Consider the following 72,089-nt stretch of genomic DNA (forward strand, 5'->3'; position numbering starts at 1 on the left):
TATGTGGGTTGACCTCTAATTGTGGGGAATCCCCTGTGAGGGTTTCCCTCACTGTGTCGTGTATATAACCATGAGATAGCCACGGCAGCAGTTACACCTACAACCAACAATAGTCTAGACGGGTGAGTCACTGTGATAATTTTATGTTGGTTACACCACCGTTTTTTACCGGCAGCTACTCTCTTAGGATTCTTCTGCCTGGTGACTGTAGGGGGTTGGGGTGGGTTCACCTCGGGAGGGTTCACCTCCAGTTGGGGTTTCCCCGTCTCCTCTGAAGGGGTCTGGGTCTCCCCCCTGGGGGTTTCCCCCAGGTGTGGTGTCTCCTCCTGTGCAGCATCCATCTATACTATTATTATTATTTTTCCTCTCAAATTGACAATGCTTTGCCGTGATAATCGCCGCTGTCACCGGGGCTAACAACATACCATATTTGTGGTACAGCTCGCAGCTGATAGAGCTCAAGGCGTGTTCGATAAAAGGGTCTTTCTCGAGGTCCTCCCACAGGCAAAGTCGGCGCTCCGGGGGGATGGGAAGGAAGTACGACGCAATACCAGTGTATATCTGGGTCATAGCCGATCCTATTGTCTTTGTCATCTCTGCCCCGAGCCGGGACTCGTATCTAGCGTACAGCTTATCGATTTCTTCGGCTGACATTTTGTGAATTTTATCGGGAGTGTAGTCTCCAAAGTAATGTTTGGCTTTGCCGCCAACAGCCAACGCCACCAGTTTCTCTCGCTTATCATCGTCCACTGGCACCAACAGTTGCTCTAGCAATTCCTCACACTCCATCTTATAATGTAACAAGTAAGTTTTAGTTTTAACAATATAATACCCTATGCAAGCAAAACACAGAGAAATGAAGGTTAAGTTGCACACGAACACTTCAAATACCATAGCTACTAATGATAAAGCTAAGTTTTACTTAGCATTTGCTTAGCTTTACTTAGCATTGCTTAGCTTTACTTAGCATTGCTTAGCTTTGCTTAGCTTTGCTTAGCTTTGCTGAGCTTTACTTAGCATTGCTTAGCTAAAACACCCTTTAGGCTACTGGTTGATCAGTCTTGAGCACGAGCTTAGCGTGTTTAGTTTCAGCGAGCTGTTTCTTCACCGATTCCCATTCTAATTTGCTCATCACATCGTTCTCTCTCAAACACTCCTCGAATGAATCCCTGTCCTTGCAGTGAAATAAGGCCACCCATCGCGTCTGCTCCCCTGAGGTCTTTCAACACCGAGTTTAACTTCTGCGTTAGTACCCAGACGCTGTGGTTTGCGTGCCGGCCGGAGAAGGCCAGGTACGATAACATGTCTCTCTTTTTTGTTATCTCGCGATTAGCGCTGCAGTCGTCCAGTATGAACAGCGTCGACTCCCCTTTAAATTTCCCGTGAAGAGCTTTCAACCAGTCCTGCAGACGTGTTCCCGGGTCGACTCTGTGTACGTCCGGGTCCGTCATCACCCAAGGTCTTTCCGTGTACGTTTTATTCATGCTCAGAGTAGGGCACATGATAACGATGTTGTCGAACACATCCCTGTAGTACCCCCTCCAACATATCCAACACGAAAACGGTCTTCCCACAACCAGTCTGCCCACACACTATGGCGCAGTGTGGGTCGCGGGGCAAATCAGTAGGCAGTGGCCTACTAGATGGCTTGCCGGCAGGCAGTGGCCTACTGCCTTCAGTAGATGGCTTGCACGAATCTCCCATTGTCTATATTAAGTTGCGCGTCCATAATCACGTACAGATATAATTTCAACTTGCCCGCGGGTTGAGCCTTCTTGATAATCTGGATTGTTATCCCCTCGCTGCCGTTGTCGATGCGGCGACCGCTACCGTGCAGTTTATCGTCATCCGTGGATCGCATGTCCAACCACAACGCGTACTTGGTGGTCAGGTACTCACCGATCTTCACGGAGGATAGGTCCAGGTCTTTGGTTATGTATGGGTGTTGTTTGATGGCCGGTAGCTTATTTATCTCATCCCACTGCTGGTATGCCCTCATACCATGACTGAACAGCTGCTTGGGCACGCCCTCGATGGTCACTTCCACCTTTTCAATCTCGGGGTTGAAAAACTTCTCGCTGTCCCTTCGGGAACGGCTCGTAATCCTCCACGGGGACGACCAGGATGCCTTTCATCGATCGCGCCGGCACGTTCAGGTTGATATTCCACACAGTGTCGCTCTTATCTCGCACGACTGATCTATGCCTCAGTATGCGATGGTACAGGATTGCCACCTTCCCCCAGTACTGGCTTCGAACCTGCCTGGCCAGCTCCGGGCTAGTGACCATGTCGAACTCCAGAGAGATGTTGTCAATGGCGTAACTGGCCTCATCACCGTTCGGCGTATGCACTACTTTGCTGTAGTCGTTAAACGTTAGCTCGTATTCAAGCCTATCACCCAGCGCGGCCTGGTAAAACGGCGTGTGTTCCGTGAGCAACTCGAAGTCGAGCGGCACGCAGAACCTGTTCCTGTACGCTTGGGCGATGGCCTTTTCACCGTCCGTGATCTTGTCTAACTGGTCTTGCGTAAAGCCATACCCTATGCGCAACCGGGTCGATTTGCTGATACCTTGGTACACGTCATTGACGCGTTCTCCCTCAGTTTTCCATAGGTCCCCGTAGCAGTGAAACACGTCGCTGTCGTCGATGCTCAGCACCTCGTTACCGCTGATCTTGATGGTTGTTTTCTTGATAATGGCTCGACCTACGTTCTGCACTAGCTCGCGTTTGTCGTTGGTGGAGGCCAACGTGAGGTTGAACGCCAGTCGAACCGTGCCTGGTACAATGAGGTCATTCTCGCCAAGGTTTGGGAATCTAACCAGCAGCGTTTGGTTTTGGTCTATCTTGATGGGATTGTTGGTGATGGTCACCTACTGGCGCACGGATCTGACGCCTAGAGGCTCTCTTGATCTTTGGAAAGGATCTAGTTTTCTACCATACATTGTTATATAAATGAAATATATAAGTCTTAATACTAAATAATGGCTGAATACATACCTATGGATGATATGTGGGATGATAGTGCCCAGGCATTCGAGGATGACACCACATTCACGAACAACCCCTTAAGTGCTGAACTTGTACAGCCGGCTGTCGACGATTATTACGACACAGTTGAAAATAGAGACAACATAAAGCCGTTGGGAAGGGACTATACCAAGTTTACCGTCGATAAGAAGGGCACGCTGCGATTGAAGGCTCACCCGGGGGTCGATATCATAAAAAAAGACGGGAAGCCATATGCTTTGTCAACACTCACCAGTCACCCTGGTGGGGTCAACTGATCCGTGATGAACTAGGCTTCATAGATTACGGCGGCGCGCAGCCTAAGCTTCCCCCTGAAGGTCGTCCAAGATCTGCAAGCAGCCAGGGCCAATACTGGGGATGCTAAAGAAACATCGGACAGTATCAAAACAATATTGGCCACGTACCATAACAACCCCTTGCCGGGGCTCGAATTTCCCCTGAGGGAACTGCGAGGCCGAGACGAAGCCTTGAAACATGTACGCGGAGAACTCGTTAACAACATGGAAAATCTGAGCGAAGCCGACGAGCGCATCGCTCGCGAGAAAATAAAACTCACCGAAACGGAGGACGATGATATGAAACGGCGTATCGAGGAGAGAATAAAAAACTTGGAAGACGAGAGACGGACTCGGTTGGAATCCGCTTCCTCGAACCGGGAAGCCCTCCGATCCCAGATCAGTCGTGTACGGGAAACCATCGATCGAGTCCTAAATCAAGACACCACGCTAGCTGACAGGATCCGAATCCTCTTCCGAGAGCAAGGCATCACCATCGCCAGCATTGTGACTGCATTGGGCTTCATCATATCAACCCTGGTGGTGTCATTGACAGGGGGGTACCCCCACGCCTGCACCAACACCCACAGGTGGCGTCAAAGACTGGGTAAAAAAACACCTGAAATCCCTCGGGGAAGCCCTGGCTAAACTGGCTAGTAAGGCTGCCAAAGCCCTGCCCGGCATCCTGGGTAGCATCGTCTCGTGGCTGCTGAGCGCTCTGGCTAAAACTGCCACGTGGCTCAGTCAAAACCTGTGGGCAGCCATCGTCGCCGTGGCGGGTTTGGTGTACGTAGCGGCTAAGGAATTTTTAACCAAATAAGCCCCAAAGCTACCCCACCAACCACCAGGGCTGTTTTACGGTCGATGTGCTGCTGTGGGGGTGACCCCACAGGGGGTGTGGGTTGAACCCTAGGCTCCGGGGGTGGCGCCACTATACCCGTTTCACCGGTCGTGGGTGGTGGGACGTGGGGTACGTTGACATCAAAATTGACTCCCAACTTTTGGTCCGCCGTGGCTATGACTATTTCGTTGTTGTAGCCCACAACGTTTTTTACTCTCAGTTGCATATCACTCGGAGCCATGTACAGCCCCACGTCGAAGACGTAGTCGACTTTCGACCTGGCGTATTCCAACACGTCTTGGTAGCGTTTGATGGCACTCGGGAGATCAACTGGAGAATTGATAGCATCCTCAACGTTAACAACGAACTGTTTCTGAGCGTCGTAAGCAGTCCCCTTTCCGAGGATGTTGGAACGCGTTCGCGTCTGCGCACCCAACCGCGCCCACACGTACGTTCGAATCGAGTCGTTCAAGCGTTCGGTGCCGGCACGAGTAAACCCTTTCGACGTGTCCAGCATGAACTTTTTCCAAGCGTCTGCGGTTGACTGCTCCACTTTCTGGACGGTGAAAGCAGCACCACCTTTAAAATTCATACGGTCATCCCTCCATTCATTACTCGACAAAGCAAAGTCCTGGCGTAGTACATCTCGTTTCAGTAAATCATCACTGACTTCTTTCACGGGTCGCCCCCCATCATATTGAATACCCAATCCATGGTTTGGCCCCGGCAAACGCCAATCCGTCTTCGGGTTTAGTTCGAATTCGTTGCAAATACGTTCGTAGGCCCGTCTATCGTACTGGTTGTTTACTGCGTCCCACGCCTTGTCCTGTGGGAGCGGGGCGCTGATCTCTTTGAGGATACGTCTGACCTGGTAGTACACGTGAAACATGAACACAGACTGACTCAGCAGTCCACTCCGAATGTCGGTCAATACCACACCACACCCCGTTGTAGCGCACCACACTGCGAAGTTGAGTTGATTCTGCCAGAACTGCATCGGGTTGTTGAACCAAGCGTGGACTGCCTTGACGTTAGTCACCGAAAGCTTATACAGGCTTAACACATCTAAAATCTGGGAGTTGAAATGCATTCCATCAGCGACCACGATCTTCATGGGTGAGAAATCTACGTCCAGTTTAGGGTAAAACACTCCAGGGGAGTAAGACACTCCTTGGGAGTACATTTTAAAACTATTATATAATGAGCATATATACTCTAACATGTACATAACACTTCCAGGAATAACGAACGGTGAGGCCGTTCAGCTGATGCATGCGATCGATAACACGTCGGGTCAACTCGAAGTCGCACTCTGCGATATCACCTACCTACCGCAATGGACTAACATCAACACCAGCAACAATAAGCTGTTCGTTAGTGGTGCTCGCAGCCAGATAACTGACGGCTACTACAGCATGTGCACTCTAAGTGATGAGGTCTTCAAACCCCTGGGAGCCGAACTCAAGATGAACGACTCAAACGGTACAGTGGTGTTAATCAACAACGGAAGAAACTCCTTGAGACTTGGCCGACCATTGGCGAGGACACTAGGTATGCCGCCTGACGAGATGAAACCAACAACTACCGTCACAGGTACGAAGTTACCCGACCTAGTACCGTACCGAGAGCTGTACATTCATCTCGGCCAGGTGAGCACAACGTACAACATTCAAGGGGGGTCACCCTTCCACATTACTGAGAGCAGTGCCGGTTAAAACGGAGAAATACAACGACGGTAGAACCGAGTCGTTTTCACCGCGGCAGTATAAGAGGTTGGCTCAGGGCAACATACCTGAGCTGATAATATCGGTGTTAGATATAAATCATAATCCCGTGAATATAGGATACCTCAGCTTAACGCTTCACATAAAATGACCAGCGCACAAGGGCCCGGGTTGAAAAAATGCATCAATGTGGGGATCTCCGACCTCGGGGACACACGCGGATTCGACGCTCCCAGAGTAGATGGTAAATTGTACGCCTTGCAACTGAAAAACAATATTTACAAACGCGTTGAAGTCCCCTCCGGTGGAGCCCTAGGTGATATAGTAGATACCACAAGAGCGACAGTCAACACTCGGTACACCCTAGTCACCACCGGGGATGCTAAATGGATAATATACCCATCGTTCGGGGGGCAAACTGTTCGACTTAGACGATGTTGAGAGCACTACAGTCGCCCGTCTTCACCGAAGATGACAAGTGGGTGTTGTTACCCGATAAAGATGTGTTCACGGATAACAAAGACAACTACCTAAACAAAGTCGTGAACAACGGAACCCTACTCGTGGCTTACGTCCCGACTCAGAGACATAGCGTAGTCATCAGCCCAGTCGCCAGTATGGCAGCCCACATGCTATCCAGTAAACTGGGAATGCAAAACGTGGTATTGCAGTTGGTGTCTGAATTCGAAGGCGTGGCCACCATCCTGGAGGGCCTACCGGCGAACTCAACACTGGTCATCAAAGTCTACCTAGGGGAACCATCGTGGGGTGATGTCGAGATCGTGAAGGGGATCAAACTCGGGTGGGAGAAACGGCACCAGTATCACGTTTGCACAGTTTACATGCGGGTGGGTGTCGACTCCAAAACCAGTCTGCAGGGTGTCACCGTGATCGTGGAAAACACAATATCACTAACCAAGATCTTCCTACCCGACAACATACACTTCATGGGGGTGAAGTTAACCCCTGAACTATTATCAGAAAACCAGTTGGAAATTATCTCGTAATAGTATTATAGCAATGGTCAAGAATATTAGAATTTCCCAAATCCCAAATCACACTGGTTACATGTTAGATGCAACCGGGAATGCACAGTTATCATTTATGATATACTCTGACCTACCATTTCCTAGGTTTATGCCTCCAGGCTCCACATTAATCATAATACTCTTTTTAAAAACGTCCATGAGCCCACATGGGACCTTTTATCTGGGTTGAAAATAAGACTATCTAGTATTTACTATAAAGACCACCGTTGTAGTATCGTTATACGACGGGACTCGGGGCCCGGTGAGGGGTTGCTGCCCCCCTTAATAAGCTCCCGACAGGACTCGAGGCCCGGTGAGGGGTTCTTAGCAAGCTTCGGTGTATTTGGGGTAAGTTACCAAAGGTTACCTATTGATCTTTCCACTATTTACCTACCCGAGAACGTTGGCCTTATAAACCTCAAGTACGTTGATCAGCTATTAACTGATACCCAATTAAAAAATATATTATCAGATATATTATAGGCACACAGAATGGGTCTATACCCAGTCGTAGAGGAAGTAGCAAAGACCCTGGAAATCGTAGACGGGTTCCGCTTGAGACAGTTATGTGATGTAAAACGCCAACTAGAACAAGACCGCGACATGCGGAAAGCACTATGTAAAAAGTACCATAGAGCTTTCAATATCGTAGACGGGGCTGATACTGCCCTTATGACAACCAGCATGGGACTAGGGGCGGCAGGTGTTGGGTTGTTAGCTACCATCGTGGCTACCCCCGTAGTGCTAGGCATTGAAATAACAGCTGGGGTGGCAGGGGTGTTAGGGTTGGTGCTTAAGTTTGCATCCCGCAGACTGCATCGTAAGGCATTGAAACACGACGAGATCAGGGTTCTGGCTGAAGCAAAGCTGAACACAGTAAGTGAGCGTATATCCACTGCACTCACTGACAGTAAGATCTCAGAGGAGGAGTTTAATCCTCTCTGAACTCACAAAATATAACAAAATGAAACAAGAGATTCGGTCCAAGTCTCGTAAGTCTGCTATCAGTGAGGACGAGAAAAAAAGTACATAGAACAAGGGGTGAAAAAAGCCCAGCAAGCCTTTATTACAAACACCAAAGAGATCATAGGCGATTCACATTAAACTGTTTCATCGAGGTAAACATGGCATAGCGGCACAATAGTGTCATAGCGACACGTTAGACGCAGCCCAGTATTGGATGATGCAATCCCAGGATAGACCCGTTAAACCGACATGCTTCAACCATGTCACCGGTAGCTCAGTCGGTTAAGAGGCGCGGTTGTGAGGTATAACATTGGGCGTTCGTATCCCGCTGGCGTCCCAAACTTTTTTATAGTAATGGTAGCAAGAGCTAAGGGTCCGACCAAAGCCTTATCTGTGAAATAAAGCTTTGCAGAGGCTTTTGTTGGAACTGGTCCAAAACCCCCATTGTATATACTACTAACGGTATTAACATAGATGAGTGGCTGGTACACTTCAGCAACCTATTTGCTACCGACATACAGGTTGATAACCAAGATAACCTGAGTAGTGTAAGACCACCTCCTGTAGATGAAGTTAGATATGATGTATACTGAACCATAAAAGAAATGTCGCACCGATACCGGTTTTTAAAAGCACACACTTTAATTCACTCTAATTATACTACATTGTCCTATAAGCCATGAAGAAGTAACCGAAAGTATAGATAACCTCAAAACTGGCAAATTACCAGGATATGACAAAATACCTCCTGGAGTTTATATATATTGTTCTGACAAAGTTACACCATACCTTGTTTTACTTTTTAACCAGATTTTACACACAGGATGCTTTCCAGAATCTTGGACTGTAGGGATTATTGTTCCGATGCTTAAACATGGTGGTAGCAATAATACGAACAAATTACAGAGGCATAGTGTTACTAAGCTTATTCAGTAAGATATTCACCTACATTATAAATAAGAGACTAAAGTTCTGGGCCGATAGTACGAATAAGATAAACGAAGTTCGAGCTGGATTTCGTGAGGGTTACAAAACAGTTGACAATATCTTTATCCTAAAATCCCTTATACAAAGATACTTGAATAACAAAGGAAGTCAATTCTATGCCCTTTTTATTGATTTCGCTAAAGCTTTTGACACGATAGATAGAAACTATGGACACTTCTGCAATCTCACGTAATCACCCCCAAAATGAACACCCTCTTAACAAGCATGTACGGTATTGTAAAGGCCTGTGTAAGAAATAACAGTGAACTTTAAGATATGTTTAAAATATATATAGGAGTTAGACAATGATGTATTCTGAGCCCTTTTTCCTTTTCTTTCTTTATTAATGAATTAACCAGCCAAATTCATGAAAACTGCAGCTATGGAATACAACTACACCCCGATGTCATTGAGTTTTTCTTGCTACTTTTTGCAGATGATGTTACAATGTTTTCCACCACAATCTCCAGCAGCAAATTTGGGAACTTGAACATTCTGTGAAGATGCAAAATTCAGTGTACATATGGACAAAACTAAAGTGATTGCTTTTAAAACTGGAGGTAAATTAGCGAAAAATGAAAAGTGGCTTTATAACGGGCAGATATTAGAAACTATGTCTTTCTATAAATATTTAGGTGTCTATTTTACAGATCGCCTCACTTGGAACTTACATGCTAAGGAGGTTTCAAACCAGGCTAAGAAAATAATGATAGGAATTGGCAAGAACCTTTCTGTACTTTAAACATATTTAACGAAAAAATAAGCCCAATACTACTTATGGGTCAGAGGTATAGGGACTTAAAGCTTATTATGCAATCAAAAAAGTACACTTATTTGCGTGTAAACAATATATAGGAAGTAAAACAAATGCTCCCAGTGTTATGGTATACGGGGAAATGGGACGTTATCCTATATATATATATGCTTATATAAAAGTAATTAAATATTGATTATGACCTATCCATATGTCTCCTTACAGATACCCACGAAAGTGCTACGAAATGATGTTAGTATATGGTGAAAATGGTAAACGAAATTTGGCCACACACGTGAAGGAGATTCTTTTTAATACAGGATTTAACTACATTTGGTATAATCAACATGTAAACTGTACTTCAAATCTCATAATGACTTCTACACAGAGATAAAAACACATATTTCTGCAAGATTGACATCACACCCTGAGTCTGTCGAGTAAATGTTTCTATTACAAACAGCTAAAATCCACTATTGAAACTGAAATTATCTCAAGGTTTTAAATGTGAAGAAATTTAGGATAGCAATTGCAAGGCTAAGATGTTCATCCCATGGTCTCTTTGTGGGAACCGGAAGGTACACAAATATCTCTAGAGAAAGCAGATATTGTAAGCATGAATAGCATAGAAGACGAATATCATTTACTTCTTATATGTCCATTTTATTCAGCAATAAGAGAAAAATATCTGCCTAATTATTATAATAGACACCCAAACACTCACAAATTTATTGATCTACTTAGTTCGCATAATTCTCTAATTCTACGAAATGTATCAGAATTTATATTGAATGTTTTATACTATAGGAAGACTGTCATGTCTTAAGTGTTTTATGTAATACCCACGTTAATGATTGCTTATGTTCTACCATATGCATATTGTGAATGTACTATAGGCCTGTTGCCTCTTTAATACTGAATAAACGGATCGACATTCCAAACTCCAGACATTGATTCCGGTTTCCGATAACCGGATTGCAGATTATATATTGTGAACAGAGAATCAGTAGGCAACGATCACAACACCACAGATACTGCAGAAGGTAAGGATATTTTTATTTCTTGTTTATCTTATGTTTTGTAGGATAATGATAATATGTAAATATAAAGATTATAATATATTAAATAACTTCAGGTTCACAAGCAATTGTCATCGACTTTTATACATGTATATTCATACAATCTTGCACATTTTAAGGTCGATTAAGGGCGATTTTAAGGGCGAGAATGTGATCCATAAAAGTATGCAATATTTACTGTTTCAATTTTTTCTTCAAGCGTTGAACACAGGTAACCCTGGATTATCTACACTGTACCAAAACATTCAGATCTAAAATTAAATTAATATTAAAGAAACCAAAACGATGTCTCAAATTCACACACGTAGTGCATTCTCCTGTGCACATGCACGGACATTAGACGTACTAGCTACAGTTCATGAGGACCCCTGCTTTGCTGTACGCTACTTAAGTCCTCTAACAAATTTTCATGACATGAGATCTCTCAACATATGTACATGGTGCACAGAACACAAACGAGATGAGGGCTTTATCTATCAGTCTGCGAATGCCATGGCAGCCATAAACAATGGGAATATCATGTTAATTCTGACGATAAACATATCGCGATTTGCATGTTTGTGCAATAAATACAACGTAGAAATATCGTTAATAGTATGGTAATGACCAGGATTATACATTCCACGAATGGTCATTTTCTATGTTATGCACATATGACCTGATGCTTAGCCAAATGTGTAGTTGGTATCATCTGAGTTCCAGCTTATCATAAAAGTTTACCGGACAAAGCTATAGTCTGTCAACCTTACTTTTGGCACCCAAACACAGCGAGACAGACATTGGATTAGGAATCTTCAGTGACTGAGGAAATAAACTGGATTAAGGTGAGTAATATGCTTTAGCGCCTTTGTTTTCACTAATGGGATCATAAACCACCAACTAAAACATACCATGCAATCATGCCTTATTTGTTTACTTAATGGGTTCCTGGATATATGGTCTGTCGTGCACACAGGGAGCACGCTTGTCACCCACTCTCGGCAGTGTCACCTAATACGGCGCATAACGAAAACGGGATCATTGTCATGAACTTACAGGATAACAATGAAAGGAATATCCTCAAACTCAAAACCTTTTTTCTCTTGTTAGCCTCTTGTTATAAATAGCGTTGATCCAATTTTCATCATATACAAGCATAGTCAGGCGAATTAAATCGCCAAAAACAGGTTGCCAAAAGTAACTGGTTGTATGTAGGACATTTTATGCATACATGTTATTATTTAATGGGCATTATGGAACACAGATATAAAAGTCAGACGTTGAACATTCAGTCCTATGATACTCATGAAATGTAACGAAATATAACCAATCATACAATGAAGTGTCACGAGTTACAACAAGTGTATAGAGGCTGTCAATGGTTTAAAAAAATGGTAGTCCCTGGAAAAAGGAAACATTTCGGCCATGACTGTTATTTATCACAAATTCATCATTATTATCCGCGTTGATAAATTTTAGGAAAATGTATACAGATCATGGTGTTATGCCGTAAACCGTTGACAAGGGCAGACAACTCTCACAGTTTTAAAGGGAGATAACTCCCCATAATGCCTGGAAATCGAGCGTCCGTTTGTCACAAGTCTTTGTTAGCCCAATAGGTAAAGATTTATCGTGTAAATGTATACTACAAATCACTGTACTATAATGGTCATATGTTTAGAATCCCCCATGACTTTTATGCTTTTCTCAAGAGTGTGCAATAGGCTACTGATTTGTAAATGTATTCTATATCACCATACAACATAACGAAATATCCACCAACAAATTTAATTTCTGTCGATTCCTAGCTTGATATGCTATTGTAATTTCACGTGGTAATGTTATGTGAAAAGACCTATAATATTACAAATATACATATGATATACTTGCTGCAAAAAAAATAATAATTGCAAATTCATTGTATTTCATACTACTGACTATAGAACGTAGAATGAGCCAGTATCCCCCGTCGTTTGTTTAAATATGTACAAAAATAAAACAAATATCCCGGGCTGGTTAAAGCGTTTTTGTGGATATCTGTCTCTTCAAACACAAAAGTCCATCAGTGGGTCCACAACACTATATTCGGCAGCTAAGTATGTAATTACATGATAGTGCAGCAACGGCCAGGCAGCATCACAGAGGCGATCGTCAGCCCACCTGCCTAGCCGCTGTCCGAGGGTCAAGTCCCGTTACATTAAGAATTCATTGTCTATATACTACTCACTGTCAGGCTGCCCTGTATCGTATTACGATACATGTCTGGTCAACCTGCAGCATCCAGCATGCACCTCACCCACAATGTTTAACTTCCGTGTCCAACCGGCCATACTCTAAAGTTAATTAGGGTTAATTACACGCAGGCAGCTGACCTGTACATGGCTGTACTGATGGTCATGATAATAAGCTGCTGATATTTCATTTATATTGTCAGCACTGTGATTTAGATTCAGATAACGCAACTTTAACTTAACTCAGAGAATATACAAACATGTCTATATTTCCCGATAAAACCCATACCTCATCAAAGTGCCTACGACACAAATATAAATGTCATACACCTCAATATACCAAAAATGGTCCTTCAGTACAATGAGCATTATGATACATGACCAACCCACTGAATGAAACACCCGTTTGGTCAGTTCTTCAACGCAAAATCGGAAAAAAAACACCTCAATAGTAGAACCCACCACTTGGAATGAGAAACACCTAATGCGTTTTTTTTTGAAAACGATATGTGCTCGTTTGAAGTCCAGTTATGCTGGACGGGCTACGTTTGTACATATTAGCATATTTGTAACGCGCATATATCCATGCTTATGCATGCTCAAAGCGAACAAATAAAAACGCAAGTAAGGCAAAGAGCTACAGTTCAAAGGCTATCTTGAGCATGTGTGTTGTTAGATTGTTGGATTTTAGAAAGTCACAACAGTCTCTGGACTGTGGGAGACTGTTCCAGGCCATTGATCCTGCATGGACAAAGGACCTGTTTCCATACTGCACTGTCTTTACTTTGGGAACAACAAGCATTTTCTTATCCTGTGAGCGGAGAGATCGGGAAGGCGTGTTCACGGTTAGAAGATTGGATAGATAAGAAGGCGCAGTTCCAGTGAGACAGCGGAAAACAAGGCATAGGAGCTTAAACTTGATCCGGAACTCGACTGGAAGCCAGTGGAGAGTGTACAGTATAGGAGTAATGTGTTCATATTTTCCAGAGCGAGTCACGATGCGGGCGGCGACATTCTGCACTCTCTGCAGCTTGCCTATTTGGATCTTTGATGCACCGACCAGTAACAGTTACAATAATCAAGTTTACTTATAACAAGTGACAATACAAGAGTCTTGGCAGATCCAACTGTAAGACATTGGCGAATATTTCAATGTTGCGGAGTGACATGAAACAGGTTTTGACAAGAAGAGATACATGAGAATAGAGTGACAAGATTGAATCTAGGAACACGCCCAGGTCTTTGACTTGATCAGCAAAGTAGATACATGAACTGTCAAATTCCAGTGAGTTGACTCCACACTTGGACCTCCGCTTCTCTGGACCAAGGAGAATGCACTCTGTCTTGTTGATGTTGAGCTTAAGTTTGTTGTGGGTCATCGAGATTTAACGTTATTACAGCATTCAGGCGGGTAGCAAGCCAATTCTTTCGTGTAAGCCCGAAAGGATTCAAAGCTTTATATCAGATAGTACTGAGGGCTTGCCCAGCCTTTTTAGCAACAATCATGTGTAAGCCCGGGCTTTTTTCAATGGTAGCTACGCCCCTGGCATTGACTCATGTCTGTTAGTACGCTACATGACTGTTCTTGATCTGCAGGAAAACACTTGATGACGATTTATGTTTTGTTCGGCAATAACACTTACAAACTTCTTAACATACAAGGTGAAGAGGACCGGCCCTAGGACCGATCCTGTGGTACACCATGTTTGAGATGGACTGGAGCAGAGTGGTGTCCGTCTATGAGCACAGTCTGACGGCGGGAGGTTTGGTAGGATTTGAACCAACACATGTCATGATCAATTGTATCAAAAGCCGAACTTAAATCGAGGAGTGTTAAGATACAAATATTGCTGTTGTATGTGGGTAGCGTTAGGAACTAACTGGACACAGTGTATTGACTCGAGAAGACCTTTCATGTTATCACGCTGAATACTTGATTTGCTATATTATAATCTCCAAGCATGATGAATCGGGAACGTGTTGTGCATTTCGATTCAACGAATGTTGACATTTCTTCATAACATTGTTTGAAAGAACGTTTGTTTCGCGTTGAAGGGAGTGGTCTGTATAAAGCAACAATGTTTGTTGTTGGTTTCCCAGCAGTGAACAGAAAATCTAAACTTTCAAAAGAGGAAAATGTCTTCCCATGACGATGAGATTTAAAGACAATGGCCACGCCTCCACCCCGAGATGGGCGGGGCTTATGTTTAAATACATAGCCTTGCGGTGTCATTGACGCAATCTTCGATTCATCCCCTGAGGGTTGAAGCCAAGTCTCAGTTAAAATCAAAACATCAATGTCTCTGTCATTCAACAAGTCCAATATTTCATCGCATTTATTACAGGCTGAGCGAATGTTCAGTAAACACATTGTGATGTTGGAAGATACCTTGGAGGGTTGGATAAGGATGAGATTGTCTTTATCTACTGACCTCTGATTGGTTGGTTTCACTCGGGGAATGCCCGTTATCACCCTGATTGAACTCTGTTTGAATCTACCTGCCCTGGTTCCTCTTCTGTACATCCCCTGCAAAACTTCGTTCAGATGGGGCGTGATATCAAAACAAGACAGTAAAGTTGTATGTACAGTTTTTTACTTTAGTTAAGAGCAACTGCGTTTTCGTATTATTGTTTGCAATAATGAAATTCATTTCATACAATCAAAAAAGCAACATCCCAACAGTTACTTGACCCTTCTACCCTTGAAGTTTCGGGTTAGAACTAGTCTTCAGAAACCCATGCTTGTCGTAAGAGGCGACTAACGGGATCGGGTGGTCTGGCTCGCTGACTTGGTTGACACAATCGTATCCCGATTGCGTAGATCGATGCTTGTGCTATTGATCACTGGATTGTGTTGCCCAGACTCGATTACTGACAGATTGCAGGCCATCTATCTGAAATATTGCTGAGTGCGACGTTAAACAACAACCATCCAACCTGTCCCTTGTAATCTATAATTTATGGTATATCCGTACACCTGTGTGTCATGGTAATAGTGATGATTATTAATGACTTTAATTATCTTTATTACAGGTATATTACATATCCATAGACTAAATGCACGCTCATGGCATAATTTATTTATTATTATTGCAAACCATCCCGTTATGTCATTCGGTCGCCAGAACTGAACCATGTTTTCACCATTTTGGAGGTCTGTCTTCTTGACCAAAATGCCACTATCATACATTACAACCGACATAAGTTCAATAACATCAAACAGTTGCCTTGCTCGAGAAATGTCGCCATCAATATCCGCTTAAAGAACAATATCCCATCCATCTACAGCTGACAGAGAAACGTGTTCCATGTCACGTGCCTGTTGTACAAATGTAAATAACGTTTCGGGATATCACACAGTTGTACCTTTTAATAGCTTCTCCACTGGTCACATAACTGTGTTTCAGGTTTTTCACCAGTTGAAATTTTGAAATTATTACGAAAGTGTACCTTTAACTTGAATATCATGTTGTTAAAAATGTTCTTGAAAAACAACAAATGTGTATATGTCTTCAGGACCATGTCCCATAACGTCGAGATGGAGCCCCACCCGAGACGCTGAGTTGTATCCCCGGGCAGGACGCAGCACCTTCCTTCGTATAAGGCTTGACGTCCTCTACAACAACATCTCCATTCTCAAGCAACGATGTTCGCAGCATACAGGTTGAGATAATCTACAATTTTCCATCTCGTTTTTAAACGATCAGGGTGCCGTTGTTCAAAGCAATCTTAGCGCTAAGGTGACCGTAACATCCATACCTTAACATAGACTTAAGGTAGTCTTAGCGCTAAGGTTGTTTTGTACAACGGCGCCCTGTAAAGTTGTACATTCTTTCCGTTCTGTAGTGGGCGGTGGGGTAGCCTAGTAGTTAAAGTGTCCGCTTTCTGGTGTCTTCCGTCGTAATATTGCTTGAATATTGCTAAAAGCGGCGTAAATCTGAACTCACTCACTCCGTTCTCTTGTCGTGAGCAGTTTGACAAGATACAGCATATTCTATAGAAACAGGGCCATTTATTGCCATTACACGAGACAACTGGTTGATCTTAGCGTGATACCTACATTTTACCGTCAGTTATGCATTTGGCGATATCACATTTACATAAACATGAACGTGGAAGAGTATGAACTGTGTATCTGTCGAATAAGAAGCCTCTTAATCACTACATCATATAATGTTAGGTATCTTTACGATCGCATTGGATGTCTTGTAGAAGATGACATGATTTGCTATCCAGATGACATCGAGATAAGTACATGTCCAATGGAAGTCAAGTGAATCTCAAATTCTTATGCTTTACAGTTTCTTTCTAACAGACATCATAGCAGTGGTGAAAGCCAACGCCTACGGTCATGGCAGTGTGGAGATATCCCGGTATCTGGAGTCCCGGGGGGTCGGGCACTTCGCCGTCGCCACCCCAGAGGAAGGCGCTCAGCTCAGGCAGGCAGGGATACAGGGACACATACTGATGTTAGGTATATACGTTCAAGTTACATGATAGTTCGTTTGATATGTCTTCTTTGTAAAGATTCTGTAAGCTGTAACTGTTACTGCAAGTATTCATCACAAGGCCAGAGTCTTCTTTCCCTTGAGTTCCATCGGTGTGAGTTGGTCTGTAGCTGCCCATCCTCTCCTTTAGAGGGATAGTGTCTAGACCCTTAGTTCGGTGACCCTTATTAGCCTCGATTATAGCCCGTGTGATGCTGCCATTAAGTACGTGGTCGTTTGAGTCATTGAACGACGTGTTTCAGTTCTGTCTTTACCCCAGCCATAGGACAATGTAACTGAAATACTTCTTGAAAGCGACGTTAAACCAATCTTACACATTCCCTTAGTACATCATGTTTTTATAGAAAGGGATATATTCTCTTAAGCAAAAAATGGCTAAGGGCCTGTGTCCTTTCACAGGTAACGCCGTCGAGGAGGACATCCCGACATTGGTGAAGTATGAGTTGACACCGACGGTGGCAGAACTGAAATTCCTCCAGGCATGGTCTAAGGCCGCCACAAAAGACTCAGTCTCTAACAACAGCACCGATAACGACATCAACAGTAGTCACAATTCAGAGGAGAGGGTAAAGTATCTTTTTTCCCCCGATATAATCTTAATTCAGAAAAATACTGTGACAATTGTTTCTTGGGTAAACACGCTCCTGATAATTCGTACGGAACCGTTCATATTCAGGTTCCAGACTAACAGGGGTTCACTGAAAGGGTTGCGTTACGTGGATTCAGAATGTGTCGGATGTTTCTAGGTGAGGGAGAGACACCAGGTGGTACTGAACATTGATACGGGGATGTCCAGGAACGGGTGCCAGACTCACGACTTCCCCTACCTTATAGAAGTAGGTAATATTATGATGTTACACTTAAATGGTAATAAACTTACGTACCGAAGAAAGTACACACCTGATGCCTTGTGAGTCACAATCAAAACATTGTTCATACTATTCACATTTTTAAAACAAAATAATTCCAAAGTGTTTTTCTCTCTTAAACGATAGTATACATCTAGTACGCTGTTGTACACTGTGAGTATCAAGTCCAACAGACTTCTATAAATGCTGATGTTCACTCTGTGCTTGCCGTATTGCCAGACAAGAGTTGAATACAAAATGAACCGTATGGTGTAATTATCGCACGTTGAACTTGGCTGAACGCTTCATAATGAAGTGGTTAATCATGCATATCATGAAAGATATGGAACATCCTCATTACTGTCAGTGGCTGCTACTGTATGATGAGAAACGGTGAATTGCAATTTATTCCGGAGGGAAAGAATTAAGTTTGGAAAACAATTTTTTCGTGGAAATTTTCATATTGTGACCAAAACAGGATGTCATCAGACAATGCGTGTATCTAAATCAATTGTCCTTCCCTGTATATTGTAGAATACATGCAGGGAGCTCTGTTTGGTAATACAGTTGTCTCCTTGCAGTTCTGCCAGACACACGGTCTAACTATCCACAGTCTAATGACGCACTTTTCCAAGGCCTGGGACAACCCCCACTTTACCAAGCAGCAGCTGAACACCTTTATGACGCTGGTGGAACCACTCAGGTACACCATATACACCCTAGTAGCTCTCTGAAACATCATATTAGTGCTATAAACCCTGCTCACAGCAAAACAGGAGGTTAACATATTCCGTATTGCAATCGCCCATGTATAACTTATATTGCCCATGTATAACCTATACGCCCTGGCCACTGTGAAACATTACCAGAAACTTTACTAACATACCGTGTCTTAGAACCGTCCAGGTATACGTTATTAAATGTGGCCACAGTGAAACATTACCTGGAGGTTTACTAACACACCGTGTATTAGAACCGCCCGGGCATACGTTATTAAATGTGGCTACTGTGAAACATTACCTGGAGGTTTACTAACATGTCGTGTCTTAGAACCGCCCAGGAATACGTTATTAAACATGGCCACTGTGAAACATTACCTGGAGGTTTACTAACACACCGTGTATTAGAACCGCCCTGGTATACGTTATTTAACGAGGCCACTGTGAAACATTATCTGGAGGTTTACTAACATGCCTTGTATTAGAACCGCCCAGGTATACGTTATTTTACGAGGCCACAGTGAAACATTATCTGAAGGTTTACTAACATGCCGTGTCTTACAACCGCCCAGGAATACGTTATTAAACATGGCCACTGTGAAACATTACCTGGAGGTTTACTAACATACCGTGTATTAGAACCGCCCTGGTATACGCTATCTAATGTGGCCACTGTGAAACATTATCTGCAGGTTTACTAACACACCGTGTATTAGAACCACCCTGGTATACGTTATTTAACGAGGCCACTGTGAAACATTATCTGGAGGTTTACTAACATGCCGTGTCTTAGAACCGCCCAGGAATACGTTATTAAACATGGCCACTGTGAAACATTACCTGGAGGTTTACTCACATACCGTGTATTAGAACCACCCAGGAATACGTTATTAAACGTGGCCACTGTGAAAAATTACCTAGAGGTTTACTAACATACCGTGTATTAGAACCGCCCAGGTATACGCTATTTCATGTGGCCACTGTGAAACATTACCTGGACGTTTACTAACATACCGTGTATTAGAACCGCCCTGGTATACGCTATTTAACGTGGCCACTGTGAAAACATTACCGAGAGGTTTACTAACACACCGAGTATTAGAACCGCCCTGGTATACGCTATATCATGTGGCCACTGTGAAACATTACCTGGACGTTTACTAACACACCGTGTATTAGAACCACCCAGGCATACGCTATTTAACGTGGCCACTTTGAAACATTACCTGGACGTTAACTAACATACCGCGTATCAGAAGCGCCCTGGCATACGTTTTTTAACGAGGCCACTGTGAAACATTACCTGGAGGTTTACTAACACACCGTGTATTAGAACCGCCCTGGTATACGTTATTTAACGAGGCCACTGTGAAACATTATCTGGAGGTTTACTAACATGCCTTGTATTAGAACCGACCAGGCATACGTTATTTAATGAGGCCACTGTGAAACATTATCTGGAGGTTTACTAACATGCCGTGTCTTAGAACCGCCCAGGAATACGTTCTTAAACATGGCCACTGTGAAACATTACCTGGAGGTTTACTAACATACCGTGTATTAGAACCGCCCTGGTATACGCTATTTAATGTTGCCACTGTGAAACATTATCTGCAGGTTTACTAACACACCGTGTATTAGAACCGCCCAGGTATACGCTATTTAATGTTGCCACTGTGAAACATTATCTGGAGGTTTACTAACACACCATGTATTAGAACCGCCGAGGGATACGTTATTAAACATAGCCACTGTGAAACATTACCTGGACGTTTACTAACATACCGTGTATTAGAACCGCCCAGGTATACGTTATTAAACGTTGCCACTGTGAAACATTACCTGGACGTCTACTAACACACCGTGTATTAGAACCGCCCAGGTATACGTTATTAAACGTGACCACTGTGAAAAATTACCTTGAGGTTTACTAACATACCGTGTATTAGAACCGCCCAGGCATACGCTATTTAATGTGGCCACTGTGAAACATTACCTGGACGTTTACTAATATACCGTGTATTAGAACCGCCCTGGTATACGCTATTGAACGTGGCCACTGTGAAACATTACCTGGACGTTTACTAACACACCGTGTATTAGAACCGCCCTGGTATACGCTATTGAATGTGGCCACTGTGAAACATTACCTGGACGTTTACTAACACACCGTGTATTAGAACCACCCGGGCATACGCTATTTAACGAGGCCACTTTGAAACATTACCTGGACGTTTACTAACATACCGTGTATCAGAAGCGCCCTGGCATACGCTATTCAACGTGGCCACTGTAAAAGATTACCTGGACGTTTACTAACATACCGTGTATTAGAACCGCCCAGGTATACGCTATTTAACGTGGCCACCCATAAACATTACTTGGAGGTTTACTAACACACCGTGTATTAGAACCGTCCTGGTATACGTTATTAAACATGGCCACTGTGAAACATTATCTGGACGTTTACTAACATGCTGTGTCTTAGAACCGCCCTGGTATACGTTCTTTAACGTGGCCACTGTGAAACATTATCTGGAAGGTTTACTAACATTCCGTGTCTTAGAACCGCCCAGGAATACGTTATTAAACATGGCCACTGTGAAACATTACCTAGAGGTTTACTAACATGCCGTGTATTAGAACTGCCCTGGTATACGCTATTTAATGTTGCCACTGTGAAACATTATCTGGAGGTTTACTAACACACCGTGTATTAGAACCGCCCAGGTAAACGCTATTTAATGTTGCCACTGTGAAACATTATATGGAGGATTACTAACACACCGTGTATTAGAACCGCCCAGGTATACGTTATTTAATGAGGCCACTGTGAAACATTATCTGGAGGTTTACTAACATGCCGTGTATTAGAACCGACCAGGCATACGTTATTTAATGAGGCCACTGTGAAACATTATCTGGAGGTTTACTAACATGCCGTGTCCTAGAACCGCCCAGGAATACGTTATTAAACATGGCCACTGTGAAACATTACCTGGAGGTTTACTAACATACCGTGTATTAGAACCGCCCTGGTATACGCTATTTAATGTGGCCATTGTGAAACATTATCTGCAGGTTTACTAACACACCGTGTATTAGAACCGCCCAGGTATACGCTATTTAATGTTGCCACTGTGAAACATTATCTGGAGGTTTACTAACACACCGTGTATTAGAACCGCCCAGGGATACGTTATTAAACATAGCCACTGTGAAACATTACCTGGACGTTTACTAACATACCGTGTATTAGAACCGCCCAGGTATGCGCTATTTAACGTGGCCACCCATAAACATTACCTGGACGTTTACTAACACACCGTGTATTAGAACCGCCCTGGTATACGTTATTTAACGAGGCCACTGTGAAACATTATCTGGACGTTTACTAACATGCTGTGTCTTAGAACCGCCCTGGTATACGTTCTTTAACGAGTCCACTGTAAAACATTATCTGGAGGTTTACTAACATTCCGTGTCTTAGAACTGCCCAGGAATACGTTATTAAACATGGCCACTGTGAAACATTACCTAGAGGTTTACTAACATGCCGTGTATTAGAACTGCCCTGGTATACGCTATTTAATGTTGCCACTGTGAAACATTATCTGGAGGTTTACTAACACACCGTGTATTAGAACCGCCCAGGTAAACGCTATTTAATGTTGCCACTGTGAAACATTATCTGGAGGATTACTAACACACCGTGTATTAGAACCGCCCAGGTATACGTTATTTAATGAGGCCACTGTGAAACATTATCTGGAGGTTTACTAACTTGCCGTGTCCTAGAACCGCCCAGGGATACGTTATAAAACATGGCCACTGTGAAACATTACCTGGAGGTTTACTAACATACCGTGTATTAGAACCGCCCTGGTATACGCTATTTCATGTGGCCACTGTGAAACATTACCTGGACGTTTACTAAGATACCGTGTATTAGAACCGCCCTGGTATAAGCTATTGAATGTGGCCACTGTGAAACATTACCTGGAGGTTTACTAACACACCGTGTATTAGAACCCTCCTGGTATACGTTATTTAACGAGGACACTGTGAAACATTACCTGGAGGTTTACTAACACACCGTGTATTAGAACCGCCCAGGCATACGTTATTTAACGAGGCCACTGTGAAACATTATCTGGAGGTTTACTAACATTCCGTGTCTTAGAACCGCCCAGGAATACGTTATTAAACATGGCCACTGTGAAACATTACCTAGAGGTTTACTAACATGCCGTGTATTAGAACTGCCCTGGTATACGCTATTTAATGTTGCCACTGTGAAACATTATCTGGAGGTTTACTAACACACCGTGTATTAGAACCGCCCAGGTAAACGCTATTTAATGTTGCCACTGTGAAACATTATATGGAGGATTACTAACACACCGTGTATTAGAACCGCCCAGGTATACGTTATTTAACGAGGCCACTGTGAAACATTATCTGGAGGTTTACTAACATGCCGTGTCTTAGAACCGCCCAGGGATACGTTATTAAACATGGCCACTGTGAAACATTACCTGGAGGTTTACTAACATACCGTGTATTAGAACCGCCCTGGTATACGCTATTTCATGTGGCCACTGTGGAACATTACCTGGACGTTTACTAACCTACCGTGTATTAGAACCGCCCTGGTATACGCTATTGAATGTGGCCACTGTGAAACATTACCTGGACGTTTACTAACATACCGTGTATTAGAGCCGCCCAGGTATACGTTATTAAACGTGGCCACTGTGAAACATTACCTGGACGTTTACTAACATACCGTGTATTAGAGCAGCCCAGGTATACGTTATTAAACATAGCCACTGTGAAACATTACCTGGACGTTTACTAACATACCGTGTATTAGAACCGCCCAGGTATGCGCTATTTAACGTGGCCACCCATAAACATTACCTGGACGTTTACTAACACACCGTGTATTAGAACCGCCCTGGTATACGTTATTTAACGAGGCCACTGTGAAACATTATCTGGAGGTTTACTAACATGCTGTGTCTCAGAACCGCCCGGGCATACGTTCTTTAACGAGGCCACTGTGAAACATTATCTGGAGGTTTACTAACATTCCGTGTCTTAGAACCGCCCAGGAATACGTTATTAAACATGGCCACTGTGAAACATTACCTAGAGGTTTACTAACATGCCGTGTATTAGAACTGCCCTGGTATACGCTATTTAATGTTGCCACTGTGAAACATTATCTGGAGGTTTACTAACACACCGTGTATTAGAACCGCCCAGGTAAACGCTATTTAATGTTGCCACTGTGAAACATTATCTGGAGGATTACTAACACACCGTGTATTAGAACCGCCCAGGTATACGTTATTTAACGAGGCCACTGTGAAACATTATCTGGAGGTTTACTAACATGCCGTGTCTTAGAACCGCCCAGGGATACGTTATTAAACATGGCCACTGTGAAACATTACCTGGAGGTTTACTAACATACCGTGTATTAGAACCGCCCTGGTATACGCTATTTCATGTGGCCACTGTGAAACATTACCTGGACGTTTACTAACCTACCGTGTATTAGAACCGCCCTGGTATACGCTATTGAATGTGGCCACTGTGAAACATTACCTGGACGTTTACTAACATACCGTGTATTAGAGCCGCCCAGGTATACGTTATTAAACGTGGCCACTGTGAAACATTACCTGGACGTTTACTAACATACCGTGTATTAGAGCCGCCCAGGTATACGTTATTAAACATAGCCACTGTGAAACATTACCTGGACGTTTACTAACATACCGTGTATTAGAACCGCCCAGGTATGCGCTATTTAATGTGGCCACCCATAAACATTACCTGGACGTTTACTAACACACCGTGTATTAGAACCGCCCTGGTATACGTTATTTAACGAGGCCACTGTGAAACATTATCTGGAGGTTTACTAACATGCCGTGTATTAGAAGCGCCCTGGCATACGTTATTAAACATGGCCACTCTGAAACATTATCTGGAGGTTTACTAACATGCCGTGTCTTAGAACCGCCCAGGTATACGCTATTTAACTTGGCCACCCATAAACATTACCTTGAGGTTTACTAACACACCGTGTATTAGAACCGTCCTGGTAAACGCTAATGAATGTGGCCACTGTGAAACATTACCTGGACGTTTACTAACACACCGTGTATTAGAACCGCCCAGGTATACGCTATTTAACGAGGCCACTGTGAAACATTATCTGGAGGTTTACTAACACACCGTCTATTAGAACCGCCCAGGTATACGTTATTAAACGTGGCCACTGTGAAAAATTACCTAGAGGTTTACTAACATACCGTGTATTAGAACCGCCCAGGTATGCGCTATTTAATGTTTCCACTGTGAAACATTACCTTGACGTTTACTAACATACCGTGTATAAGAACTGCCCAGGTATACGCTATTGAACGTGGCCACTGTGAAACATTACCTGGACGTTTACTAACACACCGTGTATTAGAACCACCCAGGCATACACTATTTAACGTGGCCACTGTGAAACATAACCTGGACGTTTACTAACATACCGTGTATCAGAAGCGCACTGGCATACACTATTTAACGAGGCCACTGTAAAAGATTACCTGGACGTTTACTAACATACCGTGTATTAGAACCGCCCAGGTATACGTGATTAAACGTGTCCACAGTGGAACATTACCTGGACGTTTACTAACACACCGTGTATTAGAACGCCCAGGTATACGTTATTAAACGTGGCCACTGTGAAAAATTACCTAGAGATTTACTAACATACCGTGTATTAGAACCGCCCAGGTATACGCTATTTAATGTGGCCACTGTGAAACATTACCTGGACGCTTACTAACATACCGTCAGTATAAGAAGCTTTCCAGATATACGCTATTGAACGTGGCCACTGTGAAACATTACCTGGACGTTTACTAACATACCGTATTAGAAGAACCGCCCTGGTATACGTTATTTAATGTGGCCACTGTGAAACATTACCTGGACGTTTACTAACACACCGCATTAGGACCACCAAGGCATACACTATTTAACGTGGCCACTGTGAAACATTACCTGGACGTTTACTAACATACCGTGTATCAGAAGCGCCCTGACATACGCTATTTAACGTGGCCACTCTGAAACATTACCTGGAGGTTTACTAACACACCGTGTATTAGAACCGTCCTGGTAAACGCTATTGAATGTGGCCACTGTGAAACATTACCTGGAGGTTTACTAACACACCGTGTATTAGAACCGCCCTGGTATACACTATTGAATGTGGCCTCTGTGAAACATTACCTGGACGTTTACTTACACACCGTGTATTAGAACCGCCCAGGTATACGCTATCTCATGTGGCCACTGTGAAACATTACCTGGACGTTTACTAACATACCGTGTATTAGAACCGCCCTGGTATACGCTATTGAATGTGGCAACTGTGAAACATTACCTGGACGTTTACTAACATACCGTGTATCAGAAGCGCCCTGACATACGCTATTTAACGTGGCCACTCTGAAACATTACCTGGAGGTTTACTAACACACCGTGTATTTGAACCGTCCTGGTAAACGCTATTGAATGTGGCCACTGTGAAACATTACCTGGACGTTTACTAACATACCGTGTATTAGAACCGCCCTGGTATACGCTATTGAATGTGGCCACTGTGAAACATTACCTGGAGGTTTACTAACATACCGTGTATTAGAGCCGCCCAGGTATACGTTATTAAACGTGGCCACTGTGAAACATTACCTGGACGTTTACTAACATACCGTGTATTAGAACCGCCCAGGTATACGTTATTAAACATAGCCACTGTGAAACATTACCTGGACGTTTACTAACATACCGTGTATTAGAACCGCCCAGGTATGCGCTATTTAACGTGGCCACCCATAAACATTACCTGGACGTTTACTAACACACCGTGTATTAGAACCACCCTGGTATACGCTAATGAATGTGGCCACTGTGAAACATTACCTGGACGTTTACTAACACACCGTGTATTAGAACCACCCAGGCATACACTATTTAACGTGGCCACTGTGAAACATAACCTGGACGTTTACTAACACACCGTGTATCAGAAGCGCACTGGCATACGCTATTTAAGGAGGCCACTGTAAAAGATTACCTGGACGTTTACTAACATACCGTGTATTAGAACCGCCCAGGTATACGTGATTAAACGTGTCCACAGTGGAACATTACCTGGACGTTTACTAACACACCGTGTATTAGAACGCCCAGGTATACGCGCTATTAAACGTGGCCACTGTGAAAATTACCTAGAGATTTACTAACATACCGTGTATTAGAACCGCCCAGGTATACGCTATTTAATGTGGCCACTGTGAAACATTACCTGGACGTTTACTAACACACCGTGTATAAGAAGCGCCCAGGTATACGCTATTGAACGTGGCCACTGTGAAACATTACCTGGAGGTTTACTAACATACCGTGTATTAGAACCGCCCTGGTATACACTATTTAATGTGGCCACTGTGAAACATTACCTGGACGTTTACTAACACACCGTGTATTAGGACCACCCAGGCATACACTATTTAACGTGGCCACTGTGAAACATTACCTGGACGTTTACTAACATACCGTGTATCAGAAGCGCCCTGACATACGCTATTTAACGTGGCCACTCTGAAACATTACCTGGAGGTTTACTAACACACCGTGTATTAGAACCGTCCTGGTAAACGCTATTGAATGTGGCCACTGTGAAACATTACCTGGAGGTTTACTAACACACCGTGTATTAGAACCGCCCTGGTATACACTATTGAATGTGGCCTCTGTGAAACATTACCTGGACGTTTACTTACACACCGTGTATTAGAACCGCCCAGGTATACGCTATTTCATGTGGCCACTGTGAAACATTACCTGGACGTTTACTAACATACCGTGTATTAGAACCGCCCTGGTATACGCTATTGAACGTGGCCACTGTGAAACATTACCTGGACGTTTACTAACATACCGTGTATTAGAACCGCCCTGGTATACGCTATTTCATGTGGCCACTGTAAAACATTACCTGGACGTTTACTAACACACCGTGTATTAGAACCACCCGGGCATACGCTACTTAACGTGGCCACTGTGAAACATTACCTGGACGTTTACTAACATACCGTGTATTAGAACCGCCCAGGTATACGCTATTTAACGTGGCCACCCATAAACATTACTTGGAGGTTTACCAACACACCGTGTATTAGAACCGTCCTGGTAAACGCTATTGAATGTGGCCACTGTGAAACATTACCTGGACGTTTACTAACACGCCGTGTATTAGAACCGTCCTGGTATACGTTATTAAACATGGCCACTGTGAAACATTATCTGGACGTTTACTAACATGCTGTGTCTTAGAACCGCCCTGGTATACGTTCTTTAACGAGGCCACTGTGAAACATTATCTGGAGGTTTACTAACATTCCGTGTCTTAGAACCGCCCAGGAATACGTTATTAAACATGGCCACTGTGAAACATTACCTAGAGGTTCACTAACATGCCGTGTATTAGAACTGCCCTGGTATACGCTATTTAATGTTGCCACTGTGAAACATTATCTGGAGGTTTACTAACACACCGTGTATTAGAACCGCCCAGGTAAACGCTATTTAATGTTGCCACTGTGAAACATTATATGGAGGATTACTAACACACCGTGTATTAGAACCGCCCAGGTATACGTTATTTAACGAGGCCACTGTGAAACATTATCTGGAGGTTTACTAACATGCCGTGTCTTAGAACCGCCCAGGGATACGTTATAAAACATGGCCACTGTGAAACATTACCTGGAGGTTTACTAACATACCGTGTATTAGAACCGCACTGGTATACGCTATTTCATGTCGCCACTGTGAAACATTACCTGGACGTTTACTAACATACCGTGTATTAGAACCGCCCTGGTATACGCTATTGAATGTGGCCACTGTGAAACATTACCTGGAGGTTTACTAACACACCGTGTATTAGAACCCTCCTGGTATACGTTATTTAACGAGGACACTGTGAAACATTACCTGGAGGTTTACTAACACACCGTGTATTAGAACCGCCCTGGTATACGTTATTTAACGAGGCCACTGTGAAACATTATCTGGACGTTTACTAACATGCTGTGTCTCAGAGCCGCCCGGGCATACGTTCTTTAACGAGGCCACTGTGAAACATTATCTGGAGCTTTACTAACATTCTGTGTCTTAGAACCGCCCAGGAATACGTTATTAAACATGGCCACTGTGAAACATTACCTAGAGGTTTACTAACATGCCGTGTATTAGAACTGCCCTGGTATACGCTATTTAATGTTGCCACTGTGAAACATTATCTGGAGGTTTACTAACACACCGTGTATTAGAACCGCCCAGGTAAACGCTATTTAATGTTGCCACTGTGAAACATTATATGGAGGATTACTAACACACCGTGTATTAGAACCGCCCAGGTATACGTTATTTAACGAGGCCACTGTGAAACATTATCTGGAGGTTTACTAACATGCCGTGTCTTAGAACCGCCCAGGGATACGCTCATTAAACATGGCCACTGTGAACATTACCTGGACGTTTACTAACATACCGTGTATTAGAACCGCCCTGGTATACGCTATTGAATGTGGCCACTGTGAAACATTACCTGGACGTTTACTAACATACCGTGTATTAGAGCCGCCCAGGTATAACGCGTTATTAAACGTGGCCACTGTGAAACATTACCTGGACGTTTACTAACATACCGTGTATTAGAGCCGCCCAGGTATACGTTATTAAACATAGCCACTGTGAAACATTACCTGGACGTTTACTAACATACCGTGTATTAGAACCGCCCAGGTATGCGCTATTTAACGTGGCCACCCATAAACATAACCTGGACGTTTACTAACACACCGTGTATTAGAACCGCCCTGGTATACGTTATTTAACGAGGCCACTGTGAAACATTATCTGGAGGTTTACTAACATGCCGTGTATTAGAAGCGCCCTGGCATACGTTATTAAACATGGCCACTCTGAAACATTATCTGGAGGTTTACTAACATGCCGTGTCTTAGAACCGCCCAGGTATACGCTATTTAACTTGGCCACCCATAAACATTACCTTGAGGTTTACTAACACACCGTGTATTAGAACCGCCCTGGTATACGCTATTTAACGAGGCCACTGTGAAACATTATCTGGAGGTTTACTAACACACCGTGTATTAGAACCGCCCAGGTATACGTTATTAAACGTGGCCACTGTGAAAAATTACCTAGAGGTTTACTAACATACCGTGTATTAGAACCGCCCAGGTATGCGCTATTTAATGTGGCCACTGTGAAACATTACCTTGACGTTTACTAACATACCGTGTATTAGAACTGCCCAGGTATACGCTATTGAACGTGGCCACTGTGAAACATTACCTGGACGTTTACTAACACACCGTGTATTAGAACCACCCAGGCATACACTATTTAACGTGGCCACTGTGAAACATAACCTGGACGTTTACTAACATACCGTGTATCAGAAGCGCACTGGCATACGCTATTTAACGAGGCCACTGTAAAAGATTACCTGGACGTTTACTAACATACCGTGTATTAGAACCGCCCAGGTATACGTGATTAAACGTGTCCACAGTGGAACATTACCTGGACGTTTACTAACACACCGTGTATTAGAACGCCCAGGTATACGTTATTAAACGTGGCCACTGTGAAAAATTACCTAGAGATTTACTAACATACCGTGTATTAGAACCGCCCAGGTATACGCTATTTAATGTGGCCACTGTGAAACATTACCTGGACGTTTACTAACATACCGTGTATAAGAAGCGCCCAGGTATACGCTATTGAACGTGGCCACTGTGAAACATTACCTGGACGTTTACTAACATACCGTGTATTAGAACCGCCCTGGTATACACTATTTAATGTGGCCACAGTGAAACATTACCTGGACGTTTACTAACACACCGTGTATTAGGACCACCCAGGCATACACTATTTAACGTGGCCACTGTGAAACATTACCTGGACGTTTACTAACATACCGTGTATCAGAAGCGCCCTGACATACGCTATTTAACGTGGCCACTCTGAAACATTACCTGGAGGTTTACTAACACACCGTGTATTAGAACCGTCCTGGTAAACGCTATTGAATGTGGCCACTGTGAAACATTACCTGGAGGTTTACTAACACACCGTGTATTAGAACCGCCCTGGTATACACTATTGAATGTGGCCTCTGTGAAACATTACCTGGACGTTTACTTACACACCGTGTATTAGAACCGCCCAGGTATACGCTATTTCATGTGGCCACTGTGAAACATTACCTGGAGGTTTACTAACACACCGTGTATTAGAACCGTCCTGGTAAACGCTATTGAATGTGGCCACTGTGAAACATTATCTGGACGTTTACTAACATGCCGTGTATTAGAAGCACCCTGGCATACGTTATTAAACATGACCACTGTGAAACATTATCTGGAGGTTACTAACATGCCGTGTATTAGAAGCGCCCTGGCATACGCTATTTAACGTGGCCACCCATAAACATTACCTGGAGGTTTACTAACACACCGTGTATTAGATCCACCCAGGTATACGCTATTTAACGTGGCCACTGTGAAACATTACCTTGATGTTTACTAACACACCGTGTATTAGAACCGCCCAGGTATACGCTATTTAACGTGGCCACTGTGAAACATTACCTGGAGGTTTACTAACAAACCGTGTATTGGAACCACCCAGGTATACGTTATTAAACGTGGCCACTGTGAAACATTACCTGGAGGTTTACTAACACACCGTGTATTAGAACCGTCCTGGTAAACGCTATTTAATTTGGAGACTGTGAAACATTACCTGGAGGTTTACTAACACGCCGTGTATTAGAACCGCCCTGGTATACGCTATTTAACGTGGCCACTGTGAAACATTACCTGGAGGTTTACTAACAAACCGTGTATTAGAACCGCCCAGGTATACGCTATTAAACGTGGCCACTGTGAAACATTACCTGGAGGTTTACTAACACACCGTGTATTAGAACCGCACTGGTATACGCTATTTAACGTGGCCACTGTGAAACATTATCTGGAGGTTTACTAACACACCGTGTATTAGAACCGCCCATGTATACCTCACTGTATTGTTCGCAGAGCAAGTGGCGTGAAGGTGCATGTCGCCAACTCCGCCGCCATCCTCAGAGGGTTGGGGACACAGCTGGACTTCATCAGACCCGGGATCTGCATGTACGGGCTTCCTCCAGGTCAGGACCGGGCACAGGGCTCAATCGTCTTTCAAATCTGGCTTAGTATTTCATGCCATTATTATACCAACTATAGTCACACCATCGTATACCTCCACATACGAGTGTTTGTTGCCGGGTGGACGAGGGGGAGGGCTGGAGGAAGTTAATTTACCTAAAGTCGTGTGTTGACTTTAAAGGAGAGTGGCAATGATTTATTCGTATCATATGACATGTATAAGGGCGGTGAGGTAGTGAAAGTGATCGTTCGCACGACGAACGTGGTCCGAATCCCCACACTGGTAGATTGTGCTTTCAGATTGCACTAGGAGAGAAGGTGAGAGATAAACGTTAAACTGCTTGATAAGGTTATTTGGTGTTGGTATTAAGAACAATGCAAATAAATTCACCCAGTTTCGTCCTCAAATTTGCAGATCCCAGCACAGAGACTGCAGAGTTGGTGGAGTCCCTCGTGCTGAGACCCGTTCTCTCGTGGCGAGCTCGCCCCACCCTCATCAAACAACTGCCCCAGGGCAGGGTCGTGGGATATGACAACACCTACATGTAAGCAGAACAAGACATAGTGGTAATGACAGGTCATGCTCCACCATACTTCAGGATAGATAAGTTGGCCAATTACGTGCAATCGTCCCGGTGGGGATGCTGATTGTTCTTGAATCAACGTGTCTTTCGAAACAAAGGCAGTTCAGGGGAGACTGTATAATGAAACAGTGAGGATTAGGTATTATGAAGTGATGTCTATTAAATCTTATTAATACACATCGACTCAGATGATGACAGATGGTTCTTCCTGCTTCCAGGACTCGGGGTACAGAGACTATTGCAACTTTCAGTCTGGGCTATGCAGATGGGTACAACAGGCTATTGTCGAACAGAGGTGTGGTGTCTCTGGATGAAGGTGAGGCCGTTCTTCAGTTGTTCAATTGGTGTCCTTCTAACTAACCGAGAAACAAAAGTGCTGCATCAGATTCCAAGAATATGTTTTTACCTCCCATGGTTCATGCACTGTTTGAGAAGTACCTCAAGTAAAGGATGAATGCCCCCCACATAAAGTATGTTTCATCAAATGTTGGGTGAATGGTTAACCACTGACTTTAGAAAGGTGTTCAGAGTTGCATCCTTATGAGGAAAATGCTTTAATTAATGTTGCCTTGATTTTTAGTTTCAGTGTGGTTCAAAGTGGTATCACCCGAAAATAATTCATTATTACAGATGGTCTCCTGTGTCCAGTTGCTGATAGAATGATGAATGTCCCTCACATAGGTTTCGTTTCACCACATGTTTACTAAGATGTTGCATCCTTATCACAGCCCATTGGCCTTGACCTCATTTTGACATTTAGGTTCAGTGCCGTGTTACCCATAATTCATTCATTATTTCAGATGGTCTCCAACTTCAGGTTGTTGGGAGAGTGTCCATGGACGCCATCACAGTCCGCTTGGATAAACCAAAGCCTTCGTCCACAACGTTCAACATTATCACTGACGACTTCACCTCCCCCAACAGCGTGACAAAGATGGCTGCTTCTCTCGGCACAATCCCTTACGAGGTGACGACAAGTCTAGCTGCCAGACTACCTCGCGTGTTTGTGGCTGGTGAACATGCTGTAGCTATCACGAAATCCTTGGTGACAGACGAGAGATGATAGTGGATTGTTGATCGTGGAGGAATGTTGTCTGACCATCTTCCAGGTGTTGCGGCAAGGGTGTCTTGTAGAGAGTTAAGTCTCGAGTTGTCCCTCTTTTCTTACATTCCACATACTGTCGTGTCTCTCTCACAGAAGATCGTTGGTCCTGGATGGGGTATACCCTTTGTCAAAAACATTGTTCATGTGGTTACAGTGCATAGATATGTCCATTATTGGGAACAAGCTTTGGACTTTGCCATAATGAAAGCGTTATTGTTTCGCAATTGAAATACTGAGTTGTTAACATGATCCAGTTAGACATTAATACTTTCTACGGACAGCATTGGCTTGTTCATGGAAACTGTGTTCATGTTGCCCGGATTCACATGTACCTAAAAGTCAACAAAAGGATGGCCACAATTACCCATCATGGCTAAACATCTTCCATTTATCACTTGAGTTAAGTTAGTCATAATATTTTTGTAGCTAATGTGTTTGCAAGGCACTTTGTTACAGTGTTTTCAAACACCCATTTATGGTAATTGTTTCTACCTCGGTTATTCAGTATCCTTCACATTATTATTACTGTTCATTATGTAGAGGACAAAAGCTTCTCAGGGCAGAGGTATATTAAAATAGTTTATTTCGCTATATTTTTTATACTTATGCTAAAATAATATATTTCTAAATTGTATCTATTTAGAAAAATCAAGCACCTTACAATACAAATGAGAGGTCATTATTCAGATGACTAGGTCACAAATACAGGATATTTACTATCATTCACGTAGCACTATTCAATCAGAAAATGTAAAAATAGTTCCATGTGAAGCTGCCGGTATCGTTCAGTGAACTTAACCACTAAATATTAACCCAGCACCAGAGCCTTTGGGATAGTATACTTCGACGTGAGTTGAACATGACGGCAAGTTATATTTCAAAAACGATGATGCGTTCACGCGTTCACAAACATAGTTAAAAAGATTTCCCTGATAGATTGAAACTGTATTCTGAAACGTTTCCAGACAAATAACACCTCAACAGCCTCTCCATTTACCTATCCATGGCTATGAAATGCTACTGTCCAGTGAGTGTTGCTCTCCAAATTCGATTCCCTTCCTGAAAAAAAGCGAAATGAAATTACAGTTAGTTTTGCAATATGGACCTTATGGTGCCTACACCTCACTTCATCAGTACTTTGCCTTTAGTTTTGAAACTCATAGCCGAAATAACTAAACACGCTCGTAAGATTAGTGTTCATCTTCAGTCTGACCATTCAGATCGCTCTATGGCAGAACGAATCAATGCCATCACACCAAATTGCTAAGTAATCAAATTCAACGTGACTGTCTGTGTAGTAAATGAATCACTAAAATGAGTGAAATATTTACGTAATCCAAACACACGATGACTTCAACATATGTGACCAAGGGATTTTTCTTTTTAAATTTACGCACCACATACGTTGTACTTTTGTGTAACAGATAACAAAGATAATGGTGGTGTGGAATATTGTGATGATGATCTAACACATTGTAGTGTGCATAAATAAATGTATAATTTATAATAAATGGAAATACATTTAATTAAAAATATCGTTTCGCAAGCTGTTGTCATGTGTTATATGTGTAAGAAAAAAGTGTTTGCATGAAAGACAAGGAACCTCAAATGTTGGTTGGTTGCTTAGCGCCACACAGCAATATTCCAGCTATATGGAGGCGGTCTGTATATGATCGAGTCTGGACCAGACAATCCAGTGATCAACTCCATGATCACCGATCTACACAACTGGGATACGATGACATGAGTTAACCAAGTCGGCGAGTCTGACCATCCGACCCCGTAAGTCGCCTTTCACTGCGAGCATGCGTTGCTAAAGACCAATTCTAACCCGGATCGTCACGGGTCTTCACATGTACAATATATACCTGTTCATTGTTCATTGGTATAGCACGTTTCCAAGGTAACGACTTCTACAGAGGCAATACTGGCTTATGTTTGTTAAATCTAACATGTTGTATCGAGTCCTCAACAGAACTGGCTTTTCAGAAAGCATCGATTACAGTCATTTCGACAGCAAATATCTTGGAAAACGTGAGATTTCAAACTGATTCCAATTTGGGGTTTCTATTAACCGGATCAAGGAATATTCCAAAACAGGGAACCGGCTAGCGACAGTGGACCTACCATAATTGAACAGATCTGGCTGAAACACCACAACAGCATTTGACAGTAGGCCGACCAGTGTTGTTTATTTATTATATGCTATGTATTCTGTAACTATTTTAGAATGTTTGTAAATAATTAAATAACATACTTATATATTAAAGGTTCTGTGAATACTAATAAGAATTTTAAATTCAAATCGAGACTAAAATGGGGACGTAATCCTGACATATCTTTATTGTATACGGTATCATTTATAGTCATGTTAATTGTAGGACAGAAATATAATGATCATTAAAAAGTGATGTATTAGTGGAAACTGTCCAAACGTGCGTGACATGTGCTGCCGTATTGGACTGTTTGAATGAATGACCTATTTTCATACCATGAACTCCCATAGCAGATCTACGTTATGAGAAGTTCAAGCAAATGGGCTCGATGGGGGTAGCCTTGTGGGCAAAGCGTCCGCTGGTCACGCTGAAGACCCGGGTTCGATTCCCTACGTGGGTGCAATGTGTGAAGCCAAACCGTGATATTGCTGGATTATTGCTAAACGCGGCGTAAAACTAAACTCACTCGCTCAATCACTCAGGTGTATTTCCGAGTCTGTTCGTTTTGATTATCCGCTATCTACTGTATTTGTTGTCGTCCTGGAACTATCCCTGGGCACATGTCATTATTGTCCCAGTGCCAAGACTTAGAAGGATCTAACAACGCTATTCCTTTTTCATGTTTATTTTGAGAAAATGGGCCTCTGTGAAGAATATAGTTGTGCTCCTAGCAAGGGACGTTCATGGATAGATCATTATGTACGTTCCATAATGAAGAAATTTGCATTTATTTGGTTTGGTAATGTGACTGCATTATATCAACATCGAAGGCTCGTTTGCAAGCAGCATCCACGTTAGTGGCGTAATGAGGTAATTGGCATGGAGATCCGCCTTTCCGCAGACATTTCAAGATTCCCGTGTAGACTGAGTATTTGTAAACCCTAACGTTATCGGCGCACTGCATTAAATTGATATCAGGTTGTAGTGAGTGAGTGAGTATGGTTTTACATCGCTCCAGATACCTGGATATCTCCACACTGCCATGGCCGTAGGCGTTTGCTTTCACCACTGCTTTGATGTCTGTTAAAAGAAACTGTAAGGCTTTACATTTTGAGATTCATTTGACGTCCTCTGGACATGTACTTATCTAAATGTCATTTGGATAGCAGAACATGTGATCTTCTACAAGACAAGCAAAGGTGTGATGTTAGGCTCGCTAAACATTCAATGCGGTCGTAAAGATACCTAACATTATATGATGTAGTCACGGGTTCATGTTTATGTAAAGGCGATTTCGCCAAATGAATAGCTAACGGTAAATTGTAGGTATCACGCTAAGATCAACCTATTGTCTCGTGTAATGGCAATATATGGCCCTGTTTCTATAGAATATGCTGTATCTTGTCAAACCGCTCACGACAAGAGAACGGAGTGAATGAGTTCAGATTTACGTCGCTTTTAGCAATATTCCAGCAATAAATGGGTTTCACACTTTGTACCCATGTGGGAAATCGAACCCGGACCTTCAGCGTGACGAGCTAGCGCTATAATCACTAGGCTACCCCACCGCCCCTTATATCAGTTGTAAGTAAGCAAAGGCTTAGAGAGAGGTTGTGATATATGTATTTGATATTAAACAATTATACAAGTATTTGACTGAGTGAGTGAGTGAATTTAGTTTTACGCCTCTTTTAGAAATATTCCAGCAATATCACGGCGGGGGACATCAGAAATGGGCTAAAGTATTTGATGTGACTAAAACCGCTTAAGGTGTCTATACACCCTCCAACACCTTTATATCCTTTGTGTAGAACCGAAAGCCTGATCCATCAACCTTGATGAGCATTTTTCCATCAATATACCAATAATTCAATCCTCGACATCCGCCACCCCCATAAAATCAGTGAATTAAAAAGTAACTTCCTAAGTTTCAACTAATATATCTAAATTGATACTCTCCAAACATTCACTGTTCACGAAACTGACATGATTAGGTCACAGCTTAATTCCACTGATTGAAGTACGTACGAGTACACACATACGGGTATGAACTAATGAAAAGAGTGGGCCAAAAGTCAGCTTTTCATGATCAGCAAGAGTTGGACATGTATAAAAATACCCAATAGAAATGTGAAGCAAGAGTAAGAACTACGTTCATAATGTTCTGTTTCCTTCTTCACTTATACTCTATATCTACATAGCGTAATATATCCTATAGTGATTATGTGTAATATAACGGGTTTCACAAACACCTGGCATTGCCAGAGTAATTTAAGTATCGTCAAAATGAGATAGAATATTACATGGCGCTCAATATCATGGCATAGAATAGGACATTTCCATGTATTCAAATATTTGTAAGCTGTGGTCATAATATGAAGTATATTTCAATGAATTCATAACGGAATGAATGTATTTTATGTGTGTAGTTTCATACATATCCGAAATTAGCCATAGAAAAGAACATGCCTCAACTGTTTTGTTTTAACAGTATTTACTCAAAATAAAGACAATGCATTAGAAAAACAATACAGAACGAACAAAAAGATTGGCAATAAGGCCGAACAAGGCCTATATTATTGCCTCTCCCGAGAGAAAACAACTTAAACGAATTAAACAAAATTAAGAGATTGCAAAAAGGATATAAAATTCAATGAGGCAATTTTCAAAACGAACATAACGAGTTAGTACTTATTGTATTCTATATGTTATTAACAAAACGTTGGAGTTAATTATGAAATGATAAATGGATTTAAGAAGTAATTCTGTATCAGTATTGGATAAGTTGTAGTTGTCTCAACTGTTTCAATAGGTTTGGAAGTGATTTAAATGACAAGACTATTTACACATATTCCAAACAAATGGCCTTTGGGATGCTAGTCTGTCATATATCTCCGTAGTTTTAGACGCTTGAACCAACATACTTGATATCATTGACAGTGTCTGTGTACCCTCTCCTTAAGGTGAGGGTATTCTAAGTTGGAGAACTTGTTCCTAATCCTTTTCTCAGTGAATAAAATATGTTTAAAACAAAACAGTGTAACCTTATAGTAAACCCCAGTGCTGAGTTAATCTCTCGTTACGCAGGTGGTACGCCAGGAGAGGGAGTAATGGTGATTTAAGGTACTGAAACTTAATGAACACATGCTTTGTTCTGAATCTGATGTACGAGCCTATCAAATGTCTTTGCTCAATGCAAGAAACACGTACACCAAGAGTATTGGTTTGGTGTCTTATCACACATTACTTTCAGAAAGTATGCTTGTTGTTGATCGGGAGCTCCGGCAAATTGTAATAAATGTCCTCAGACGATTCAGACAGATATATACGATTTATTCCCTCATTTAGTATGGCTCACATTCTCTCAGGTTTGGGTTGGGGTAACACGTCTGTAATTATCATGACTTAGGATGTTGGCAAGCGTCCTGCGACTCAAGTTCGTGGGTTGTTCGATTGGGTTGTGAGCATACGGGACCTGGGTCGGGATTTCAAAAGGTTTTGTTTTGGACGTGATGACGGTATTTCCAGATTTGGCGTAGCAGTTACGAACATGTTGTCCCATGCAATGCCCCTTTGTGGATTAAATCAAGTGTCTTTGTGTATATTTTTTCTAACCGAGACTATTGTGGCGAGCCTTTTAACTATCAATGAATTATAATACAAAAAGTACCCTCGATTTTATGTAGCTAACTTACAATCAGCCAATCAGTGAAAATGAATCAAAGCTGCGGTTGTTTCTTTGTTTCCAACTACAAGTCACGCCTACACAGGTGTCAACAGTGAGTCAGTTAGTCAATATTCTACGTCACATTGCCAATATTCTCTCCCAAATAGAACATTGATATATAAAACATCAAATATTTGTTCAAACTTAGTGTTTGATTGTTATATTTTCGCCGTTATAATGCTGGTTTGTGTGTATGGAACGAATGCGCAAAGCAAAAACGCATCTGGGTAAATTTTATTGCACGTTTACTTTCGAAGATGTCAACTTGGATGTCTAATTCAAAGATTCGCAGGAAAAATTGTTACGCAATAGGCACGTGAAGTTCAGGGACATTGTCTTCACAAGGGCGGTGCGTTTAGATGATGATTTTTAGCGTATGAAAGGGGATGGATAACAATGTATGGATGAACAGCTTCTTTATTGCTGTGAGAGCGACGGTTCGGTGTAAATAACACCGTTATCAAATAAGTGATGGACAGCATGAGGATAGAGAAGCATATATATTAGTGTTGGGAATTGGCTGAAATCTCCCAATTGATGAAAACTTCATTACCAACGAACAATCATCGAAAAAAAATTGGTTAGCGTCATTTTTCAGATTTTCCTATGCAGGTTGTTAATGCAGATAAGTATAACATGATGCAACTCGCTTCTTAAAGTGATGACTAATATATCATGAACATGAAATTCCTGGAGTCTTCAAGAAATATTTAGTCATGACTTTAAAGTTAGTGAAGTGAGTTTTCTAAGAATTAAACAAGTTTTCAGGCCCTGACAACTTCGAAGATATGTTCCATCGTCAAGTGTTTCAAAGACTTAAACAGTAGTTCCAAAATCGTTTGTGTTCGATTATGAGTAAATGTGATCGATTGCTTGGTCGTTTGGTCACTACGACCAATCTTCGATTATTTCAATTAATCGGAACACCACTAATATATATACAAGTTAGAGGAGATGTTTGTGCAGTACAATAGGGAATTAGGAGACCAGACACAATAACAACACAAGGGCTTTGATAAAAGCGTTAACAAGTGACGCCTACAGTATACACAAAGGGATAGAGTACATAAAGGGGGGAGGGGGTTATTGATGAGGAGGATCTTTGATGAGTTGGTAGTATGCAGGAGGTATATAATAACCTTGGTGACGGTTGATTGATGGCTGGAGTCTTTTGATGTAGATAACTTCTTGGAGTTTCCTGAGTTAAAAGTCTTTGAGGATGGTTGTTGTGGTTTGGGCTCTGACTCACTGACTACTGTGATCGGGATTGTCTTGGATGTGATCTGACAGGGCTGATTTGGAGTTAAGTTTTGATATTGAGGTCTGATGCTCTTTGAGTCGGGTTTTGAGGGGTCTTGATGTTTCGCCTATATAGGCCTGTCCACAATCTTTAATCTGAAGTCTTTAAGCGATCAATCACATATTTGTCCAGAGATTTTCAAATAAACGCGTTTAGGGATGACACACTTATCATAAGTTAGTTACCAAAGAGACGTCTTCCAGGGAGAGGAAGGGCCGGTTTCCAGTATAAAGACAGTGGTGATACTATATCACTAATGATCAGCTGTGAGAATGATAGCGTTCAGGTCCTAACATACTGTGAACAATAATGAAGTACCAAACAACACACTGCCAGATACCATAACATACTGTGAACAATAATGAAGTACCAAACAACACACTGCCTGATACCATAACATACTGTGAACAATAATGAAGTACCAAACAACACACTGCCTGATACCATAACATACTGTGAACAATAAAGAAGTACCAAACAACACACTGCCTGATACCATAACATACTGTGAACAATAATGAAGTACCAAACAACACACTGCCTGATACCATAACATACTGTGAACAATAATGAAGTACCAAACGACACACTGCCTGATACCATAACATAATGTGAACCATAATGAAGTACCAAACAACACACTGCCTGATACCATAACATACTGTGAACAATAATGAAGTACCAAACGACACACTGCCTGATACCATAACATACTGTGAACAATAATGAAGTACCAAACGACACACTGCCTGATACCATAACGTAAATGGCTGCAGTTCATCGTGATTCAACAAACATTCATTTTTTATGAATGAGCAAGTCATAGCCTACAATTATGCTTTGACATTTATTTTCTTGAATTGCATGTTTCCTTCGTGTACTGAATATATGCCTTCTTGTGTATCCTAGGGCCTACGATGAACATTTCACACTCATTGAAAACAATAATCGCCATTGCATGTAATGGAGATTAAGTTAAACTGGTTAGTTAAGTAAAGATAAACCAGAATACAAAACTCCACAGGCGACATGAACTTGAAAAATACTGTGACAAAAAACATTACAAAGAAAACATCTGTGTGCTGAGTCAGCAGTACTACAGACAATCACAAAATAGTTTTTGAATAGGATCCCAGCTGCGTTTTAAGTTGAATCGGGGACAATTACACTCCACGTATTTTCGTCTAGCCACAGGAATAGATTCTTATGGCAAGGGACGCAAATTCACTCATAAGGAAATACCCTTCTTCTATCCCTCGCCAAATACCACCATACATGTGTGGATTTCAAGTTTCTAAATCTCAGTTGCTCTGTAGAAATTCGGGAAAGATAATTGAATGAAAATTATAGATGTGTTCAATTGAATATGAGGAACGTCTTTAAATGATTTTCGCCCATGCTGAGTTACATTGAAATCATTTGTTTAATTTTTATGACATCCAAGGACTCCTATATATTTCCAGCTATTAAAGAATGTGCTACAGCATATAAAGGTTGTTTCAATACACACCTAGAGCATTAACAGTGCTATGTACTCACTGAAATAGAAATAAAATGGTTTGGGCATTTATTTGTTTATTGATTTAAACAATATTTTATTTCCATTAATGTTCACACATGTTAACGACAACTGCATCAGTTCTGAACTGAGCATGGCAGGGACAAGACAGAAAGAAATGGAAAGCATCTTTACTGTTATGGCCACATGACCATCGATAAAAAATCTGTCAAATATATGTGATTTTAAATCACTACAACCTAGCCTAATTCTAGGTAGAATCACTTGGGATTGGCGCTGGCCATAAGCAATAGATGTAAAATTTGAGGAAAGCTTAATTTCGGTGGAAATCAATTGCTTTAACCTAGATAAGGAATCTACATTTCTAAAATTAATATCGAGTGCATTCCAAGCTTGAACAACAGATGGCAGAAAAGATCGATTATGCTGGGATAAGTGCCCTGCATTGATCTGAAAGTCGTTATAGTTACGAAGGTTATATCCTGTTATGCTGGAGATATTAGGTGGGACCCATAAATATAGGTATTTAGGAGTCAGTCCATTGACCATTTCATAAAATAGACATAACTTATGGTAATGCCGTCTGTCTGACAGTGAGCAAAAACCCGTTTCCCTGTAAAGTTTTTAATGTCTGGTTTCTCGTACTGCTGTACATATTGTCCGAAGAGCATCTAAGTGTAAGTTCTCTAATATTTTTACTTGTTCATTATGACAATTATCCCAAATGTTATCGCAGTTGTCAAATATGGGCAAGATAAAAGATTTGTACATAATTTCAAGCGTTCTTCGATTTAACCTGTATTTTAGACTGCGCAAATAATTTGTCAATGGACTCACTTTAAGGACAAGATATTCAATATGATTTTCCATCTTCCTGAAAAACATGTCCTAGGTGTTTGTGATCACTTACTTCAGGTATAAGAACATACTTCTTTCGAAGAGGTAATTTAGGACTAGAATTAATTTTAGTCGAGAATAGCATGGCTTCCGTTTTGGTAGGACTAAATTTAACTTGCCATTTACCTGTCCCGTCTGATATACGTTCTAAGTCACTATTCAGTATAGCGCGCAGTCGTGGATTCAGGGTCTTCAATAAATAGATATGAGGATGTATCGTCACCTAAACGTTTAACAGTACTCGTTATCCCATGAGTCAGATCATTAATATAAACAAGGAATAACAGGGGTCCTAAAACCGAGCCCTGAGGAACTCCGGTTAGAATAGGTTTATATTTTGACATATAGACATTACTAAGGTAACTCCCAAACCAATCCAAATATTACCACTTGTTCGGGTTGACTTTAATTTCACTTGTAAACTTTCATGTCAAAACACGATCAAACGCATTACTGATATCACAGAATACAGCGCGAACTTCCGTTCCATCATCCAAGGCTTTGGAGATCACATGACATAATTCAGTTAACTGATAAACAGTTGAATCTCCAGGTTTGAATCCCGATTGTGAGGTGGTATGATATCATTGTACAAGAAAAAGTTGCTTAAATACACATTTTTTCAAATACCTTAGAAAGAGAACATGTCAAGGCAACTGGTCTATTGTTATTGCAATCATGAACGCTACCTTCTTTATGAATTCGAACAACAACAGATTGTTTCTTTTGACAAGGAAAACAGGAAAGACGTGGTAATAAGCTAAACAACTTGGCAATGGGAGCGCACAGAGACACAACTATTTTTTTAGAAGCTTATTACCAATATTAACTAGACCCTTAGCATTGGCAGTTTCTAGATTTAATAACATATCACGGACATCTCTTTCGGACAAGAGTCATTAAGTTTATATACAGGTTCATGTCAGCTGATAGTTTCCTTCTCGGGTTCCTCAACTTGGGATTGTTGAGAAAAGAATTCATTAAATGCATCAGCAAATTTGTTTATTACTTCTTTTAAATAGGTAGTTTCAACAGATATTAAAGTAACTGTTTTTCCCAACTAGGCCTTTTTATTTGGTCCTCTAATCATCATCCAAAATACATTACAGGTAAAAATAACACTAATGTGCATATTATCAACCAATTTAGAAACATACGTCACAATCAAGAATGGGTTGTAACAACAACCTGCAGAACTGTTTAGACAGGAAAATGCATTTGCACCTGCGTCGCCATAGCGATTGTGCAATTGGCAATCAAAGCTATGAATGAACTCGTAGAAATAGTAGACTTTCAACAAGCGTACAGGCATAAAAAATGTACTGAGACAATCCCTAAATTAATTATTTTGTATATCAATTAGGATAAAAGAAATAAAGGATGAATGGTATATGACCTTATTCATAAAATATGTTATGTACGCGAACCTATGGAGAGTACATCTCATTTGCATACTATAGCTTCTCTTGTATTAAACTCATCTATTTCGGATGATTTTACCAAAAGTGTTCAAAACAAAAGTTGGGAAAAACGATTGTCATAAAATATTTAACAATCAAACTTTAGTTCTGTTCAAAACTACGAAATACACGACCAAAGCCATTTTATTTCTATTTCCGTGAGTACTTTAGAAAAACTCAGACGAATATACCCCAAAAATAGCCTCACATGCTTTCAACCTATGTTTGATGCGGTTGTAAAATCACCTATTCGTACTGAGTTGTACACGTCTATGTCCGTTTGCTTTGTGACGCCGCACACTATTTGGCGATGTGTAAATATTGGAGTCGCAACAATCTGACAATCCAGAGATTGTCATTATATTACTGCTTTAACATGCATCAATGAACACCAAGTTTTATCAATTGAAGTATAAATTTCATAAATACAGGTCATGCCCATGAGAGTGAAGTGAAGTGAAGTTATAATGAAGTTAGTGCGATCCGTGTTCATCATTATTCATTATTATAAATTTAATACTGAACGAACTGACCGATGATCATATGCATATCGCCAAGGTAACCGCACCTGGTAAATGTCTAGATCACGTGTATTCCGTGTCGTGGGGGCGTTTGTTTCAGAGGACATGTAGCGACGAATAATTGTGTCAAGACACTGTGAATGGTCCTATTGAGAGGTAGGTTTGACTAGTATTGTCATCTGATCGCAATTACCGCTCCCTTTGAGAGTCCATCGTGACCTTATAAACAGACTTCAGTAACTTACAGAAAGGGTCTGACGTACTGCGTCCGGCTTATCCGTGATTAGTATGCACGATAACTGATGAATATGGAAATGAATGCATGATGTCACAGGTTAGAAAGGTGGATGAACCCGTGTTTTATCTAATGCACTCATGCTACTTTGAATGAAACCTTTCATGAAACGAAAACAAAGCATAGCTGATATGATGCGCGCAATTACGAGGTAGTCATATCACCCTGAATTGTACATAACGGTGAATGCACCCAGATTTAAAATAATAATAATAATAATAATAATGGACATTTGTTATGCGCTATAATCCACACACTAGTGCATGCTCAAAGCGCAGGGGATGAGGGAGAGAGTCAGTTATATACAGAGAAGAATCAGAGAATCAGAGTCTTTGATGTGGACTGGCAATGAATCCCATAGTCTTGGGGCTGCATGAAAGAACGATCGTTTACCAAATGAGGAAAGTCGGAAAGTTGGTCCAGTAAGTAGGAGTTGGGATCGAAGAGTTCTGGCTGGTGTGTATACAGTGATCAGGTCAGTGAGGTAGGATGGGGCTTGGTGGTGGAGGCATTTGTAGACAGTGCAGAGAACTTTAAAGTTGATACGTGATTCAATTGGGAGCCAATGAAGTGATTTGAGGACTGGAGTAATGCGACATGATTTTGACTGTAACGAAATAATGCGGGCGGTCGTATTCTGTATTTTCTGCAGTCTTTTATGCTGAGCCCTGTTAAGACCAGCAAGCAGTCCGTTGCACTAATCTAATCTGGAGGAAATTAGACATCTGACTAGAATCTTCGCACTTTCTTCTGTGATGTACTTCCGGATGTTCCCAATCCTGCGCAAATGAAAATAGCAGGTTTTACAAAGTCTGTCGATATGTACATCCATGGCGAGATCCGACTCTAGCCATACGCCAAGATCCTTCACCAAAGGAGAAAAGGCAACCTGTGAGGAACCTATTGTTAAACTATCACTTGTGATAATCTTCAATTGTTGTGATCTGCCAGTAGGTAATACTTCAGTTTTATCATCATTCAGTTTTAAAACTCTATTTGTCATCCATGTTTTTATCTGGGTTGTGCAGTTTTCAATGTTCTTGAACGTAGCTGCTGCTGTATCTGGTGTAAAGGTATTCACAAGCTGAGTATCGTCAGAATAAGAGTACTGGGAGGTATTGAAGGATTTGATGATGACAGAAAGCCCGCGCTTTTTCAAAAAGCCCGCGCCTCGCCAGAGCATGTTGAATAAAGAGAACTTTCTATTGAAAATTGGATACAGGGTGTGTACAAGTTCATAATATGTTGACTAAAGGCTGCTGTATAAGTTAGACATGACTTATCACAGTTCACGAATATGTAATATGTCCTGGAGTCGGAATTTTCAGAAAAGGGACAAATACAGCAGTTACACACAAAAAAACAAGGGGAGATTTGGTCAGGTTAGGCATGTATTACTTACACAGTCTTACTTAAACAGTTCGGTAAAAACCTTTATTGAATAATGGTCCCGCCGAGCCGATTCATTCAAGTCGCAACACCTATTCAATCTATTCGTGACACACGCGATATCCATTACGGGTAAGAGTAGATGTGAGATGAGTTTAGTTTTACGCACTCAGCAATATTCGAGCTATATGGAGGCGGTCTGTATATAATCATGTCTGGACCAGACAATCTAAGCAACTGGGATACGATGACATGTGTCCACCAAGCCAGCGAGTCTAACCACCCGACCCCGTTAGTCGCCTCTTACGACAAGCATGGGTTACTGAAGACCAATTTTAACCCGGATGTTCACAGTTCGGCTGGGAAGGTCGGGTCAGGTGGTCTGGTTGATTGCACGCTGGTTTACCTGGTCCAGGCTCGATAGTGAAAGGCCTTTGATGTAGGTGTAACGTGTAAGGAAACGTATCAATATGTAATGGAAAGTGAATGAATGTTAAAGCTTACTCTAGCAGGACCATGTACCATAACGGCGAGATGGAACCTCCACCCCCAGACGCTGAGTTGTACCCCCGGGCCGGACGCAGCACCTTCCTTCGTATAAGGCTCGATGTCCTCTTTAACAACATCTCCATTCTCAAGCAACGATGTTCGGCCCATACAGGTAACGATCATTAACTATAATCTACGTAGTAGATGTCCAAACATGACATGTTCATAGGCGGATCCAGGGTGTGTGTGTGTGTGCGTGCGTGCGTGCGTGCATGCATGCACGCGTGTGCGCGAGTGAAAATGAACCGTGCCCCTGTCTCAAAAGGCTGTGTTCGCCCTTAAAGTCGATATGCATTATTCTATTAATCGATTTCGAGGTGAAAGAGACTTGCTGATCATATTCATTTAACATACTTTAAGTCATCTACTTTTAAGTCAACGCCTTTCTTTCTAACAGACATCATAGCAGTGGTGAAAGCCAACGCCTACGGTCATGGCAGCGTGGAAATATCCAGGTATCTGGAGTCCCGGGGGGTCGGGCACTTCGCCGTCGCCATCCCAGAGGAAGGCGCTCAGCTGAGGCAGGCAGGGATACAGGGACACATACTGATTTTAGGTATTTTTCTCTTTAAGTAACTGAAACACTCTTTAAAGGGATTATTAACCCATCTCACCCTCTTCATGCAGTGTAAACATGTTTAGAATAAAACGTTTGGTTGTAGTCACCTCTAGCTTGATAACGATGTAAGGCATCTACATCGAAACGTCGCTCTATGCAGTAAACAGGAAGTTGTCATCCATAAAGTTGTATATGTCATTTTGACTCAAAACTCCTATTGGCGATCAAACAATGCACATCAAACAATAAAGTAATCCCAAACAACTGCTTACATTAGATATATAGTAAAACATACGTTCCTGAAAAGAAATCGTCGTTATAAACAGCATCTGCTGAATCTTGCCAGAAACAATGCAGTGCAATCACGACATTGTTTAACAACAATTTCCATAGCAAAGTGACAATGGTATGAGACGGAAAACATGACATTTGTGGCACATGCAATGTCCGTAGCACAGGTAAAGGTTTCAGGTGCGTTTCAAGGTGATGTGTTAGCACAGGTAAAGGTTTCAGGTGCGTTTCAAGAGTGATGTGTTCATAATGTGTTGTTTGTGTATAAGTAACAGTATTTCTGGGACACAGACATCTCACTCAAAGGGTATCTGATTACTGATTTAGACATCCAAGTGTCTCCATTCTTCAAACCATTAAACTCTCCAAACATAGAAAGCGCTAGACCTTAAACGCCTAACAATTATGGGACAATGAACTCGCGATGTTTTGGATTCGAACTATTTGTTACAGTGCTGGTACTCGATATAGTTTCTTTTCAACGTCCTCAGAAGGTTTATTGTATCACAGGTAACGCCATCGAGGAGGACATCCCGATATTAGTGAAGTATACGTTGACACCGACGGTGGCGGAACTCAAATTCCTCAAGGAATGGTGTAAGGCCACCACAAAAGACCCTGTAAGTTACAACAGCTCTTGTAACCAAGTCAACAGTAACAACCATGTCATCACTTTAAAGGAGAGGGTAACTAAAATTCCAGTGCGTTTTCCAATAACTTTTTCGAAAGAACACTTGTAGATTTCTACGTCGAAGTGCAAAATTTTTCGTGGTGATCACATTCAGGGTTCAGATTAACGGGGTTTCATTGCATAGAGCAAGGTATGTGCACAGTGTGTTTGGTGGATTTCGAAGGTGTCAGTAATTTTAGGTGAGGGAGAGACACCAGGTGGTACTGAAGATTGACACAGGGATGTCCAGGAACGGGTGCCAGGCTCACGACTTCCCCTTCCTTATACAAGTAGGTCCTTGTGGATTTACGAAATTAACATGAGTACCGTTTTGGATAATATGCTGCATTATATAGAACGTTACTCCATACCACATGTGTTGGATAATATACTCATGGAAACGAATAAAGTAACACACGAAAGCGCCAGTGTTCCTATACTCTTTTCCGGGTTTCTTGTCATGCTTTATATTGCACTGTGGGTGAAAATCTGGAAATAGATAAAGGAACACTTGTACATTCACGCTATCCCTTACTCGTTTCCATGAGTATATTCATAGTTCAACAGACGCCTGTTGTGCAAATGTGCGTAATGCATCGGAAAAGAGTTGAGCACAGGATGAGTCTGTGATTTAGTTATCGCTTAATGAACTTGACTGAATAGCACAATTGTTAATTTGCAAACATGTACCTATGTATCTGACATTGTATGTTGGTTCATCGATAACATCCTTTGGAGATTTCATGCAGCGATCTCTGGATGGTATTACAATTGTCTCCTTGCAGTTCTGCCAGACACACGGTCTAACTATCCACAGTGTAATGACGCACTTTTCCATGATATAGTAGAAATCGTACTATCGACATTGCTTGGCAGAGGATCCTTTGTCGATGTGAATGGGTCTTGTCGCTTTTATATAAAACATACCAAATCCGAGGATGACAGATGGTTCCTTCTGCTTTTGGGACTCGGGCTACAGAGACCATTGCAACCTTCAGTCTGGGCTATGCAGGTAGAACAGTAAGTAACTTGTCGAACAGAGGTGTGGTGTCTCTGGATGAAGGTGAGGCCGTTTGTCAGTATTATAGATGTCTCTGGCTATTTTAGAAACGGGGTAAGGAGTGGGCAGCATCCAGTTGAATCCAAGAGTAATCCCAAGCGTCCGTGTCCTAACATGACACTACCTCAGTGAAAAGTGAATGTCCCTCACATAGGTTTCTGTTTCGTCACATGTTTACTAAGATGTTGCATCCTTATCACAGCCCTTTGGCCTTTACCTTATTTTGACATTTAGGTTCAGTGCAGTGTTACACATAATTCATTCATTATTTCAGATGGTCCCCAACTTCCGCTTGTTGGGAGAGTGTCCATGGACGCCATCACAGTCCGCTTGATGAACCAAAGCCTTCGTCCACAACGTTCAACATCATCACTGACGACTTCACCTCCCCCAACAGCGTGACAAAGATGGCTGCTACTCGGCAAAATCCTCACGAGGTGACGACAAGTCTAGCTGCCAGACTACCTCGCGTGTTTTGTCTGGCGGACATGTTGTAGCTGTCACGAAAGCCTTGGTAACAGACGAGAGATGATAGTGGATTGTTAATCGTGGAGGAATGTTGTCTGACCATCTTCCAGGTGTTGAGGCAAGGGTATGTTGACAGAGTTAGCTTTCCTTACATTCTACATGCTGTCGTGTCTCAGTCACAAACGGTCATTGATTCTGGATTGTGGCGGATTATATCCTTCGTTACAAGCCATTGGTCATGGTATGGATTTGCAACGAAGAGCTATGTCCATTATCGTGAACAAACTTTGTGGACTTTTCGAAACATATTGTTTCAAGAGTAAGAAAAGACACCAGGTGGTACTAATGGTGGACACAGGGTTTGTCTAAGTATGGGTGTCACACTCTGACTTCATCTCACTTATACACATATGTTCGACTATCAATATGATATTGCGGGTATACGATGTGCGGGTCTCTGCTTCTACTCCTAACCACTGCATGATCAGGTACGTCTTGAAGGAACAGTACCAACGTGGATTACGCCAGCTTCCATGTGTCAGGGAGATGAGGTTTATGTCAGTATTCAGCAATATGGAACATTGTTTACCTGTCGAAAATGGGATACTGGCTCAGTTACTGCTTGTCTGCCCATCCTTGTTTATACTAGCGGGTGGTGTTGAGTCGAACCTCGACCTGAATCATCCCAACTAGATACAATGAAAGATGCACTTATAGCCCAAATAAAGCAAACAGAAGTTAGAGTTACTAAAGACATAAGCTCGATAAAAGAGGGCGTAAAATCTACCAAAGCAGAAATCCAAGATCTCGGAGGTGAAGTAGCAAAACAGGAATAGAATACCAGCGGATGAACAGGCCAAAGCTGAGCATATGGAAAGGTTCCAGAAGCACGATTAGAAGACCAGGAACGTCGTAATCGGAGAAATAATTTAATATTATATAATGTAGCCGAGGACGAGAAAGAAACTTATACACAATGCAAAACCAAGGCCTTGAAAATCCTAAACAAAGCCAGAGCCACACGAGAAATACCTTCCCTCGTGATATAGAAATAGCCCACAAGATTTCGCTACCAAATCTATCAAACATCATTGTAAAGATGTGCCATTGGGAGGACAAGTGGATGTCTGTCAAACTAGGATCGGTGATAAAATAGCAAGATGTCTGAATTGCTAACGATTGGCGCGCTTCATAGGAGATACAAACCAGATAGGTGAATATTATATAAGAGGAACGGGCTTGTGGAAGAGGAAAAAGGTAGTTTTAGTGTTAATTATAGACTGGAGAACTTGATATTATAGGTTTGATATTATAGGTTTAACAGAATCTTGGCTATGACAGGTTGGCCTCACGCATATATTTCCTGGTTTAAGTCTATTTGCATATTAAACCTGCGAATATCACATCTCGGCAGGCTCCCTGGAGGTATAATAACTCGGATTATAAATCATGTAGCCAAATTCATTAAATGGTTTACATCTGGCACAAATGCAATATCTATAATATTTGACAAATCTTTGTTTGGATTGGATCAGGATATAATGTACTCCTGTGTGCACCCAGAGAAGTCATCGTGGTATGATCAAACAAATATTACAAATAGAAATGGGATCAGCCTCTTCCTAGAAGACCAATGTAGGATATAACATACCTTGTGGCATTATTGAAAAGGAAGCCCGCTTCCAGAGGGAAGGGGGCTTACTTTTCAATAATGCCCACGGGTCACGTTATATCCAACTTATAAACCGACCGAAGATATACTTTAGATATAATTTCAATACCTGGTGTCGGCGCTACATGTTGGAAATTGTCAATAATGTCATATTTTAAGATCGCATTCAGTGATGGCAAGACAAAGTCGTATCAATCTTCAAAAAAAGTAATAAATCAAAGTCAAGGGCTATTCCTCAGAAAATCACCGGGCAGAGGGACGTTATTAAGATAATTGTCCGGGACAGAGGGACATTATTTAGAGAATTGCCCAAGGAAGTGAGATTGTATCAGATTTGAGGGATATTACGAGAAAAAGTGTCACCTAAGAACAATAGAGTGACGTCACCGTCGGGTTATAGTAGACATCATATCCTCGCACCTCAGTTTACACATTATGTGTGGAGGTGATTTTATTGCCCGCATAGTACAAACCCTGACTTCATTGAAGGCACTTAGGGTTTAATACACAGAGGGTCGTTACCATTGTGCATATGATTTTATTTTAGATTATTTCAATATGACACGGTATTCGGTGGACAAAGGTGTAAATAATTTTGGGTAGATCTCTGTTAGACATGTGTTTAACTCTCAACATTCACATTGTGAACGGAAGATGTGCCTTGATTCAAAACGCGGTGATTACACTTCCATAAGTGCACTTGGATGCAGTATTGTAGACTACATTGCAGACAACGTGCAGTGAAGTTGGACAAAGTACTGTGACTATGTTGACCAGTCCACCCAGCTGTGAATGGGTACCTCGTTAGATGAGAACGCCACAATAACTCGGTGCGCCTAGTGGCAGCAAGAGTTGTATACTCCCCAGGAGTTGAGATTGCTAATACGATGTGCAGTTGATATTGACATCCAATGATCGAGGGATAAAATACCAGCGCCTTGAGCATGCACTAGTGCGTGGATATGTGCGCTATATAAATATCCTATAATAAAATAAATAGTACCAAGAAACTTATTTGGAAAAGTAAACGATTGCACAATCCCATCCCGTGCTGAGACCTCACATCTCCCGCTGATATCTGACTTCAGTACTACCTGTGTGTATCAGAACAATGATAGTACAAGCGTGAACATACATGTCATAGCGGAAAAAATTGTCTGGGATATGAAACTGGGGGCAAGCTTTAGGAAAAATTATTAACTGATAAGATACAAGACCTACTTAGTAAGTCAGTTGAAGAAATGTTTGGAAATATCAACACGAGCATTGATTACTAAGTAGAAGCACTATCACTCGCGACGTGTGTATGAAAAGATATATTAGAAATACACATAACAACGATGAGACCTTATGATGAGAAATGGTTTGATAGAGAATGTGATGAACTGAAACGCAGTAGATTCAGGTGTTTAAATAAATTCAGAAAGTCAAATGACAGAGAATCCCTACATGCATATAATCTCGCTAGACATAGGTACAAAGTTGTATGTATGTAACGACAAACGTATCTGCAAAAACAGAGACGAACATTAGAAAATATTGTAAAACATCAAAAGGAATTCTGATCCCTACTAAGAAATCTGAATGGTAAATGCCACCCTGCTAACAGTATCAACATACATGAGTGGCTGTTACACTTCAGCAACCTATTTTCTACCGACATACAGATTGATAAGCAAGGTAACCTGAGTAGTGTAACACCACCTCCTGTAGACGAAGTTACATATGATATATACTGAACCATAAAAGAAATGTCGCACCGATAGCGGTTTCTAAAAGCACACACTTTAACTCACTCTAATTATACTACATTGTCCTATAAGCCATGAAGAAGTACCCAAAAGTATAGATAACCTCAAAACTGGCAAATCACCAGGATATTACAAAATACCTCCTGGAGTTTTTATATATTGTTACACCATACCTTGTTTTACTTTTTAACCAGATTTTACACACAGGGTGCTTTCAGGAATCTTGGACTGTAGGGATTATTGTTCCGATCCATAAACATGATGGTAGCAATAATACGAACAAATTACAGAGGCATAACGTTACTAAGCTTATTCAGTAAGATATTCACTTTATAAATAAGAGACTAAAGTTCTTGGCCGATAGTACGAATAAGATAAACGAAGCTCGCTGCTGATTTCGCGAGGGTTACAAAACAGTTGACAATATCTTTATCCTACAATCCCTTATACAAAGATACTTGTGGAACAAAGGATGTCAATTCTTTGCCCTTTTATTGATTTCTAAAGCTTTTGACACGATAGATAGAAACTATAGACACTTCTGCAATCTCACGTAATCACCCCAAAATGAACACCCTCTTTAACAAGCATATAGGGTAATGTATAGGCCTGTGTAAGAAATAACAGTGAACTTTAAGATATGTTTAAAATAAATATGGGAGTTAGACAATGATGTATTCTGAGCCCTTATTCTTTTCTTTCTTTATTAATGAATTAGCCAGCCAAATTCATGAAAACTGCAGCTATGGACTACAACTACACCCCGATGCCATTGAGCCTTTCTTGCTACTTTTTGCAGATGATGTTACAATGTTCCCACCACAATCTCCAGCAGCAAATTTGGGAACTTGAAAATTCTTTGAAGATGCAAAATTGAGTGTAAATATGGACAAAACTAGAGTGATTGCTTTTAAAACTGGAGGTAAATTAGCGAAAAATGAAAAGTGGTTATATAACGGGCAGATGTTAGAAACTATGTCTTTCTATAAATATTTAGGTGTCTATTTTACAGATCGCCTCACTTGGAACTTACATACTAAGGAGGTGTCAAACCAGGCTAAGAAAATACTGATAGGAATTGGCAAGAACCTTTCTGTACTTTAAACATTTTTAACTAAAAAATAAGTCCAATACTACTTATGGGTCAGAGGTATGGGGACTTAAAAGCTTATTATGCAATCAAAAAGTACACTTATTTGCGTGTAAAAATATATAGGAATTATAACAAATGCTCCCAGTGTTATGGTGTACGGGGAAACTGGACGTTATTCTATATATATATATATATATATATATATATATATATATGCTTATATAAAAGTCATTAAATATTGGTTACGACCTATCCATATGCCCCCTTACAGATACCCACGAAAGTGCTACGAAATGATGTTAGTATATGGTGAAAATGGTAAACGAAATTGGGCCACACACGTGAAGGAAATTCTTTTTAATACGGGATTTAACTACATTTGGTATGATCAGCATGTTAACTGTACTTCAAATTTCATAATGACTTTTACACAGAGATAAAAAGACATATTTCTGCAAGATTGACATCACACCCTGAGTCTGTCGAGTAAATGTTTCTATTACAAACAGCTAAAATCCACTATTGAAACTGAAACTTATCTCAAGGTTTTAAATGTGAAGAAATTTAGGATAGCAATTGCAAGGCTAAGATGTTCATCCCATGATCTCTTTGTGGGAACCGAAAGGTACACAAATATCTCTAGAGAAAGCAGATATTGTAAGCATGAATAGCATAGAAGACGAATATCATTTACTTCTTATATGTCTATTTTATTCAGCAATAAGAGAAAAATATCTGTCTAATTATTATAATAGACACCCAAACACTCACAAATTTATTGATCTACTTAGTTCGCATAATTCTCTAATTCTACGAAATGTATCAGCATTTATATTGAATGTTTTATACTATAGGAAGACTGTCATGTCTTAAGAGTTTTATGTAGTACCCATCGTTAATGATTGCCTATGTTCTAACATATGCATATTGTGAATGTACTATAGGCCTGTTGCCTCTTTAATACTAAATAAACGGATTGACATTCCAACTCCAGACATTGATTCCGGTTTCCGATAACCGGATTGCAGATTATATATTGTGAACAGAGAATGAGTAGGCAACGATCACAACACCACAGATACTGCAGAAGGTAAGGAGATTTTTATTTCTTGTTTATCTTATGTTTTGTAGGATAATGATATGTAAATATAATAATATATAAAATAACTTCAGGTTCACAAGCAATTGTCATCGACTTTTATACATGTATATTCATACAATCTTGCACATTTTAAGGGCGATTTTAAGGGCGAGAATGTGATCCATAAAAGTATGCAATATTTACTGTTTCAAAATTTTCTTCAAGCGTTGAATACAGGTAACCCTGGGATATCTTTACTGTACCAAAACGTTTAGATCTAAAATTAAATTAATATTAAAGAAACCAAAACGATGTCTCAAATTCACACACGTAGTGCATTCTCCTGTGCACATGCACGGACATTAGACGTACTAGCTACAGTCCATGAGGACCCCTGCTTTGCTGTACGCTACTTCAGTCCTCTAACAAATCTTCATGACATGTGATCTCTCAACATATGTACATGGTACACAGAACACAAACGAGATGAGGGCTTTATCTATCAGTCTTTGCGAATGCCATGGCAGCCATAAACAATGGGAATATCATGTTAATTCTGACGATAAACATATCGCGATTTGCATGTTTGTGCAATAAATACAACGTAGATATATCGTTAATAATATGGTAATGACCAGGATTATACATTCCACGAATGGGCATTCTTTATCATGCACATATGACCTGATGCATAGCCAAATGTTTAGTTGGTATCATCTGAGTTCCAGCTTATCATAAAACTTTACCGGACAAAGCTATAGTCTGTCAACCTTTCTTTTGGCACCCAAACACAGCGAGACAGACATTGGATTAGGAATCTTCAGTGACTGAGGAAATAAACTGGATTAAGGTGAGTAATATGCTTTAGCACCTTTGTTTTCACTAATGGGATCATAAACCACCAACTAAAGCATACCATGCAATCATGTCTTATTTGTTGACTTAATGGGTTCCTGGATATATGGTCTGTCGTGCACACAGGGAGCACGCTTGTCACCCACTCTCGGCAGTGTCACCTAATACTGCGCATGACGAAAACGGGATCACTGCCATGAACTTACAGGATAACAATGAAGGAAATATCTTCAAACTCAAAACCTTTTTTCTCTTGTTAGCCTCTTGTTATAAATAGTGTTGATCTAATTTTCATCACATACAAATATAGTCAGGCGAATTAATACTACTGACTATAGAACGTAGAATGAGCCAGTATCCCCCGTCGTTTGTTTAAATATGTACAAAAATAAAACAAATATCCCGGGCTGGTTAAAGCGTTTTGGGGGATATCTGTCTCTTCAAACACAGAAGTCCATCAGTGGGCTTTATTCGGCAGCTAAGTATGTAATTACATGATAGTGCAGCAACGGCCAGGCAGCATCACAAAGGCGATCGTCAGCCCACCTGCCTAGCCACTGTCCGAGGGTCAAGTCCCGTTACATTAAGAATTCATTGTCTATATACTACTGACTGTCAGGCTGCCCTGTATCGTATTACGATACATGTATGGTCAACCTGCAGTATCCAGAATGCACCTCATCCACAATGTTAAACTTCCGGGGCCAACCGGTCATACACTAAAGTTAATTAGGGTTAATTACACGCAGGCAGCTGACCTGTACATGGCTGTGCTGATGGTCATGATAATAAGCTGCTGATATTTCATTTATATTGTCAGCACTGTGATTTAGATAACACAACTTTAACTTAACTCAGACAAATATCTTGAGCATGTGTGTTTTTAGATTGTTGGATTTTAGAAAGTCTCTGAGACTGTGGGAGACTGTCCATGGAGGGTCAATGGCCTGGAACAAAGGACCTGTTTCCATACTGCACTGTCTTTACTTTGGGAACAACAAGCAGGTTCGTTTGCTGTGAGCGGAGAGATCGGGAAGGCGTGTACACGTTTAGAAGATTGGATAGATAAGAAGGCGCAGTACCAGTGAGACAGCGGGAAACAAGGCATAGGAGTTTAAACTTGATCCGGAACTCGACTGGAAGCCAGTGGAGAGTGTACAGTATAGGAGTACATGTAATGTGTTCATATTTCCAGAGCGAGTCACGATGCGGGCGGTGACATTCTGCACTCTCTGCAGCTTGCTTATTTGGATCTTTGATGCACCGACCAGTAACAGTTACAATAATCAAGTTTACTTAAGTGACAATACAAGAGTCTTGGCAGATTCAACTGTAAGACATTGGCGAATATTTCCAATGTTCCGGAGTGACATGAAACAGGTTTTGACAAGAAGAGATACATGAGAATAGAGTGACAAGATTGAATCTAGGAACACGCCCAGGTCTTTGACTTGATCAGCAAAGTAGAGACATGAATTGTCAAATTCCAGTGAGCTGACTCCACACTTGGACCTCCGCTTCTCTGGACCAAGGAGAATGCATTCTGTCTTGTTGCTGTTGAGCTAAAGTTTGTTGTGGGTCATCCAGGATTTAACGTTATCACAGCATTCAGGCGCGTAGCAAGCCAATTCTTTCGTGTAAGCCCGATAGGATTCAAAGCTTTATATCGGATAGTACTGAGGGCTTGCCCAACCTTTTTAGCAACAATCATGTGTAAGCCCGGGCTTTTTTTAATGGTAGCTACGCCCCTGGCATTGACTCATGTCTGTTAGTACGCTACATGACTGTTCTTGGTCTGCAGGAAAACACTTGATGACGATTTAAGTTTTGTTCGGCAATAACACTTACAAACTTCTTAACATACAAGGTGAAGAGAACCGGCCCTAGGACCGATCCTGTGGTACACCATGTTTGAGATGGACTGGAGCAGAGTGGTGTCCGTCTGTGAGCACAGTCTGACGGCGGGAGGTTTGGTAGGATTTGAACCAACACATGTCATTATTAATTGTATCAAAAGCCGAACTTAAATCGAGGAGTGTTAAGATACAAATATTGCTGTTGTATGTGGGTAGCGTTAGGAACTAACTGGACGCAGTGCATGGACTCGAGAAGACCTTTCATGTTATCACACTGAGTACTTGATTTGCTATTTGCTAGCATCCAAGCATGATGAATCGGGAACGTGTTGTGCATTTTGATTCAACGAATATTGACATTTCTTCATAAAATTGTTTGAAAGAACGTTTGTTTCGCGTTGAAGGGAGTGGTCTGTATAAAGCAACAATGTTTGTTGTTGGTTTGCCAGCAGTCAACAGAAACTCTAAACTTTCAAAAGAGGAAAATGTCTTCCCATGACGATGAGATTTCAAGACAATGGCCACGCCTCCACCCCGAGATGTGCGGGGCTTATGTTTCAACACATACCCTGGCGGTGTCATTGACGCAATCTTCGATTCATCCCCTGAGGGTTGAAGCCAAGTCTCAGTTAAAATCAAAACATCAATGTCTCTGTCATTCAACAGGTCCAATATTTCATCGCATTTATTACAGGCTGGGCGAATGTTCAGTAAACACATTGTGATTTTAGAAGATACCTTGGAGGGTTGGATAAGGATGAGATTGTCTTTATCTACTGACCTCTGATTGGTTGGTTTCACTCGGGGAATGCCCGTTATCACCCTGATTGAACAATGTTTGAATCTACTTGCCCTGGTTCCTCTTCTGTACATCCCCTGCAAAACTTCGTTCAGATGGGGCGTGATATCAAAACAAGACAGTAAAGTTGTATGTACAGTTTTTACTTTAGTTAAGAGCAACTGTGTTTTCGTGTTATGTTTTGCAATAATGAAATTCATTTCATACTATCAAAAAAGCAACATCCCAACAGTTACTTGCCCCTTCTACCCGTGAAGATTTGGGTTAGAACTAGTCTTCAGTAACCCATGCTTGTCGTAAGAGGCGGCTAATGGGATCAGGTGGTCAGGCTCGCTGACTTGGTTGACACAATCGTATCCCGATTGCGTAGATCGATGCTTGTGCTATTGATCACTGGATTGTGTTGCCCAGACTCGATAACTGACAGATCGCAGGCCATGTATCTGGAATATTGCTGAGTGCAGCGTCAAACAACAACCAACCAACCTGTCCCTTGTAATCTATATTTTATGGTATATCCGTACACATGTGTGTCATGGTAATAGTGATGATCATTAATGACTTTAATTATCTTTATTACAGGTATATTACATATCCATAGACTGAATGCACGCTCCTTGCATAATTTATTTATTATTATTGCAAACCATCCCGTTATCTCACTCGGTCGCCAGAACTGAACCATGTTTTCACCATTTTGGAGGTCTGTCTTCTTGACCAAAATGCCACTATCATACACTACAACCGACATAAGTTCAATAACATCAGACAGTTGCCTTGCTCGAAAAATGTCGCCATCAATATCCGCTAAAAGAACAATATCCCATCCATCTACAGCTGACAGAGAAACGTGTTCCATGTCACGTGTCTGTTGTACAAATGTAAATAACGTTTCGAGATATCATACAGTTGTACCTTTTAATAGCTTCTCCACTGGTCACATAACTGCGTTTCAGGTTTTACACAAGTTGAAATTTTGAAATTATTACGAAAGTGTACCTTTAACTTGAATATCATGTTGTTAAAAATGTTCTTGAAAAACAACAAATGTGTTGTATTTCTTCAGGACCATGTCCCATAACGTCGAGATGGAACCCCCACCCCGAGACGCTGAGTTGTACCCCCGGGCCGAACGCAGCACCTTCCTTCGCATAAAGCTCGACGTTCTCTACAACAAAATCTCCATTCTCAAGCAACGATGTTCGCAGCATACAGGTTGAGATAATCTACAATTTTCCATCTCGTTTCTAAATGATTAGTAAAGATGTACATTCTTTCTGTTCTGTAGTGGGCGGTGAGTTAGCCTAGTGGTTAAAGTGTCCGCTCATCACGCTGAAGACCCGGGTTAGATTTCCCACATGGGTACAATGTGTGAAGCCCATTTATGGTGTCTTCCGTCGTAATATTGCTGGAATGTTGCTAAAAGCGGCGTAAATCTGAACTCACTCACTCCGTTCTCTTGTCGTGAGCAGTTTGACAAGATACAGCATATTCTATAGAAACAGGGCCATTTATTGCCATTACACGAGACAATTGGTTGATCTTAGCGTGATACATACAATTTACCGTTAGTTATTGATTTGGCGAAATCCCCTTTACATAAACATGAGTGAGTGAGTGAGTGAGTTAAAATTTTAAGTCAGATCGGCAATATTTCAGCCATATCGTGACTAAAGCAAGTTATAAATAGATCAACAATTTAAGTGAAATGATAAAATTCTGCCGACGAAGGACAGTAAAATAACTAGATTATCACAGATATATATATGTAAAACTAGTAATTGAATCTAAAACATTTTAACTAGAGGGGACAACACAATATAAAAATGGGCTATAGATCGCTAACAACTGAAGTTAGATCACCATACTAGAGACCATGGGGACTTACAGTACATTTGCTTCCTGCATGGGCCCTAGTTGGATTTACATCATCCCCTCAGCTGTTAGCAATTGAGATAAATCTAGCCATACGTTAAAATTACACATATTCTTCGATTAAAAAACGGAAAGTTGAAATTTACTTTGAATGTTTTGGGACTTACGTACCCTCTCGGGAGGACAATAATTTTACAGTACTTTAACCCCTCGAGGATACAGCCACTAACAATCTGTGTTACTAATTCGAACTTCCAATCATAAAATATTTAGCTATTTACAAATCTGTTAACAAATCTAATTCTTTTAAAAATTCAATAATTAAATGATAACTGATACTATTTAAAAGATCCTTCATAGTTCGTGATTGAAAATATTTATCCCTTGTGATGGAATACTCAACACAGTCAAGCAAGACATGCTTGACCGTGATTCTTTCATCACAAGGGATACAAAACGGAGGATCCTCACCTTTTAATAGGTACTCATGCGTATATCTTGTGTGGCCAATACGACATCGTCGTATGATGACCTCTTCAAATCTGGACTGACAGCCCAAGTAGGTGTAACCGATATAGGGTTTTATTGCATGTAATTTATTTATACCTACTTGGGTTTCCCACTTCTTTTGCATCAGATCACGGATATAAGATCTAATAGCAGCTTTGTAATCAGAGTATGGAATAAGAAGTGGTGTCACAGATTTGTTGAGTGCTGCCTTAGCAGCAAGATCGGCCATTGTATTCCCAGAAATGCCAACGTGGCTGGGTAACCAACAAAAGACGATGTCGCATTGGCCAGTAGCAAGTTCATTGTACAATTCAATAATTTCTAATAAAAGTGGATGTTTACAGGATAAGTTTTTAATAGCCTGAAGACAAGAAAGAGAATCTGAAAAGATGATATATTGTTTATACTTACGGTGTTTATTAATATATTTAAGAGCTGTTAAGATGGCGTTTGCTTCTGCTGTAAAAATAGAGCTGTTATCTGGTAAACGAGAAGATATGGTTCTGGATCCAATTACAGTGGCACATGCCACCGCGCCACCATCCTTGGATCCATCTGTAAATAAGGATTTATATGTATTATATTGACTTTTTAATTGATGATATTCTTGTTTATATTGTAATTCATTAGTTTCTGCTTTTTTAAATGCTGTTAATGTTAGGTCAACTTGTGGCCTAACCAATTGCCAAGGAGGAGAAGAAAGAAGATGGGAAGGAGCTATATTTTCCAGCTCAATGCCGGCAGCAGCAATAAATGGCTTAATTCTGAGCCCAAGAGGCGGAACAAGAGAAGGTTTTTTCTTATACAAATCCTCATAAAGAGGATTAAAGACACAGTTAAATGCAGGATTAAACTCGTTAGAATATAATTTTGTAATATATTGTAACGATAATTTTATACGTCGTTGGTTAAGAGAAGGTTCATCTGCCTCGACGTAAAGACTGTCAACGGGAGAGGTTCGAAAAGACCCAAGACAAAGTCTTAGGCCTTGGTGATGGACAGAATCAAGTAGTTTGAGGTTGCTTTTACAAGCCCCACCATATACGATAGAGCCGTAATCAAGCTTCGAGCGGACAAGTGATCTGTAAAGGTGTAGGAGCGTAGCTTGATCCCCTCCCCACCTTGAATTAGACACGACTTTCAATAAATCGAGTGCCTTCAGGCATTTAGTTTTTAGGGATTTAATATGCGGAAGAAAGGTTAAATGGGAGTCGAAAATCAGACCCAAGAACTTGGCCTCTTTTACAACCTTGATGGGAGTGCCATTTAAAAACAGTTCTGGGTCTTTATGAGGCTTATATTTTCTACAGAAGTGTAGACAATTAGTTTTTGATTTAGAAAATTTAAAGCCGTTTTGAAGACACCATTTATTTATCTTATTTAAACACAACTGCAGTTGCCGTTCAATAGTATGCATATTCTTACCGCGACAAGAAATGTTAAAATCATCCACAAAAAGTGATCCATCAATGGAATCGTCTAAAACCTTGGATAAACTGTTGATCTTAATGCTAAATAAAGTGACAGACAAAATACTGCCTTGTGGGACACCCTGATCCTGATTGTAATGGTCAGACAGGGTTGAACCCACTCGGACTTGAAATTGCCTTTCTTTTAAAAACTGTGATATAAAAAGAGGTAAACGACCCCTTAAACCAAATTCATGTAAATCCTTTAAAATGCCATGCTTCCAGGTGGTATCGTACGCTTTCTCGAGATCAAAGAATAGCGATACTGCATGTTGTTTATTAACTATTGCATTTTTGACAAAGGATTCTAATCGTACCAAATGATCAATGGTACTACGATTTTTCCTGAAACCACATTGAATGTTGGTTATAAGGTTATTGGTTTCAAGATGCCATGTTAATCTATTATTGACTATTCGTTCCATGGTTTTACAGACACAACTCGTTAAAGAGATTGGTCTGTAATTCGACGGATCAGTATGATCCCGGCCAGGCTTTGGAATAGGAACAACAATGGCATCACGCCACGAAGTTGGGAAATTCCCTGAAGTCCATATTTGATCAAAAATGTCTAAAAGGATTTGTAAACATGATTCGGGCAAATGCTTCAAGAGCTGATAGTGAATATTATCAGCTCCTGTTGCTGTATCGTGAGCTTGCTCAAGGGCGGTATGGAGCTCATGTAACGAAAATAGTTCGTTATAATCTTCACCGTTGTCTGAGTTAAAATTTAATCTGTTTAATCTCTTCTCCTGTTGTTTCTGATACGTTTGAAACTCAGGGACATAATTAGATGAAGATGAATGCTTGGCAAGAGTTTCACCAAGTTTATTTGCAATGTCAGTTTTATTAGTCAATAAATTATCACCGTCCTTCAAATGATGAACAGTAGATTTGGAACCTTTGCCCTTTATTCTTTGGATCATGTTCCACACTTTTGACATAGGTGTACGTGAATTTATTTTAGAAACATAATTTCGCCAAGACTGACGCTTATTTTGTTTAAAAGAACGTCTAGCCTTAGCATTAGTAATTTTGACCTTGTCTAGATTATGGACAGTAGGGTGTTTGCGAAAATATTTTTCGGCCTTTTTCCTACATTTTCTGGCCTGTTTGCATTCATTATTAAACCATGGTTTACGAATATGCGGAATTGCAGAGGAGTTAGGAATTGTTTTGTCAGCAATGTGATTAAGTATATCCGAAAAAGACTGTATAGGATCTTTACTGTTCCTAAAAAGATCATGCTGCAAGTGTTCAACACACAGTTTCTCATATAATGACCAATCCGCCCTGGCGAAATTTCTCCTTGATAAAGGTGGATCATCACCAGGGCTGATTGTTTTGAGAATGGTACGGAAGTGGTCACTCCCACATAGGTCATCATGGACCATCCATTCAAAGTCATTATACAAGTTTGAGTCAGCGAGAGACAGATCCAGGGAAGAATAAGTTCCCGTAGCTGAATCATCATTCAAAATACATAAATTATTATCAGCAATGAATTCCTCAATAATTTTACCTTTAGTATTAGTATGGACACTGCCCCAAAGCGGGTTGTGTCCGTTCAGATCGCCCATGATGATACATGGCTTTGGCAGCTGATCATACAGATTTTGCAGATCCGACAGTCGGATATCAGAAGATGGAGGGACGTATAAACTGCACAGCGTCAACGCAATGTGCATAGTCAGACGAACAGCTACAGCTTGGAGATTGGTATTAAGAGCGACAGGGCTATGTATGATGCCCTGCTGTACCAAAACAGAAGCACCACCAGTTGCTTTATCTCCTGGCGGAGAGAAGTTGTGATAATCACTGTATTGTCGTAAATTGAATGAGTCCGTATTTTTTATATATGTCTCCTGAACACATAATGCTGAAGGTTTAAAATCCTGTAATAACAATTGTATCTCATTGAAGTTATTCTTTAGCCCTCTGCAATTCCATTGAATTAAATTGGCCAACTGAGTCAAGTCAGTCTGACATGCAGTTGAGGACACCGCTACAGAGCGGGATACTGCAGCTGAATACGTGATACTCTGAGGGGTTGAAGGCTGATTATTGAACATTTTTTTCGCATCAAGGTAGGGAATATTCTTTTCACATTTTATCTTCATAATTTGTGATTCCCTTTGATACACGGGGCAGGACCTGGATGAAGCAGAATGTAGACCATTACAATTAGCGCATTTGAAAGTATTCTGACAATCTGTACCATCATGATTGTCCCCACAACGGTGACAAACTGCAGAATTACGGCATGAATAGGTCCCATGACCAAATTGCTGACACTTGTAACACCGGAGTGGATTGGGGATATACACATCCAACCCGATGTTAAAGTAACCTGCCTTGATCGACTGGGGAAGAGCTGATCTGGCAAAAGTCAAGAGATAGGTGTTGGTTTTTACTATTTTCCCTTCTTTTTTGATCGTAAAACGCTTCACCGCTGTAACAGCCTGATCTTCAAGCTCTGCAGCTATCTCCTCCTCGGACATGACAGAGAGACAGCGAGCCCTGTCTCGTATAATGCCACGGCAAGAATTGAGAGTCCTGTGCACGGACACAGCAACCTCCACATTTGCAAATGTTTTGATAGACAAAAGATTTAGAGATTGCTGTTTCCGTGCGCACTCCACCAGAAGTGAACCACTACGGAGCCGGGTGACATTTTTAACCTCACCACATATCTCATGGATAGCTTTGGATATGGCAAATGGATTTAGTTTTATTGGTAGAAAATCCGAAGCTTCAATTACTAGGAAACGAGCCCATGAATCAATGTTTGGCGAATTTGTTTCAGTAGAGTGATCAAGTTCGTCTAGTCGTCGCTTTTTCTCGTATCGAGATGAACCAGCTTGTTGGGATGCCATCATGAAAGGAAAAGTATTCAGCACCCCTGCTCCCCACCCACCATGGAGTGTCAACAAGGACGGTGTCAAAGAGCACCGGATATCCAAGATGCTGACACCAGGGATACAGGGATGTTATACTCCAGAGACAACGACACAAATAGCTATATTTATCTACCGAATCAATGTCAGGCTGGTTCGGCCCATGACAATAAATTGGAGACATACATCATTTGGAGGTCATTATCACCAGATTGGCCCATGAGCCACCGCCTTCTGGCATAGAACTCTAGGCAAGTTAACATAATAATTCGAACATTGAGGATAAAAAAATAACCAAGGCCAAAAATAAGCAAATGTGCATATAATAGATTCACCATGCACAGGGCTTGGCGTGACCAGCCGATTGATAGAACCGGGCCAGTTCTACCACCCGTCTAGGTGAAGTAAGGGCCAAAGTGGTGTGTTGGGCAACAGGAACACGGTTCCAGGATCCTATTGCCCTCAACCACCAGAATCCCGTCCTCCACCGACACAGGGGCGCAATCCACGGCAAACAAGTTGGTTGACCAAATATGCCCCCGGGTCCACAACGGGGGGTTGAAGGGCGCTTAGCGTGACCCAGCACCCACCACGAGGAGGTGGCCCTTCATGGGTGCCCCGCTTGGATGAACCAAGGCCTTTGTCCACAACGTTCAACATCATCACTGACGACTTCACCGTGAAAAAGATGGCTGCTACTCTCGGCACAATCCCTGATGAGGTGACGACAAGTCTAGCTGCCAGACTACCTCGCGTGTTTGTGGCTGGTGGACATGCTGTAGCTATCACGAAATCCTTGGTGACAGACGAGAGATGATATATAGTGGATTGTTAATCGTGGAGGAATGTTGTCTGATCATCTTCCACGTGTTACGGCAAGGGTGTCCTGTAAAGAGTTAAGTCCCTTGCGGGAACGAGTTGTCCCTCTTTTCTTACATTCCACATGTGTCGTGTCACTGTCACAGAAGATCGTTGGTCCTTGATGGGGTATACCCTTCGTCACAAACTTTGTCCATGTGGTTACAGTGCATAGATATTTCCATTATTGGGAACAAGCTTTAGACTTTGTCATAATAAAAGCGTTATTGTTTCGTAATTGAAATACTGAGTTGTTAACGTGATCCAGTTAGACATTAATACTTTCTACGGACAGCATTGGCTTGTTACTGGAATAACGTCATTGAACCTGTGTTCATGCTGCCCGGATTCACATGTACCTAAAAGTCAACAAAATGATGATCACAATTACCCATCGTGGCAAAACACTATCTTTCATTTATCACTTGAGTTAAGTTAGTCATAAGACTTTTGTAGCAAATATGTTTGTAAGGCACTTTGTTACAGTGTTTAATATATAATATATTTCTAAACTATATCTATTTAGAAAAATCAAGCACCTTACAGTACGAATGAGAGGTCATTTTTCAGATGACCAGGTCACAAACAAAGGATATTAACTATCATTCACGTAGCACTATTCAATCAGAAAATGTAATATAAAAAATGGTTCGTTGTGAAGCTGCACCACGCATCAGAGCCTTTGGGATAGATGGGTTCAAAATGAAGGCAAGTTCTATTTCAAAAACAATGATGCGTTCACAAACATAGTTAGGAAGATTTCCCTGATAGATTGAAAACTGTGCTCTGAAACGTTTCTAGACAAATAACAGCTCAACAGCCTCTCCGTTTACTTATCCTTGGTTATGAAATGCTACTATCCAGTGAGTGAAACTCACAAAATTCGATTCCCTTCCTGACAAAAAATTAAATGAAAATTACAGTTATTTTTGCAATATGGTCCTTATGGGGCCTACACCTCACTTCATCAGTACTTTGCCTTTAGTTTTGTAAGTCATGTCAGACAGCAAGGACGAAAGCTATGTCTCAAGCGTAATGATCTCAATGCTTTCGGGTAAGACAAATGACTTAAATAACTAAACACGCTCGTAAGTGTACATTTTAGTCTGACCTTTCAGATCGCTCTATGGCTGAACGAATCAATGCCATCGCACCAATTTGCTAAGTAATCCAAATCACTATTAGTGCCGTAAATACATGTCTAAAATGAGCTAAATATTTACGTAATCCAACTACACGATGACTTGAACATATGTGGCCAAGGGATTTTTCTTTTTAAATTTACGCACCACATACATTGTACTATTGTTCAACAAATTACAAATATAATGATGGTATGGAATGTGGTCATGATGATCTAGCACATTGTAGTGTGCATAAAGAAATGTATAATTAATAGTAAATGGAATTATATTTTTATTAAAAATATCGTTTCGCAAGCTGTTGTCATGTGTTATATGTGTAAGAAAATAGTGTTTGCATGAAAGACAAGGTACCTCACATGTTGGTTGTTTGCCTAGTGCCACACAGCAATATTCCAGCTATATGGAGGCGGTCTGTATATGATCAAGTCTGGACCAGACAATCCAGTGATCAACTCCATGATCACCGATCTACACAACTGGGATACGTTGACATGAGTTAACCAAGTCGGCGAGCCTGACCACCCGACCCCGTAAGTCGCCTTTCACTACAAGCATGGGTTGCTGAAGACCAATTCTAACCCGGATCTTCACGGGTCTTCACATGTACAATATATACCTGTTCATTGTTCATTGGTATAGCACGTTTCCAAGATAAGGACTTCTACAGAGGCAATACTGGCTTATGTTTGTTAAATCTAGCTAATGTTGTGTGGAGTCCTGAACAGAATTGGTTTTTCAGAAAGCATCGATTACAGTCATTTCGACAGCAAATGTCTTGGATAATGTGACATTTGAAACTGATTCCAGTTTTGGGTTTCTGTTAACGGGATAATAGAATAGCGCCAGTGGACCTACCATAATTTAACAGATCTGGCTGAAACACCACAACAGCATTAGACAGTAAGCCGACCTGTGTTGTCTATTTATTATATGATATGTATTCTATAACTATTTTAGAATGTTTGTAAATAATTAAATAACAACTTATATATTAAAGGTCACATGCAACGTAAAACACAACTTTGCAGATTCTGATACCGTTTGGTATGGACTTACCGAAACAAATCATCAAAAATGCAAATTCAACTTATAAAGTTGAAAAATAACGCGATGAAAAACCGCGCGAAATCGGAGTTCAAACGATTCACTAATTTTCCCCCAGCGCTTGGGGGAATTGAAGTGGTTTCAACAGCTGGGCTGCGCTCATTGCACATGCGCAGTGAAATAGGTTCGCGCAGCTTGGAAGCGGGTTGTCCGGTGAATACTCGATGAAGGCTTTGATGTGAGCTATTTTTCTAATGTTTTGTTGATATTTCACAGGCGCGAGCTTTTTATATGTTATGACCGTAGATTACCGATTTAACTGTTTATATAATTTCATTTGTCTATTTCACCACACGTTCTTCTTACCGAGTCACTTTCTCAGGTCGATACTTAAAAGCAATGTCATTATTTAGCATTGACAGAATTTCTAACTGTGATATAGATATGTCGTTGTCACAGACAAAACTCAATGTCTGTTTTATTGACACCTATATGTCTGCCTGCCCGTCTGCTAATGACAATATTCAATACACAACTTCGATCACTGACCACATGCAATTTGAACTTAACACCTATCAGGCTATACACCATAAACAAAACGCATTGATTTATGGCCCGAGTTCGGTCTCTGTCACGTTATGTAATTACACAGACAGGCAGGTGTGATACTTGTACACATAACATGTTATGATGTCTGTTGATTGCAAAATGTTATACACAAAAAATGAGCATGTATTTACAAAACCTAACATCTCTAAATATGCACACACAATGAGCCGTGAGGGCATCGGCAAATGAACCAGCCGTTACACTTGAGTGCACACCCACCCGCTCTGACTGGGTTCGGTATCGCGGCTGCTTCGTTTCTTGGGAAGTAAACCCAAGTACAAAATATTGCACTTTTGATTTGCGATTGTACACTTATAATTTCGTTTATATGTTTTTTCATAATCAGCAATGTATACTATTTGTCATGAATAAGTGATAATTGGGTTTTAATTATGTTTGATTTTTTGGTTGCATGTGACCTTTAAAGGTACTGTGAATAATAATAATAATAATAATAATATGAAATTTAAAGCGAAACTAAAATGGGGACATGATCCGGACATATATTTACTGTATATTAGTTACAGTCATATTAATTGTAGATTAGATATACAATGAACATTAATTAGTGATGCATTGTCGAAACTGTCCAAATGTTCGTGACAAGTGCTGCCGTATAGGTCTGTATGAATGAATGACCTATCTCATACCATGAACTCTCATAGCAGATATGTTATGATAAGTTCAAGTGTATGGGCTCGATGGGGGTAACCTTGTGCGCAAAGCGTCCGCTGGTCACGCTGAAGACCGGGTTCGATTCCCCACATGGGTACAATGTGTGAAGCCAAACCGTGATATTGCTGGAATGTTGCTAAAAGCGGCGTAAAACTAAATTCACTCGCTCAATCACTCAGGTGTATTTCCGAGTCTGTTCTTTTTGATTATCCGATATCTTCCTTATATGTTGTTGTCCGAGACTATCCCTAAACCGTGGAAACATGCCATTATTGTCCCAGTGCCAAGACTTAGAAGGATCTAACAACGTTATTCCTTTTTCATGTAGGCCAGTTTCAGAAACTGCAATCTATGCAAAAAAATTGAAAGCCTACTGACAAATAGATGAATTTTTCTTGAGAAAATAGAATATAGTGCTCCTAGCAAGGGACGTTCATAAACAGATTATTATGTACGTTCCATAATGAAGTACATCAATCCTTATTCAATTAAGAGTAGCCTGTGCATCTTCCTCGATATTGAAATGACATGGGAAACAATCTGGAGACAAGGCATCCTTTTCAAATTACAGAATTTTGGGGAAAAAACATCATCTTCATCTTCACTAACCACACGAAGAAACAACAGTATTTCCCAGATCTAACCATGTGAGGGAATAAATGTATCATCCGAGGTGAAAATGACCAACGTATTTGGGAGAGAGTAGTATAAACAATGGGGGTACGGGACCAGTCTATATAAGGCAAGGAATCAATAAGTATCTATTCCTAACTCATATTAATTTATAAATCCATAACACAACTACTTTTCATCTCCCCTGTAAAAGTTGATAAAACTTTGATCGAATCTCTTCTTTCAATTTTGTAATATTTTTCGAAGTTCACCCATAGGATCAAACGAAACTCTTCCTTTAACTGAGATTTTATTCTCATCCCTGAGTGCGGTGGAAATATAAAACTTTGATCGTCTTCATTTTTTATATATTTTCGAGTTTAACAAATTGGAGTGCGGTGGAAATATGGTCTTCCGTCTTTGTTCAGCAAGAAT

The 72,089-nt window shown here is 41.2% G+C and overlaps 2 protein-coding genes across 2 annotated transcripts; both read left to right on the forward strand.

Annotated features, from left to right (window-relative positions):
- Positions 1–32,678: 32,678 nt before the first annotated feature.
- Positions 32,679–33,950, forward strand: LOC124291776 (alanine racemase-like). Its single transcript, XM_046728848.1, has 3 exons — positions 32,679–32,848; positions 33,106–33,203; positions 33,688–33,950. The coding sequence occupies exons 1-3, from the start codon at positions 32,679–32,681 to the stop codon at positions 33,948–33,950; spliced, it is 531 nt and encodes a 176-aa protein (XP_046584804.1).
- A 13,840-nt stretch (positions 33,951–47,790) lies between these two features.
- Positions 47,791–50,882, forward strand: LOC124291777 (alanine racemase 1-like). Its single transcript, XM_046728849.1, has 5 exons — positions 47,791–47,917; positions 48,203–48,361; positions 49,166–49,275; positions 50,433–50,446; positions 50,660–50,882. Exons 1-5 carry the CDS (start codon positions 47,791–47,793, stop codon positions 50,880–50,882), a joined length of 633 nt encoding a protein of 210 aa, XP_046584805.1.
- Positions 50,883–72,089: the final 21,207 nt, after the last annotated feature.

This window comes from Haliotis rubra, unplaced genomic scaffold (genome assembly GCF_003918875.1).
Source record: "Haliotis rubra isolate DU_JTF1 unplaced genomic scaffold, ASM391887v1 Scf5, whole genome shotgun sequence".
NCBI classification, from domain to species: domain Eukaryota; kingdom Metazoa; phylum Mollusca; class Gastropoda; order Lepetellida; family Haliotidae; genus Haliotis; species Haliotis rubra.

Bases quoted from the DNA above. Each gene is read 5' to 3' on its own strand.
- LOC124291776 (XM_046728848.1), top strand. From the start codon at position 32,679: ATGCAAATAAATTCACCCAGTTTCGTCCTCAAATTTGCAGATCCCAGC. The intron at 32,849-33,105 runs GTAAGCAGAACA...TCCTGCTTCCAG, and splicing joins GGATATGACAACACCTACAT to GACTCGGGGTACAGAGACTA. The intron at 33,204-33,687 runs GTGAGGCCGTTC...TCATTATTTCAG, and splicing joins TGTGGTGTCTCTGGATGAAG to ATGGTCTCCAACTTCAGGTT.
- LOC124291777 (XM_046728849.1), top strand. From the start codon at position 47,791: ATGGAACCTCCACCCCCAGACGCTGAGTTGTACCCCCGGGCCGGACGC. The intron at 47,918-48,202 runs GTAACGATCATT...TCTTTCTAACAG, and splicing joins ACGATGTTCGGCCCATACAG to ACATCATAGCAGTGGTGAAA. The intron at 48,362-49,165 runs GTATTTTTCTCT...ATTGTATCACAG, and splicing joins GGGACACATACTGATTTTAG to GTAACGCCATCGAGGAGGAC.